At 33.8% G+C, this 72,089-nt stretch overlaps 1 protein-coding gene and 1 long non-coding RNA gene across 2 annotated transcripts; one reads left to right on the top strand and one right to left on the bottom strand.

Annotated features, from left to right (window-relative positions):
• Window positions 1-5,118: 5,118 nt before the first annotated feature.
• LOC145241565 (tetraspanin-3-like) lies at window positions 5,119-7,430 on the top strand. Its single transcript, XM_080104636.1, has one exon. The coding sequence runs from the start codon at window positions 5,173-5,175 to the stop codon at window positions 5,872-5,874; it is 702 nt and encodes a 233-aa protein (XP_079960762.1). The 5' UTR covers window positions 5,119-5,172; the 3' UTR covers window positions 5,875-7,430.
• A 5,447-nt stretch (window positions 7,431-12,877) lies between these two features.
• On the bottom strand, window positions 12,878-69,175 carry LOC145241566 (uncharacterized). The gene is made up of 2 exons (XR_013862584.1): window positions 68,506-69,175; window positions 12,878-13,292 (listed from the first exon to the last, which is right to left on the bottom strand). It is a non-coding gene; the product is annotated as an uncharacterized LOC145241566 (long non-coding RNA).
• Window positions 69,176-72,089: the final 2,914 nt, after the last annotated feature.

Below are 72,089 nucleotides of genomic sequence, written 5' to 3'. Positions count from 1 at the left end.
GGCCGTGACTTCTCAGCAGAAAAAGTATATAAATCTAGGATTATCGAGGAATTTGAGAAATAATAAGCCTATAACACACCTCAGATATTGTTCTGCCGTTTGTGCATATTATATTTGCATGAAATATCTTGATTTTTAATCCTATTAAGGTCAAAATCAGACGAGAAAAAAATGAGTTCATTTTATATATATATATAAATAAATATATATATATGCGTGTGTGTGTGTGTGTGTGTATTAAAGTAGAAGATAGTAACTGTATTCCATTCTGTCAATATGAAACTAGAATACTTATTTCGTTAGCCACATTGAAGCATGACAAATTTGAAATGACTTGAACAGGCATGAACTTACATAAGAGTTTATCAATACAACTGTGATGTTTCAATTAATTAATGTCACTGTTGTGCAATCTTTGATATTCAAATCACACCACGTTGACCCGTAATAAAGTGCTACGTGCGAAGGCGATACGCTTATTACTAACGAGGCTTGACTCAGTGGTGGAGCATCAGGCCTCAGACTCTGATCTCCTCATTTAGAAACTCGCTAAGTTCAGCCAGGCTCATGAGTTGTATAACAACGAAACACGTGTTTATGGATAACTATATTTTAATATATGTTTATATATACACCTACATGGACTATATATATATATATATATGTATATATATATATATATATATATATATATATATATAACTACTTAATCTACTCACATAAAATTAATATACGAAAGTATAGATAGTAAGTTATAAAATGTATATGGCGATTAAGCTACACTGAATATTCCGCATTTCATCCACTCTAGGACTCTTCATGATATTGACCATGATATGGGCCTTTATGATATTTTATTTCATGCAGGCGAATAAGCCTGAAGAGTCCTAGAGTGGATGGAACGCGGAATATTCAGTGTAGCTTAATCGCCATATACATTTTATAACTTACTAACTATATATATTAAACCTTAATTTACTTGATTCCTCCAGCCTTGACAGACGTGTTTTAAATATTCTCTCCAGTGCTTTTTCTTTTAATGATTTGGAATTCATTCTTTTGTGATTTTTTCCAAGGAACTCTGCCTTTTGGATCATTTTGGACCATTTGGAATTTACCCATTGGATTGGAAATTTTAAATTCGACCGTTTTGGATTTTACCATTCTTGGATTTTTTACCCTTCACCGGACTATCCATTCATGTGAAATCTTTTTATCATTTTTCTTTTACCTCCTATTCCCCTTACCTCACCCTTTTTTTTTAACCAAGTAAGATCTGTGACTTACTTGTAATTTCATTAAATACTTTTATATGCAAAATCCGATCCTGCATTTTGCTAATTCCTGCCCTCTGATGAGAAGGAGAGTATTTCTTCGAAACTCCGCGGATTAAGGACTATCCACTTATCTTGTGCTTCCTTTTTTAAAATTAAAATATGTTTTTAACTCTTTTTCAAGAAGTCTTTTAACGTGTTTTATTAATCATTTGTTCATATATATATATATATATATATATATATATTATATATATATATATATATATATATATATATATATATATAATGGGTTAAGAGATTCCAACGAAAGAAAGATGTATATTTAAATAAGGGGGTAGTCACCAACAATGTGTATTTGTTAACATTATTTTATTATTCCGTGTCTTGGTTTTTCATTGAGAATTATGTTTGGATCATTGTAATAATGTTTTTAAGTCATTGAAATCGTTTTTACGCGTTTCAGACGTTCTGTGAAGCGTCCTCGTCGGAAATTATTTTCAAATGTGTTGGAGATGTAAAAATGGCATTTTCGTAGTTCATTTGAAGGATTAACACTGCGAAAAAGAGGATATCCACTACCACTAATACAGAAAGGTATTGAACTGGCTGAAAAATTCCAATAGACCAACTAAGAACCCCAAAAAACACAACAAAGAACAAATTTTAGCATACGTCTCTACACACAACACAAATAACCCAGAACTATTCACACAGATAACAAAAAACCTTATCCTCCTCAATCAGAACGACAAACTAAACAACATACTTAAAACAACAAAAATAATAAAAAACAAACGCCAACCCAAAAACTTAAAACACATCCTAACTTCTTCAAAACTCGTCCCACACACTACAAAAGGGGTTACAAAATGCAACAAACCGCGATGTAGAGTATGTGACATAATAATAGAAGGTAACACATACACATTCAAAAACCCAGCACAAGCATTCCAAAATAAAAAAGGATCTAAATTGCACCTCCAGAAATATAGTATATGCACTAAGATGCACAGCATGCAACAAATTCTACATAGGCGCCACCAAAAATTTCAGCAATAGAGTGGCCTTACATAAGAGCAACATCAAAATTGCAGATAACAGACACCTCTATGTTTCAAAACACGTATACACATGCAGTGGAAACAGCTTCAAAATAATGCCAATCTTCCAAACAGACAATTATTTTATTTACTTACACAATAAAAAAAACTTCATCACCAGATTCACTCCTGAACTGAACAGAGCCTAATATCAACACACAAAAACATGAAATGCAAGGCACACTCGCATGCACATCCATATACATATACATATACACACCCACACATAAATCAGAGCCGACACATTAAAACACACACACGCGTGCGCATACAACCACACACAGACATAACACCCCTATCTCTAATACAACACACTGAACAATACCAACCCTACTTAACCTCGAAACCAACAACACTAGGAAACACCTAGAACCATAGTATAATATCTGTTCCAACACCTCGCTCCCTCCTCAGTCAGTGGAGGAGAACCCCCTCATGACGGAGACAACTATCATCCCTTCTATCATCCCCCTCCCATACATATACCACCTCCAATTGACCCCCCTCTGGGGAACAAAATCTTCCCCACACTAGGAACCGATCCTGGGTCTGGCCATACCTACATGGGGAGACAAATAAATAGAAACATTAAAAAATCCCCTATACATATTTTTAAATACACCCCTCTATCTCAACAAACATAATATAAGGAATACCCGAAAAGACTGAAACGAAAAATCACAATACTAAAATCCAAGAATCCAAAAAATAAATATCCAAATAGAATGAAAGGACATCTACCCTTATTTCAGAAGAGCTGGTTCCCCCCCTCCTCACACATACACATTAGTAACGACCTTGGATCACAGTCACCTTCCTAGGGAAGCAAATAACCTCATAATACTATAAAAAAGTACACACATTCTCAAACCAATAAAAGAAAACACACACACACATACACACACACACACACACACACACACACACACACACACACCCTACCCTAAAGGGAAAAAGACACAAGCAGAAAGAGAGAGTGAGAGAGAGAGAGAAACACAACACAAGAGTGACTACAGCCGAGGTCAGCGGCCTCGACAAGCCCAATAAAAGAGTAATAAAAGTTGAACATGCCAATGAATAATAGACACTTAGACGCCTCCACCCCTTGGAAACATTTCAAATGAACTACGAAAATGCCATTTTTACATCTCCAACACATTTGAAAATAATTTCTGACGAGGACGCTTCACAGAACGTCTGAAACGCGTAAAAACGATTTCAATGACTTAAAAACATTATTACAATGATCCAAACATAATTCTCAATGAAAAACCAAGACACGGAATAATAAAATAATGTTAAAAAATACACATTGTTGGTAACTACCCCCTTATATATATATATATATATATATATATATATATATATATATATATATATATATATATATTGCTAGTTAGAATAATTTCTAGAACGAAATCGAATACTTACAGGAGGGACCACGTGAAGCTTGCCAACATCGAAATTGAAAGTGTTTTATATGGGACTAGCTGGATTATAACTTGATACACCTAGGTTGTCAGTCTGTGTCACAAAACACTTTGTCACTATCACCCTTCCCCCATACAAATAATGTTGCTATTGTCGAAACTTCCCTTATTCTATTCCCTTCTTTTTTATGAGGTTAGGCTCAAGGTCAAGAGTGGAGTTAATCAGGTTTTTTTCTGTGGAACAAACAAGATTCGAACTTTACACAGTCAGATTGTCAGCCCATATCGTTAACCACTTAGCCACAACTATCTAAAACTAGCGGGGACGCCCGGCGTTGCCCGGTTGTAAAATACGCCTAAATATGATATTTTAATTCATGCAGATTTCGTATGCATTATTATAGAGTCAATTTTCTATTGATTCTTATATATTATAAAGTTGTGATTTAAAAAATAAAAAAAATATATTTATATCACTTGGGTGCATCAGCTTGAATCAAAACCCACACTCATGAATTATATATATATATATATATATATATATATATATATATATATATATATATATGTGTGTGTGTGTGTGTGTGTGTGTGTGTGTGTGTGTGTGTGTGTGTGTGTGTTGAGTTCCTTTAGCTATAATCGAAACCGAAACCAAAACTTATGAAGAATTCTTGGTACAATTATTTATTACAAGAAATGGAAGGTCATAACAATTAAACGACAGTAACTCGGAAGAAAAAAGATGTAAACGTGACACACAAAATAACACACACGCTATCGTATTAATATATAGATAAGAATTTTTTATTTACAAACCAAGAAATACAGTCAGCAATGCAGTGGATAAAATCCTTTCTGTGAAACAAACAGTATTCGAACTTTGCACACCCAGATTGTCAGGTCGTATCGTTAGCCACAATCACCTAAAGTCTTTTAGGTGCTAATGCACTTACTGATCCGCGCTATTTTTTTTTAATCGTATTTCCAAGTTTAATTGAAGTTTTATGATATGTTTTCTATTCAATTGTAAGGTTAATGTACAGAATAGGTACAAAACACCCTTCCCTCCCCATGTTAAGAATGGCTTTTTAAATAATAACGTTATTATTTCGGCACAGATCAATAAATGCACTAGTACCATATTTTATTTACTTCTTATTCAGTAGGTTAGGCACAAGGTCAAAAGTGGAGTTGTTGAAAGTGTAATGTGCAATGAACTGGATTCGAACTTGGCGCGCCCAGATTGTCAGTTTGTGTGTTTAAGCACTTAGCAATCGCCACCTCTCAGCAGACTAGTATAAAATGTTCGTGACAAGTTCCAGAAATATTTCGAAGAAGAAGAGAAAAAATAATATATTTGCCAAAATGATGGTCGTTATTAATGCACGCTCTGCCAATTCTAAGCTGATTTTCGCCAATGTTGCCCTTCTGGGCGTTGCCTTAATTCTTATAACGGTCGGTGGATTCGTTCAACGTTCTCTCGGTCTCTACGCCATTGTTCTCCACAGTTACGTCTACATTCCTGCCGCGTTGCTATTCGTTTTTGGATTCCTACTCCTTTTTATTTCCTTTTTTGGATTCGGGTACATCCTTTATGAATTGGATTTAATGCGCCAGATGTACGTGAACATTTTGTTTGTCGTCGTCTTCCTCGAGTTGTGCATTGGGTGCACCGGCCTCAGCCTGACTAACAGCATTCTTCGATGGACTCTAAGCGCCATGCTTGCAGAAGAGGCCCTGTATGCAAATCACACCTCTTCGGCAATCGCCTGGGACACGTTCCAGACTGACCTCAACTGTTGTGGCGTTCATAATTACACGGAATGGTTTGAATTCCTCGATAACTCTGTTCCTGATTCCTGTTGCCGTAATGGTTCTCTTCCAAACTGCGGACTTCGAGCCGCCCAATTGAGCAACGTCCGAAACGACGACTGTACTTATTCCCTTTTCAAGTGGGCTCACTCATATCGAGCGATCATTGCCGTCGCCTTTGTTGTCCTGATTGTTTTAAAACTCGTAGTTTTAAGGATCACTTGTAATTTCGGCAGACGAAACGAACGTTCTTAAAAATTTACCTTCTCGAAATCGACAATTCTTCACGCTAAATTTGTTTGGCAGCTGGTTCAGATTTTCCGAAAATTAAAAAAAAATAAATAAATAAAACAAGTCTGTTAAGAATTCAACCTAATTAAACAAAACTTCAGAAAAATCTTTTATTTACGTACTCTTCACGGAACGGTAATGTCCTATTCCAAAAGTCATGTAAATTGAGGGTGCTTGTGCACTTATTGAACCGAGCGATTTTAAAATATTTTCACGTTTTTACGATTTTGTTTTATTTAAATTAAGTGAAAATCCCGAATATTTACAAAACACTCTCTCCCATGTTAATGACTTTCTAACGTTATTTCAGCACGGTTCAATAAGTGCATAGGTACCAAGTAAAGTTTTATTTTTTCATAAAGAAAATCGCTTAAATACGATTTCTAGCGATTAATGTGAAATCGCTAGAATTACAAGGCTGGTTCTGTAATTTTGAATTATAGTGAACTTTCTGCTGATTTCAAGGTGGCAACGCGAGATAATCCCTTTTTGCTTCGTCATTCTTATTTTTTCTAAAATAAATCTACTTGACTAATTTACGTGATTTTTGGACTATAACATCTTCGTTCCGTGTTAATTACGTACATGATAAAGATTTTACTGTATTTTTATTTAGGTTCAATTCTAAATAAGAACCGAAAAATCTTTGTACATACTTGTGACGGAAAGGAAATATCGTATTCCAAACGGCACGTAAATTGATCTAGTAGGATTCTTTTCTAAAGAATCATGTTTAAGCGAACTTGAGTTTTTTTTGTTTTGTTTTTTCTAAAACCCTCTTCTGATTCCCCATATATAGAATAGATTTCTTAACTTTTGCGAAAGTTTAAATTATATGGGATTATCTCCCTTGTTTTGTGAAATGGTATTGAGGTTGTCGCTCGTCGTTTAGCAAGACAATTTGATTTTTGTCTCTGAAACGAAAGTAGTTTATAGAATGAAGCATATTTGAATTCTTTGATAAATTCGTTGGAATGTTTGTCCAAAATCTCCTCCTGCATTAAACAAGAAAACTGTACGTACCGTGATGGAAAAGGAAATATCACGCACCAAAAATCACGTAAATTGATAAAGTAGTTCTAATTTTATAAAGACTACTTTAAAGTGGATTTTATTTCTATTTCCCCATGTTAAGAATTTTTTTTTCTAAAAAAACTTAAATTTGGAATTTTCTTGTCATGCAAAATTGCATCGAGAGATCGTTGACAATTGTTTAGCCTTTTTTCAGGAAGGGGGATAGTTATGTTTTTCACGGACGTATCCCTTTTATGGCGGAGATAAGTCGGTCACTTCCGCTGTTTCATCCACCTTCAGGATTATCATGTCCGCAAGACCCTTACCTAGGTTAACGATAGCCCCCCCTCCGAAAGATTCGGAAGAATATTTGCCATTTTTTAATTAGCATGTTTGGTTCAGTAATTTGTTCTGGAGAAGCCAAATTGTTCAGACTATTCCAATACGAACAGAAAATCTTATTCCAAAAATTACGTAAATTGAGCAAGTTTTATTTTTAAATAACCGAGAAACTATCTTCTCGCGCTGCCATTTTAAAGTCCAAAAAGCGATATAACTCTACGTAATTCAAACTTGCGAGATTTTTGTAATGCCTACTAATTCCATTAATAATTTAAACTATTTTTTTTTTTTTTCATGAACAGAAAACTACCTGATCAATGTACCTAATTTTTGGAATAAGATATTTTCTTTAATGATTGTATGTGAAAAATTATTTTAATTTTCAAGTTTTGTAATCGATTTCTACGATGTATCCTTGCGCGGTTTACTATTTTGAAATCTGATTAAACGCATCTTTTTTTGTATGATTTGGTTAGTTTTTTTTTTTTTTTCTTCTTTGTTTTCACTCCTTCTGTATGGAAATAGTTGCTCCATATAAGAAAATCTTCTATGGAATCTATTAAATCGTGTCAATCATTTACCGTTTACATTAAGGTCGCCGGAAAAATGGTTGTCATTTTACAGCTCTAGACGGTATTAGGTTTGTGCAAAAAATGTCTTTTTTTTTTTTTTTTTTACGTTTAAGTATATATAAAAGATTTTTGCACTAAACAGACTCGACCCTTTACCCGTGTAAGAGTCAGATACGTTCTAAAATTTAATGTAAACAAATACTTGTCGAACCGTCCTCTTAGATAATCAATTACCTTCCAGTACTAATGTCTACTCCCCTTCATTGCTTCCAATCCTCTCGTAGTAGTATTCATCACGCAACTGATACTTTAACTAGCAATACCCACGAAGCATAAAATGCTTTCAATAACAAATTTCAAAGTAAAATAATTTTACAAAACTAAAGCATTTTAAATCCCATCACTTTTTGTTCGGAAATAAATAGCTTTTCACTTTTTCTTTTTTTTTTCTGAATAAAATGGAAAAACCGACTTTACTTTATCATAGAAACTCGAAATAATGTTGTCATATTTAGGCAGGAGCTGCTCGAAGCCACCTATCCTGCCTTGACAAAGTTCCAAACCAGCTTCGAAGCCTAGTAGATGACTTTTTTAATTACCTGCAACCTCTTTCACAGAAGAGACGTCGCAAGCTGTCTCTGCTTTATCGTTATTTTCATATCAAGTGCTCGTCTGAGCTTCAATCTATGCCCTCCCTCCTTTGCCACGCTTTCATAAAAGCACTCGTCTAGTTACAGCAACAATTAACAATTCCCACACCCCTCACTCTGTGCCTAGATCTAAACGCAAATTCCACAGAAGAATTTTCTTAGAACTTCCCACCTGTGGAATACTGTTCCGCTGGCCTGCTTCCCAGTTGTTTAGGATATGGTCATCTCAAGTCCAATGTAAAAAAAAAAAAAAAAAAAAAAAAAAAAAAAAAAAATCCTCAAGTGTTGATCTAATATTCATAAACATGGCACTGTTTAAAATAGAGCTACCCCCCCCCCCAAAAAAAGATTCGATTGTAGACTACTAAGCGACAACGAACATACATTCTACCATTCAAAACAATTTTTACTAAGGAAGAAGATTCAAGTAGAAAAGTGTTAGCCGTTGAATGGTTCCATGTTTATGGACGGATATGAAAAATTAAGCAGTTTTTGTTGGAAGAGAAAAGATTCCATGTATGTGTTGAAGTTAGGGTCCGCCGGTAGCCATGATGGGTTCTTTGTTTCCTCGTCTTGGTCGACTCCCGGGCCAAAGACCCGATAAGGTTCTGCTGCGTTTCAGGAAAGAAGTTTGAGGATTTTTTCAGAGTCACGTGAAGTGTGTTGTCAGTAAGGAGAGCCAGAAATAAAGACGATTGCTGTGCGTTTAACCCTTTTTACAAACTCTATCACGTGCTCAGCTCGCCTGGGAGATAATCTTGGATTGGACAAACCCGAAGGGAAGTTGTGTACTGTTATAGACGTAGACCCAACACGTTGTAGCAAAGTACGTCGCAAGGAACATAGGACAAGTAATAACTCAACTCCCCCCTTTTTTTTGTTTGTAACAACGATATTCATTTCCGAATACTTCCCCCCCAATAAAAGTGAACATGCTCCTTCTCTATGACCCCTGTCCTCTCTAACGCACTCTCGAACGTCATCGTCTATCGGTACACGTTCTTTTTAATAGTATTTTTCTTACCGTAGCGACATTTCGCATTTCATGTTGATTGTTATGCTTCAGTTGTGTTCTAAAGAGACATTCATTTCAAACGCACCCTTGTCATATCAAAGAACCTACTGTTGAGTTTGATATGCATAGCCTTTCGGCTTGTGCGGTAATAATACTTCTCAAATGTACTTGTGATGTAAGAGTGTGTAAAATCATCTGTTCTTTCTTCTATTAGATTATTTCGATTATCAATACTTATCGAAGATATTCCAATACAAAACCTATGTAAGAACACTGCCAGGCACATAAATTCGCGTCAAATTTCATAAAAATCGGCCCAGCCATTTTCGAGTCCATATGGGATGAATTCACAGAGAGAAAGGGGGGAGAGAAACACGCACACACAAAAGTGAAAAACACCCGTCTAGCTTAAACCACTGTCAAAAATTTTCCCCACTCTTTATCTGTGCCAAAACCAAAACGTAGATTCCATGAACAAAGCTTCTTTCTTGGAAGTACACGCCTGTGGAACTCTCTTCCGTTTGCCTGTTTCCCACCTGATTACAACCTGGATGTCTTCAAGTCCAACATAAACAAATTCTTGATGACCCGCCCCCTTAAGACACTTTATCAAATCTCCAATACTAACGATTACTACGATACTATCCCATTGGTTACTGTACACACAATAACCCCTATCCCCGAGTGGCTTCCGGGCCTTGATAAGTGGCGACCTCCATGAAAAAAAGTGTATTTTTACATTTGCGAAAATATATATACATACTAGCGGATCTGTGGAAATTCCAATGAGGACTCATTCACATGTAATATATTGATGTTGGCATTCTATAGATGTTAAGTGTAAATGGAGACGCTCTGATATTATTGTAGCTTCTTTGTTAAAACTGCAAAAGTATTTATCTAAGCTAGCACGAACACCCGGCAAAGCCCTACCGTAAAGTACGCTTAAATATGATATTTTAATTCTTGCAGATTTCGTATATATTATTATAGAGTTAATGTTCTATCGATTTTTATATATTATACAAGCCTGGGTTTTTGGAGGTGTGTGTGGAGCCGCAAAATGTGGTAGTAGGCAGGCAGGCTCGAACCCGTCCCGCGAAGTGACATCTTTGCCATTGCGTCCATCGCAAAATCGGAAGTGGCGAAGGTTTAAATTAAGGCTAGTCAATCGAAAAGAGGAGAGGACTTTCGAAAATATCGACGAAAAAAGCAACCCCTCCCTGTAGAAAAGTGCCCAGTTGAGGGTGAATGTTTTTAGCCATTTTTTTAAAATATTTGTCACCCGAAGGGTGGAGCTTTAAAACGATAGCAATCTCGTAAAAATTAAAAAAAATATATATCCTTTTACCTGGGTGCATTAGCTTGTTATATTCTTGTTTATCTATTTTATAAAAGTTTTAGTTTTATTTGATTTTACAAAGATTTTATTAGAGATGATGGACTAGATATGAATTAATTTTATGTGAGTAAATGAAGTAGTTATATATATATTATTTCCACAGCTCTTGTAAGCTGCGACGTTGTCTGGCTGTAGAAATAATTTATATTCTCTCACATTCTGAACTTATATATATATATATTAAAATTGAAACCTATCAAGATAGACTAAAACTTGACAGAGTAGTTTAGTAGAGACTGTTCGATAGACAGACAGTCAATGTCATTTTATATATATATATTCCTTGATCACTTACTAGCGATAACTCACTTGTGTGTTTGTTGTAAACGCGCAAGTGTGAAAAGACTTCCTATGTTCTCTCCTTCGTTGAACCTTTATTTTGTGTATTGAAATGTTACACGAGCATGCTACGTTCTAACACACTTGTTCTATCCAGGATATTGAGCACTGTGATAAACTTGATTAAATAATGACAGCGAAAAAATACATTTTATTCGTCACTAATCGCCAGTAATAACTAGATCTCCCAAGGCCGGTAGCGGTCCCCACAAACAATCGTAGTTTAATTTGTTTTCGGGGGGAGGGTGGTCCTGTAACAAACCTGTTCTGGTTTTGTTATGCGCCCATCGGGCAACGCCGGTACACAAGTCTTACTAGTAAATAATGAAAACGCTTTTCATTTATCTAGACTTGATTGATTGATGGTGTTGTCAATTAGACAGCGACAAAATACAGTTTATTCGTCAACGAACATGTTTTATTTATAACCTTGCCAAGGATCACCCTCACAATTTGTTGGATCATTTTTTTTTTCTTGACAACGCCCTAAACATTTCCAACATTTGACAAACACTTCAAATGTTTCTATAACCTTCACTTCTTTTAGATTTCAATTCGACACTAAATGATAGATCGTGCAATAAACCGTATTTATTTATTTATTTATTTTCTTTATCTTTATTTTATTTATCTTTGCACTTTTAAAAAAATTAGAAATTGGCGTTTGAAGTTATTAGTTGGCATGCAAGACTTTTTTTTTTACTGGTAATGCAGGGTGACCCCTCCCCCCCCCCCAAAAAAAAGCTAAATGGAGTCTATGTAGAACATATGCTGTAGAACGGAGAAAAAAAAAAGGCCAAAGACCTTTGTGTTTTGAATATAATAAACTAGCTATGACGAAAGTTTCATTTCATTCGGACAAAACGCTAAGACACGGCGCCTAATTAGAGTTGAGGCCCGTTTTTTTGGGGGGGGGGCACGCTGTATATATATGTATAGTCTTTGAAGTTTTTAACATTTGAAACTATACAAAAAAATATTTTTTATCATTCGTTAAAAAAAAAAAACATCTAGTCAGTAAGTCATTTAATCACCTGCAATCACTGCATCAACTCTCAAATTTACTATAATACCAAATTTTTTTATATACATATATATATATATATATATATATATATATATATATATATATATATATATATATATATATATATATATATATATATATATATATATATATTATATATATATATAATATATATATATATATATATATATATATATATATATATATATATATATATATATATATATATATAATTTCATGATTGTTTGAGGGGTACAGACTTTATATAATGCAATGATGAAAGGAAGACGAAAATTCATGATTAAGACGTTAAAATAAAGTTAACGTTTAAAATAAACTTAACGTTTAAAATAAAGTTAACGTTTTAAATAAAGTTAACGTTTAAAATAAAGTTAACGTTTAAAATAAACTTAACGTTTAAAATAAAGTTAACGTTTTAAATAACGTTAACGTTTAAAATAAAGTCAACGTTTAAAATAAACTTAACGGGGTGAAGAAAATAAAACCTTTTCCTCCTTTTATTCTCTTCATCCCGTTAACTTTATTTTAACGTTTTAATCATGAATTTTCGTCTCCCTTTCATGATTGCATTAGAAAAACGGGAAATTTGTCAAACAACGATTTATTTTTACAAAAAATAATTTTTACGAAATTTTTCAACGACGAATGTCATATTATACTCAAAGATACTCAAAATGTCGTCCGTGCATTTCACTGCAGCGTCTTAACCCAGAAATCCAAGCTTGTGTGGTGTTTTGAAGGGGATATCATTCCAAGCCCTTGCATAGCACGTTTTCAACTCGTCAATAGAGTGTATGTCACGTCGACAGTTCTGCGTTTCAAATTTGCAACAACATTATCAAACTGATGCTTTGTAATCGTTGAAAAAAATTTGATAACACGGCCAGACATTTTGTCCGTCCCCAAGTCGGATTTTCACTTTTGAAAAGAATTATCACCTGCCTTTGAAAATCTGGAAGCTGTTTCCTGTTGATCCCGTCCATTATGTGGTTATCAAAATCTAAATGGAAGAAATAAATAAGCAAGATGTAATGAAATCAATATCAAATTGCACACCCATTCGACAAAAAAAAAAAAAAAAAAAAAAACAATCAAAGACTGACCATTTGAAAACTGGGAAAATTACAAAAAAGAATCATAAAGCAAAAACAATCCGTGCTATTTAACAATATTTGTCTGGATGAAAACATGTTGCCTAAATACATAATATACAAGCATTGCTTGCCTTCTCTGCCCACGCAAATTCCATACTCAGATTGGTCTGAGAACCATCTGCGATCCAAACACTGAGAGAAGAGGAAACTGAAATTCTCGGATACGAGAAATCGACTCACGACATATATATATATATATATATATATATATATATATATATATATATATATATATATATATATATATATATATGGTAATACTGGTAATTAATAAAAACCTGAAGTGAGTGCTCAATACTATTGCAGAGCAAATATGTATTTTATTTTTTTATTACCGTTTTATCTTTTTGGTTACATATGTTTCAGATGTTGAGAAAACTGCATTACCTACAAGGCTTCGAAGTCGATAGCAAGCCCCACTCTCCCCAACGGTTTACTTCTACATGTGCAGCTGCCATTGCGCAAAGGTAGTACGTGTACCACAGATTTAACCGACATAAATCCAGTTCAAGCAGACAGAAGTAACTGTAAGAAAGAAATAGCGACAGTTAAGAGAGAATTTACGGAAACCACCAAAAAACGCATCGAAGCACAGAAATTAGGAACCCGGGACTTCTAGAAAATTTACAACAGTGTAGTATATAATGGGCAATCAACAATTCCCCCACTATCAAACAATCATGAGGTTGTTTGCTCAGCAACTGAGAAGGCTAACATGCTTGCAAGTCGGTTTGCCTCCAACTCCACACTGGACCCTGCCAACCACCCCCTCCTTGACTTTCCTTTGCGGACAGACGCCACACTAGACGATCTGGAAATCACCCCTTCTCAGGTGCATGCTATCATAAGAAATCTTGACACTGCAAAAGCATGTGGACCTGATCTCATCCCGGCTGTGCTATTAGAAAAGTGCTCAGCCGAAGTAGCTCCAGTTCTCTCCAAACTTTACAACAAATGCCTTAATGAATCTTGCTTTCCTGCCTGCTGGAAAACTGCTTCTGTGGTACCAGTTTTCAAGTATTCTGGTGAAAGAACTGACCCAGTAAATTATCGCCACATTAGCCTTCTCTCACTTTTCGCCAAAATATTTGAGTCCATAATTAAGCAAGCTCTAGTCCATCACCTAACAGATACTAAACTTCTGACCGAGCAACATTATGGATTTAGTCAAGCACGTTCCACAGCAGACATCCTAACTGTAATCTTTGAACGTATATACCCTTCACTAGACAAAGCAGAGGAGGGTAGAGCGGTAACTAAGGCTTTTGACAGTGTATGGCATGAAGGTCTTCTCAGCAAAATCAGATCATACGGTATTACTGGAAGAATACTTAACATAATTAAATCTTTCTTAGATTAGAGAAAAATCCAGGTTGTCCTCGACCGTCGTACATCTAAACAATATGATATAAATGCGGGAGTGCCCCCAAGGGTCTATCCTTGAACTTCTATTATTCCTAATATTCATAAATGACCTCCCTGAAAAAATTGTCTGTGAGATGGGTACATATGCTGATGACACCACGCTCTATAGTAGACACGGCAGAAAAACAAATGAACACATATCTAAAGAAATGACAGAAACACTAGAGGGTGACCTCCAATCTGTAGTGAAATGGGAACAAAAATGGATGGTCACATTCAATGTTGCTAAGACTAAACTTGTTTCCTTCAATAATTACAAGAAACCTTCTCTACCACCAATAGCAATGGCCAAAGACTCTTTATCTGAAAGTACATCCTTTAAACTCCTCGGCCTAACGTTCACAGGAAACATGACTTGGAACAATAACATTGAGAGCAATGCCAGGACCGCTGCGAAAAAGGTAGGTTCTCTCTACCGTGCTAGAAAGCTACTTACGCCCGAAAGTATTCTGTACCTCTATAAGGCCACCATTTGCCCATGTATGAAGTATTGTTGCCATATTTGGGCTGGTGCATCTGCTACTAGTCTCTCACTTCTAGACAAGGTTCAAAAGAGAGTCGCCAACCTGATAGGTCCCGAACTGTCAACTAAGCTTCATCCTCTGTCCCATCGCCGAAATGTTGCATCCCTCTGCCTGTTCTACAAGTAATTTAACGGCAAATGCTCCGACGAACTGCAAACAATTGTACCCTCTCGACGTAAATACCCCCGACAAACCCGACAAACAGCAAAATCACACCCCTTCACAGTAGAGATCCCTAGATGTAAGAGAGCCTTCTACTCTAGTAGTTTCTTTCCCAGAACCGCTAGACTTTGGAATTCCCTTCTGGGTCCCTGCTTCCCCAACTGTACTGACATGCAGAAGGTCAAGTGTAACGTGAACCGACATCTTGCCGCCCAATTCCCCACATAGTACCCCATTTTAGGGCGTACCTGGCTCTTATACAAATAGAAGATTGCATGATCAATGAGATACCTAATGTTGCACAGTTCACATGAATAAAGATATTAGTGCTTTTATTTATATCGTCAATATGTTTTCCCATTTAAGATGCAATTAGGATCACATAAAAAAACAAAAACAAAAAAAAACAACAACAAAAAACTTCAATAATAAATAGCCGCGAGAATATTCTACTTATTTCTCACCAATAAAACTTCGGATAACTTAGACGATAACAGTTATCTGGCAACAATTTGTATTTTATTCATTTTATTTATTTATTTAATTCTTTTTTTGAATATTTTATTTATTCTCTTTGTTATTTATTGCGTATATATTTATTTGCATGTATATTTATTAAGATAACCAGTTTTTCTTAGGTAAAATTAACGGGTGACCTCCGAAGGTTTTGACATGACAATATCACGATTGATCAACTCACGTGTTCAACAATGCAATTTGCTTGCAGATTTTAAGGTGTGCATCGGTAATAATTGCAGTTTATTTCGTAGCCTTTATTCTCATTACTAGTAAGTAGAACCAACGTTGCTCGGGATTGAATAAAAATAAACAAATCTTTCAATACTTTGATTGTTCCCGTGACAAAAGGAGGGTGGACCTGTAAATTCACCCTTGTCCGTTCGTCCGTTCGCACTTTTCTCAATAACTACGCCCTGGATTTTTTTTTTTTTTTTTTTTGAAATTTTGCACAAACATTAAACATGATATGAGTAAAAAAGTAACAGAACGGATTTTCCGGGAAAACTTTGCCCCCCCCCCCTCGAGATGCCTTTCGGGTTAAACTGGCTAAACTTGATACTTTTGTGCTTATTAAAAAAAAGTGATGCCTTGGATTTTTATAAAACTTTCTGAAAAGTTGTAACTAACTGATTTCTATATAATTTTGTTTGTCTAAACTTTGTGATAACTCTTGGGTGTGTCCCAGAGGCTCTTTTATGGCTAATAAAAACATTCCATTGTGGGGGGACTATTTTAACCATATTTGTCTAAACTTTTCTGTATAAAAACACTACATTTTTAGACTATTTTACCATATTTGTCCAAAGCACTTTTGCATGGTGATGAACTCAAATTTAAATATGTTAAGCCCTTGGGACTTTGGGGGCTAAATGGGGGGGGGGCAAATGCTGCACTTAGTTATTTTTTTGTGTGCGTGGTACATAACTCAAATTTACATATGTTTAAGCCTAAAAGTGCACCGTTTGTTCATTTTCACCAGGATTTGACATCCCCGGGGAACTTTTGGGGCTAAATAATGGGGGGGGGAGGTCAAATGCTGAACTTTGTCATTTTTTCATGCCTCGTGCACTGTGCACTCACAGGAACCTGGCATGCTTCACTTGTTGTCATGGAAATCGTCGTGAAATCGCCCATTTTTTTTTAATCAAATCGATTGATTGCCTGCTACTAATCAACGACCACCTGCTTCACGTGCCTCTCTGTAGTGATTCGGTCCACAATACCCTGCACTGTAGAGAACATACTGTTGATTTCAAAAAATTATTTTTATATAATTACTTGATTAAAGTTTAAAATGGAAAAGTCAAGTATCATGGTTCAGTTGTCTTTTAAACAGGCGCCTCTGTCATATCAAAGAACCTACTGTTAGTTTTATATGCTCAGTCTTACTGCTTGTGCAATGATAACGGCTTGCGTTTAAGTTTTTAATGAAAAAGTAAAGTACCATGGTGCAATTGTGCTCTAAGCAGAACAATTCATTCCGAACGCACCCCTGTCTTATCAAAGACCACACTTTTGATTTCATATCCCTGGCCTTTTTGCTTGCGCGGTGATAAAACTTCTCAAATGTACTTGTGCAGTTAGGTTGTATAAGGGTGTTAACATTGGTAAAATTGGATTGTTTCTTCTTTAAGTAGACTTTTTCGATTATCGATATTAAATACTTATTGGAGGTATTTCGATATTAAAAAAAACTATCTAAGAACACTACCATATACGTAAAATGCACATGTGTGAAATTTAAAAAAAATAAATAAAAATATCGGCATGGCCGTTTAGGAGTCCATAGAAAAAAAAATCTCACACACATACACACACACACGCTCACACCGTGAGTTTTATATATAAGTAGAGATTATCAATATGATTCCGCATTTTTAGTGTTTTAATTAAGACTAGCAGGGAGGTCCGGCGTTATCCGGGAGCATAGATAAAAAAATTAGTTTAAATAAGTACGCAATATTCGTCTTAAATCTTCTCTCCTACTTTCTTTGCTTATCTCTGTAACGGTCAGTAAATAAAAGTTTTAGTGAGTTATATATTGTGCGACTAGTAAGATTACCCGGCATAGCTCGAAGCAAAAGTGTAACATATATGTTATTAAAACTACAATTACACCCTCCCCTCTTTTTCCCGTTCACTTCCTCTCTCTCCCCTTCCCCTATTTCTCCTCTGCCCAGTCCATTCCTCTCTCTGAATACAAGCACAAACACACACAAACAACACTCCCTTATATAGATTCCTTGTGGAATGAGTCGGCATAAGGGACGTAATGAAAAAAGATCAGAGTTACTTCCTTTTGCTTGGTTCCTGAAATACATATTCTGTATGACGAAATCTTTGTTAGTTTAGTGTCAAATAATGAATTAGTTAACTTTTGGAGATGAACATTAAGGAACACAAGAGTGTAGAGGACGTACTGGTTGGATGAGGGAGGATAACTAGTTAGTGTGAAACACGTGTAAGACAACGGAGATGGATGACAATTCGGATGTGGAGAAAGTATACATAGATGGCAAAGCGTTTGACGTTGTCGAGAAGTTTTGTTATTTTGGTGATACGATTGGAACACAGGGTGGAGCAGGTGCTTGTATGATTTCAAGAGTTAGGAGTGGAGGAGGAAGTTCATGGAACTTCTGTCACTACTAACTAGCATAGTATTACCACTGTCTCTCATGCTGTGGTAATACTCTGTGTGTAATCTGCTGATTTTTAGAAGTAAGAGTTGAGGACATGCGTTGCATGGGGAGAAATATGAAAATGATATGCTGGCCGTGTTATGTGAGTGTTAAAGACCGACTTAAATCTGACGACCTCAGATGAGGATTAAATTTGGACAGTAAAGATAGATGTGTGCATAACAGGAGACTTTGATGGTATGGTCACATTGAAAGAATGGGTGACAGTTCTTGGGTTAGTAGATGTTATGTATGGCATAATTACATTGACACACCGGTTCTCGTCAGATCACTGAAGTTCAGCAACGTTGAGCCTAGTTAGTACCAGATGGGTGACCTCGGGAATTCTAGGCACTGTACGTGCTCTCCACTTATCTCGGCATTGTTTCCAGTCGTCCTTAACCTCCACTTGCCACTGGTATTTAACAACGCCAACTCAGGAGAGATGTAATTGGAGATTGTGCAACTCTTGCCACAAAAAAAAAAAAAATCCCCACACAGGTACTCTTGAAGTGGGTGTCAATAGTCTGTCAACACTAAAGGAAGCTGCAATAGATATTTTATGCGAATATCTCTTTACTTTTATATAAAGACTTCATATAATCTTTAAGACTAAAAGTTGCGATTAAGTCATTTAAAAAAATTTTTGAAACCTTGTTAAAATATTTTATTTAGAAAGCCGTTCTTAACATGATTAGGGAGAACGTTTTAACTATTCTGTACTTTTATCAGGCCAATTTAATAAACAAATAATACTGTAAAAAAAAAGAAGAAAATGCAGACTCATTATTCGAGTAAGCGTTTATATAAAGGAGGAGTTGCCTGTGTGTATGTGTCTAAAGAGGAGTGGGCGGGGTAGAGCAAAACGAGATGGATAGAGACAAGTTCGGGTAACTTCTGCATTATTAACCGGCAGATTGTGATCATTGTGTTGCATTATAGAATGATATATGATTGTCTAGTTTGTACTTTTCAAATGCTTGCGAAATTTATACCCTGACAATTCTTTTATCGTTGTTCTCAAAATCAACACGAATTTTATTAACATATAAGTTTATTTACAATTTACTGTTGGCCATTGATAAAATAGAGAGAGAGAGAGAGAGAGACGGAATATAACAACTGCGTCGAGCAGTAAGGATGTGTGTGCGTGTGTATGTGTGTGTATGTGTGTGCATGTGCGTGCATATGTGTGTGTATGTGTGTAAGTGTGTGTGAGTGTGCGTGCATGTGTGTATGTGTATGTGTGGGTATGTGTGTATGAGTGTGTGTGTATGATAGTGTGTGTATGAGTGTATTTGCGTGCATGTGTGTATGTATGCGTGTATGTGCATGCGTGTGTATGGGTGAGTTTATCTATGTATGTATGTGTGCATGTATGTGTGTATTTATGTATGTGTATATATGTGCGTGGTATGTGTATATGTGTATGTGTGTATGTCTATGAATATGTATATGTGTTTGTGTGTGTATGTGTGTATGTGTGAGTGTATGTGTATGTGTGTGTATGTGTATGGGTGTGTATGTATCTGTATATTTATGTATGTGTGTATGTGTGTATTTAATGTATGTGTTTATTTATGTGTGTGTGTGCGTGTGTGTGTGTGTGTGTGTGTGTGTGTGTGTGTGTGTGTGTGTGTGTGTGTGTGTGTGTGTGGCAGGCGACGGCGGAGAATGTCAATCACGCTGGACGACTGTCGGCTTTCTCTTTTCCCGTATGTTTATGTTATCCGTGCCTTATAAAGACATCGTCTGAAATTTCTGAAATGTAAATATTTAAAACATTTATTTGCTCTTTATTTTTCGTTACGCAATTCTAACTTACCGACCTGGAATGTAAGTCTTTCTTTGTTTTCGGTGATAATTACAATTCAGGTCATTTTTATAAAACACAAGAATGTAGATAAAAATCCATCTGGAATGTGCGTGTGTGCACACCACCGATTTTATCGGCGTCGCCCCAACTCAATATTCAACAACTTTGAGGCAAGAGTTAATACCATGCATTGTTCCATCATCGTGAATTGCCTATTGAGCTGATAGTCGAGGACTTATCCACGATTGGTATGAACGACCCCTACACCAGCTGTTAAGTGCTGTTGATATTCGTCGTATTTATTTTCTAGATTCTTATTTTTGGCCTGCTTTTTCTGTCTTTTTTTTTAAATTTTAATAATGGGAGGGGACGCCCGACTTTGCCCGGTCGTAAAATACGCTTAAATATGATATTTTAATTTGTCCAGATTTCGTATATATTATTATAGAGTCGTGATTTCAAAAGTAAAAACAATCGAAATCGAAACTGTAGCATGCAAAGCTGGTGACGTTACCACTGCACCAACGTGACACGCATACTAACTGATTAAAAATTGAAAATAAACTAAGATGAATGGGCAAAATGTATAACGATTTTTTTTTTTAATTTGGACCCATTTTTAACGCCTTAAAAACTATTTTAACTAGCTAAAGACCCGAAAAGAACGGTCCGTAAAAAAATTCAATTATTTGAGGCTCCCAACGCCGCACTGCGACTTTTAGTTTCGGAGAAGATAGAGTTTGAAATATGGAGACAGACAGACATATAGGCTTTTATATTAGATTTTTATTTTTCAAGTTATCGTTGCTGATATTGTGAGCGTAAAGGATACTGCCACTAACAATGCGATTGTCAGTCAAACTACTGATGTACTTAGCCTTTTGGTCAAGAGTTCACCTTCCAACCCCCCCCTCCTCCACCCGTTGCTTTGTTTTCTCCCACTTTCATTAAGGTATTTTCCCCAATCCCCATTAGGGATCGCCCTGCTTGTTTTCGGTTCCCCGGAAAACAGTGGGGGGTGGGTCTAGTCACCTAGATTAGTACAGGGGGGGGGGGCTCACTAACACCCCAGTAGGATTTATTTTTTGTTTTTGATATGAACACTTTTGATTAGTTTTTCCCCACTCCACGAACAATCTTTCTCTTAATTCAAAAACTTTTTATTTTCTAATGAAATTGAATTCTATTTTTTCACACATGCACACACATACACACACACACAAAATTATATAAAAAATAAATAAATAAAAATGCATACACAAACACACAGACAACTGTTTATAAATTGTAAATATATTTTTGATTCTTAAACGCTGGGGATTTATTAGTTAGATTAAGATCCATAGAGTGAATGAGGTATTTTGGTAAATGTTGCCAGTCAAGAGTAAGACTCCAAAGTCTACATTTATTACTTTTTAATCACTTTAGTCACAAAGACCCTGAACCCTTCCCCTCCCCAATCTCTTGTAGGGCCTTGTGCCTAATTTTGTTGTTTAAAAATCTTTTGTTTTTTTACTTAATTGTATTCTCAAAATTTTTAAAAGCAATAAAATATATAAACAAGATCAAAGTGTAGTATCTGTTCCGGCAGATACTGCAAGCAAAGGCCATATGTGGGAGCAACTCCACATATAAGACCTTGGTTAATGTAGGGGAAACCCTTCATACCAATTGTCACTATCGAGCTCCCCTACTCTCCGGGGAGTTGGTACACATTTCCCCTTCACTCCTCACTTTAAAAATCGGCCTTGTGCCTAATTTGCTCAGTGGGGGAGCAAATAAATACCTCAAAGTGTAGTATCTGTTCTTCATATGCTGCACTTCAATTTCTTGTTCTCTGTCAGTGGAGGATCAGTCCTTTATGACTAAGACAATTTTTTATTTTTGTACCTTTTCTCCACGTTACAAAAACGACCCTGGTGTCTAACTCTGTTCTCGTGGGGAGGCATTGTAAATAGGTACTGATGTTATCAATCACGGCAAAAGAAAAAAAGAAAACGAGAAATCAACTCATGAAATATAATCCTACATTGAATAGTGACATTTCTTTTCATTTCATTATAAACAACGACTTACTGACATCGGACACTTGGCGACCTTTAACCATTTCGCGAATTATTGAGAGTTGAATCTATCTATGCGGTTTGACAAAACATTATTAGTCATAATCCTGGGAAGCTGTCTTAATTTATATATATATATATATATATATATATATATATATATATATATATATATATATATATATATATATGGGGGGGGTACCAAATTGGTTAAAGGGAAAATTATTCCCAACTCGCATTTAGGTAAAAATGCACTTTCGTAAATAATTGACTTCATTCAAAAACGTATCGCAAAAACAAACATATATATATATATATATATATATATATATATATATATATATATATATTGAGAGAGAGAGAGAGAGAGAGAGAGAGAGAGCTTATGATAAGTATTTCTTTGAAACTCCGCGGATTAAGGACTATCCACTTATTTAGTGTTTCCTTTTTAAAATTAAATATGTTTAACTCTTTTTAAAAGTGTTTTTTAACATGTTTTATTAACTACTTGTTCATATATATATATATATATATATATATATATATATATATATATATATATATATATATATACGATATAGATACATATATATATATATTATTATTATTATTATTATTATTATTATTATTATTATTATTATTATTATTCGGAATACTGTCTTTATTTCCAGTGCTATTCGCACAACGTTTTGGTTGATGTAACCTCCGACCTTCTTCAAGTGTATCGTGTCCGTAGATTACTATTTTATCTGTAACAATTCAGTAAATACAAAGTACAGCAATCAATATATATATATATATATATATATATATATATATATATATATATATATATATATATATATATATGAAATTTATTACTGTGAGTCCAGAATGAGTTTACATATTGTTTTAGCTAGGGGAGAATCCTCAAAAAGAAGAGGAAATATCCAACTAGCATCGTCAGAATTCATAGATGGACTTGATAAGTGGTGACCCCATGTAAAAAAAATGGCATTCCCATCAGATTTCGAAGGTAGAAAAGAGTCACACACACTTTTATCTTGCCGACTATTGAAATCATTTTTCGATTTTAATTTTAATACAAGTTCATCATAGCTTGTAGATTCCATAAATAATCGTTGCAGTTTATTTGAAAGCAATAGACATTATTGAAATCAAGTTTAGTGCAAATATTTGGTAAAAATCGATCTTAGAAGAAAATGATAAATTCTACACCATTTACAGAAATTACTAAATAGAGGTTGTAATTAATTCATACTTGTATTTTTCAGTCGGCCACACTGAGAATTGAACCTTCAACGGTCAGGAGAATATCACGTTTACAATTTATTTTTTTAAGTACTCCAACCACTGCACCACGAGTCCTTGCAGATTCCCGAGTTCAACAAGATACACCTGAAGAACGTTTAGAGGTTACATCAATCGAAACGTTGTGAAAATAACACTCAAGATGAGAACATTAGTCCGAAGAATATGAATAATGCAAATAAGTTTTGCATTTATGCGAAAGCACTGTACAGGAACTCAAATCATTTTAGTGCAAATATGTGATAGAAAATCGATTTTTGAAATAAAATTATGAATTCTACACTTTTTCAAAAATGATGTTCTATTAAAAAAAACGATGGTAGAAAAAGGTTAATGAAGAGCTTGTAGTTCTGTTTTCATTCATATCAAATATTATCTTCCTTCTAGTGTCCTTTCAGATTGTCACTTAAGGTTAATGAGGACCATGTTATTTGTACACAAGGATACTTGGCGTAATGGATAAAGTACTTGGTCAATTCAGCTGTTACACGCTTGGGGAGGTCGAAGGTTCAATCCTCATTGCGAGCGACACACAAAATATAATTGCAAACAGAAAAAAAAAAAGGTTAATTGTCAACTGACTTTTGAAAGTACTGTTGCTATGCATAGAACACGGCGGATTTAGAGGAGTTGGGATTAGAATTAGAGTTAGCCTCTCCATAATAAATAACTGTCCGTTCATGACGAAGAATCACACCGCTCCAAGGGGTAACCATGATTATATGCGTTTGGACAGAAGACGGTGGTTCTAAAGAAGTAAACGAATTATGTTCCACTTAAGGAACAATGGTCGAAAAAAGTTTTAGGTAATGAGCAGATAATAGCATGATTGCAAGAATTAAAATAATACGAGCTCTCTTCAATAAGTTTCCAGATGTTTTTGCGTATGGCCACTTTTATTGATAATGCATACATGAAACTCTAATCCCCTTTGAAGTAATCTTCCCCGGCTGTAATACACTTGTAGTGTTCCAAAAAAACTTCTGGAAGGCGCCATGGAATTCCTCTTGTGTGAGTGTGTCAATGACCCTTGTGTCACAGCCTCTTTCACTACTCAATTGTCTCTTTACAACAACCCCTTAGGTTTTCCTTGAGCTTAGGGAATAATCAAAAGTCACAGGGAGCAAGGTCTGGACTATAGGGAGGGTGAGGAACTGTCTTGATGTCCATCTTGGTTGAATAGTCTCTAACAATAATGGAGCATTCTTGAGACAAACTTTGCACAAATTTTCTGCATCTTCAGTTCCTCGTAGTTAATTGTGGCTACAGTTCCCACACTGACATCAAACTGTGCACTTACTGTCTCTATAGACACAAGACGATCCTTATCGATGCAATTCTTTATTTGGCCAATCAACTCTAGTGTTCTGACTTCCTTACTCCTTCCACACCTCTCATCATCCTTCACAAACTCCCTGTCTTCCTTGAATCTCTTATGTCACTCAGAAATTGATGCTCGATTCATGCAAGATGAGGCAAAAGCAGTCTGAAACATTCCATACGTTTCTGCGACATATTTCCAAGCCTGAAAGTCTCTACGTTTTTGCATCTTTTCACTATCCAAATGATAAACTCAGTAATCTCTTATACTCGAGTGGCCTTTTGCCTTGTTAAGCGGTCATTAATTCATACAATCGGCTCATTAATACTAGAGGAAGGCTTCCCGTCTGTAGTGGAATGTTGACAAAAATCAATCGCCACAGTCAATGCTGCCAACACTAGACTTCTTTCCTTTAATAATTACAAAAAAAAGTTCTAAACCACCAATAACCATGGCTAATGATACATTATCTGAAAGTACTTTGTTGAAACTCCTCGGCTTCACAGGGAACGAGTTGGAACACGTTCATTGAGGGCATTGACGCAGCTGCTGTGAGGAAGTTGGGCTCTTGCTACCGTGCTAGAAAGTTATTTACGCCTGAAAGTATGTTCTACCTCTGCAAGGCCACCATTCGCCCATGTATGAAATATTGTTGACACATTTGGACTGGTGCATCTGCTACTAGTCTCTCACTCCTGGATAGGGTTCAAAAGAGAGTCGCCAACCGGTCTTACATTGTCAGTTAGGCTTCACTCTCTGCCCCACTGATGAAATGTTGCATCCCAGTGCCTGTTTTACAAGTATTTTAATGATAGATGCTCCGAAGAACTACAAGCCCTTGTACCCTCTCGACGTAAAAACTCCTGAGAAACCCGAAAAGCAGCAAAGTCCCACCCCTACACAGTAGAGATCCCTAGATGCCAGAAAGTTTTCTTCTCTAATAAGTTTCTTCCCTAGGCTTGCTAGACTTGGAAATTTCCTTCCGGGTTCCTGCTTCCCTTGACTGTACTGACATGCAGAAGTCTAAGTGTATTGTAAACAGACGTCTTGCTGCTCAACTCCCTACACAGTGTCATTGTAATTTATGTCTTAGATAGTAACGCTCTACACAAAAGTGGCGGCACTGTGCCTTGTTTCGGGTGAAAATGCAATTAAAATAACCGTTAAATCGTACAAAGAGAACGTATCTTAGATTGATAAACAATAATGTTTACAGCTAAAATAAACCGTGTGAAATAAAAACAATGTTACAACCTTTGAGATAAATATTTTTGTCAAAGTATACAATTATAATCAAAATATCCGTGACAAACATTGATAAACGAAACCATAAGTTTGGTTGGGGGGGGGGGTCGCAAACACAAGTCATATGTTTCACATGCCATATTCGCATCATTTTTATAAGTTTTCTTTTTTTTCAGATTCAATCACAAACGACCTCTTTTTTCCAGTGAAAGGGGACACACTTCCATAAATTAATTTCAGTAGTTTGGATGGTTAAATGGGTCACAGTAACAAAATAAAAATGATTTAACGTTTCTGAATTTTTGAGATGAGGATTAATTATTTTTTATTATTTAGGTTCATCAGACTACTTGAGTGTGATTATCACAACGTTTCAGTCGATGTAACCTCCGACCTTGTCGAACTCGGGAATGTTTATGTCGAACTCGGGAATTTGAACGGAATTTCGAGCGGAACTCCTTCTTTACTTCACGGAGGTAGCATAAAAGGCTTAGCAGATATATTCGACTTGATCTTCGTTTCAAATCATTGACATGAAAGAAATCCATATTCATTGTTGAATCATATCATGCCGGCACATCTCATCTAACACGTAGAAACCGCTGAGTTGAAAGTGAGCCTTTGGGTTACATTCGATAGCCTCGTTTCTCTTATTTGGTACTTTAGTCTTCATAATCGATCAACGATATTTATTGATGTTTGCGTTAGGGTTGCAATCCATCCACATAGCATATATCGTTCAGTATTTTAATTTTTGCTGATGACGTATTATTTTTAGCTCCTTACATCAAGTGAATGTAAGGCTGATGGTTGGCTTGATAAATAATTTTCTTTGTTATAAATATTTTAGAAATAATATTTTCTAGTAGTTTGAAGAAATATGTAATTAATGAATCGTTTCTGAATTTTTGAGATGAGGATTGGTTATTCGTATTATTTTGATTCATTGGGCTACTGTTCTCATCTTCAGTGTGATTTTTCACAACGTTTCGGTCGACGTAACCTTCGACCTTCTTCAGGTGTATCTTGTACAACTCGGAAATGTTTCTTCGAACTCGGGAGATTTGGAAGGAATGTTCCATAATGCAGTGGTTAGAGAACTTGGAAAAATCAATTGTGGAAAGTGATATTTTCCTGAAGGTTGAAGGTTCAATCCTCAGTGTGGGCGACCGAAAAATACAATTGCGAATTACTTAGAACCTCTATCCAGTCATGGCTGACGGAACAAGAGCGCACTATCCCCGTAAAATAGATAAAAGAGTTCCATTTGAAATTTCATCGAAATTCCCGAGTTTGACAGAAACATTTCCGAGTTCGATAAAATACATTTGAAGAAGGTCAGAGGTTACATCGACCGAAACCCTTCTCTCGCTTCTCGGATAGACATGTATGAGAACTAGATACGTCATAAACTAAATTACTGTTACCATATCTGTGCTGAAGCTGCTCTTGCCTTGAAAATGTTTAAAATCGGCTTCGAAATCTAGTAAGTGATGCTCTTTTTACTTCCTTGTAACCTCTTTCCCACAGGAGAGACGTTGCGAACTTGTCTCTGCTCTATCGTTACTTTCATACCAAGTGCTCGTCTGAGCTCCAATCTATGGCCCCTCTTATCAAACCTTCACAACGACTATCAGCAGTTTCCCCCACTCTCTATCTCTGCCTAAATCTAAACGCAAATTCCTTGAACAAAGTTTCTTTCCTAGAACTGCCCGCTTGTGGAACTTTGTTCTGCTGACCTGCTTTCCAGCTAACTACAACATTCAAGTTTTCAAGTCCAATGTAAACAAGTTCTTGTTGGGTCCTCCCCCTAAATAATCCATTTCTACCCTATTTTAACCAGTATAATGTTCAAGTGGCTTTCGGGCCTTGATAAGTGGTGATTCCCATGTAAAATAAGACATCAATGTGAGACATTTTGACTTTTACAAAGACTTGATTCCTGCGTTTTGCGATGCATAAGGTAATCAAAAGATACCATCGTTTTTTATCTGAATCCAGATGCACAGGGTTCCTCCAACCTCCTCTGCGTCGCAATGAAATCGACTATTTGCTTCCAGATCAATGTTGGTCTTCTCTTCTTTTTCTGTCAGAGTTCTATCGGGACAATTTTTTATGGAAATCGCTCGAGACAAGGTATGAAGCCACTTGATGTAAGAAGCTAATAAAAACTAAAAGTGATTATCGCAAAGACAGGAAATGTCTATTGGCCTTAGTCTTGAAAAGACCAGGGCTGTAGGTAGAAGAAAAACAGGGAGCAGAAATAGAGTTCCATAGCCTTGCAGTCTTTGAAAAGAAGCTACTGGAATAAGAAGTGGTATTACAATGAAAAACAGCAAATTTATGGAGACTACTAGATCAACCAGTCAAACGAGCTGGAAAAAAAGATGCAGGGAATAGATTAGACATTTTTGAAGAACACATGGCATAATAGTATTTGTAGAAAAGACTGAGACCTGCAACATCACGTCTGTTAGAAAGAGGGTGAGAGAGAGAGAAGAGAAAGACGGCGAGAGAGAGAGAGAGAGTGAAAAGGCATTCCAAATGTAAGTGCTTCTTTTTTATTATTCCGCCCGAATGAAACAGTAGGGATTGCTAGATGCATTGTTATGATGACTGAACTCATGCATTCATGAATCGAAATTTTCATCTGTCTGTTGCAGATATTGACGGTAAGAAAGAAATCCCTATCATGGACGTGCGTTAAAAGCAAAAGATGCGTCATTTAATTCCTGACAAAAGGGCATTGAGAATGGTGATAACTATACAGAAAAATTATGAAACGCAAAAGGTCGCTCGTTTTATTGGTACTACTCACGTCTTCGTAGTTAGACAACTTTTTAGTTTAAAAAAATAAGAGGCTTTACTTCATATTTATAAAAAGAAAGACTGAGACTAGCAACATCAGATCTGTGAGAGGAAGATGGCAGTGAAGAAGAAAGGGTGGGGGCCAATCAAATTACAGATGCGTTTCTGCAATTTATCAAGGACCTACGAATGGGACACAGATTCGCCAGCCCAAATATAACAACAATAACCCATACATGGTCTGATGGTAGGTTTGTCGAGATAAAGAATAGCAACAGAGAGAACTGATTTTACAAGAAGCAGAAAAAGCAAGGGATTTAATATATGGACTCAAAAAAAAAAAAAAAAAAAGAAAGACCAAGATAAGTTTTAGAGCAGAAGCATCCATAAGGATCTCAGGAAGAAAACGGACACGTCTACGATTGAAATAAAGTAAATGGGACTTAACATGAAAAACAAAGCAAGCAATTTTTACTACAATCTATAACTTAAGCCAGGTCCACTTGTAAATCAGCTGCATGTTCCCAGATTTCATAATGCTCTACTTTGTCGAACTTTGTCTTCATAATTTAAAGCATAATGGCCATAGCCTCGCCTGAATTCTCCATAAACATGTATGGAGTATTGCTGTCACATTCGGGCTGGTGTATCTGCTACCAGTCCCTCGCTCCTGGACAGGGTTCAAAAGAGAGTCGCCAACCTGATAGGTCCTAGACTGTCATCAAAGCTTCAACCTCTGTCCCATCGACGAAATTTTGCATTCCTTTTAACTGTGATTGCTCCGATGTACCCTTACGACGTAAATATCCCCGACAAACCCGACAAACAGCAAAATCCCACCCTTACACAGTAGATATCCCTAGATGTAAGCCTTCTACTATATGTAAGTTTCTTCCTCAGAATTGCTAGACTTTAGAATTCCCTTCCGGGCTCCTGCTTCCCCAACTGTACTGACATGCAGAAGTGTAATGTGAACGGATATCTCACTGCTCAACTCCCTACATAGTATCCTTGCAGCTTGTGTCCCTGATAGTAGCCATCTACGTCAAAGTGGCACTGTGTCTTGTTTGAGGTGAAAGTGGAATTTTAACAAATGGTTAAATTGAAGAGACGCTTTTCCAATTTTGACCGGGACCCCTCGTGTCAGTATGGATGGCCAGAAGTGTTATGAAGTGCTATTTTTTTTTTTTTTAAAGGGGGGGGGTTAGATAAAACGTCTTTAATTGAAAAATATATTTAATTTATGAAAAAATAATAAAAAAAATCATAAAAATATTTACTTTTTTATCATAAAAATCTTTTGTTTTAATCCAACATTAGAAAAATGTATTTTACGATTACAAACATAAAAATAAATACGATAAAAATACCTCAAGCTTAATCGCTTAGATTTCTATTTCGACAGAATAAAAATAGAATTATTAATTCTATTTTTATTTTATATATATGTGTGGGGGGACGCGCGAAAATAACAACAAATGAAAGTTCAATTGCAGTCAGTTTGCTAAATTCAGGATTAGTTTTTACTCAGTTATGTGAATTGATACAAACGGATTTGATGTCGCATGGTTCAGAGAAAGAGAAGCAGGTCAGGAGGTCGTTGAGTGCACTATACGTGTGAATCTGTTATTTAAAATGTTCCGATGAGAAATAATTAAACAGTGATTATCGGTCTCCCCCCCACGCCTCATTGTTCAGTCATTCGGAACGAAGATCAGGGCGAATAAACACCCCCTGTCTTCAACAATGTTTTGTCTTGTTATTCTTTGTATCTTTTTTTAATTTTCTTTCGTTTTTTTTTTTTTTCGAAGTATGAAAGACGTTTTTTTTTTTCTTTTCACATTCGGCATTCCCTCAGTCTGGAAATATCGTAAAACAATCTTTCCAAACTGAGGGAATGCCGACTGTGAAAAGAAAAAACTTCTTCAAAAAGAGCGCACACAGCCAACAGCTAACAGACATATACTTATAAACTTTCATGTATGGCACAAGGCTGTAAAGCATCACTTGGATAAGTAACAAATAATGGCTGACGTAATAGGTCGAGAATTGTTTCCAAAGCTACAGCCCCCGTCACATCGCTTTCTTATTCTACAATTATTACTCCCAATAAAGTTGTTGAACTTATATCAACCCTCAACAAACTAACATAAACATTTCACTTTAGGGGTTTCTCGATGTCGAGAGATTTTCTACTTCTCTTTTCTTGTTTACTGTTTCTCTGACTGTGCCAACATGCAGACATTTAAATGTAATGTGAACAAACATCAGCTGCAAAACTCTAAACTATATATATATATGTGTGTGTGTGTGTGTGTGTGTTTGTGTGTGTGTTTGTGTGTGTGTATGTATGTGTGTGTGTGTGTGTGTGTGTGTGTGTGTGTGTGTGTGTGTGTGTGTGTGTGTGTGTGTGTGTGCGCGCGCATATATATTTGCAAGCAAAATTCGCTCCCGCATTTTGCTAATCCCTACCTTCTGATGAGAAGGAAAGTATTTCTTCGAAACTCTGCGGATTAATTAATTTATTATTTATTTATTACTCTTATTTTGTGCTTCCTTTTCAAAATTAAATATGTTTTACCTCTTTTCAAAGTGTTTTTTAATATGTTTTATAAACTACCTATTCAAAAATGAAACTTTACTTTAGTAATTCATAAAATGAGACTTTACTTTAGCAATTCCTAAACTTAAAACTTTACTTTAGTAATTCCTGAATATAAAACTTAATTTAGTAATTCATAAATATAAAACTTAATTTAGTAATTCATAAATATAAAACTTAATTTAGTAAATTAATAAATATAAAACTTAATTTAGTAATTCATAAATATAAAACTTAATTTAGTAATTCATAAATATAAAACTTAATTTAGTAATTCAAAAATATAAAACTTAATTCAGTAATTCATAAATATAAAACTTAATTTAGTAATTCATAAATATAAAACTTAATTTAGTAATTCATAAATATAAAACTTAATTTAGTAATTCATAAATATAAAACTTAACTTAGTAATTCAAAAATATAAAACTTAATTCAGTAATTCATAAATATAAAACTTAATTTAGTAATTCATAAATATAAAACTTAATTTAGTAATTCATAAATATAAAACTTAACTTAGTAATTCAAAAATATAAAACTTAATTCAGTAATTCATAAATATAAAACTTAATTTAGTAATTCATAAATATATAACTTAATTTAGTAATTCATAAATATATAACTTAATTTAGTAATTCATAAATATATAACTTAATTTAGTAAGTCATAAATATATAACTTAATTTAGTAATTCATAAATATATAACTTAATTTAGTAATTCATAAATATATAACTTAATTTAGTAAGTCATAAATATATAACTTAATTTAGTAATTCATAAATATATAACTTAATTTAGTAAGTCATGAATATATAACTTAATTTAGTAATTCATAAATATATAACTTAATTTAGTAATTCATAAATATATAACTTAATTTAGTAATTCATAAATATATAACTTAATTTAGTAAGTCATAAATATATAACTTAATTTAGTAATTCATAAATATATAACTTAATTTAGTAAGTCATAAATATATAACTTAATTTAGTAATTCATAAATATAAAAGTTAATTTAGTAATTCATAAATATAAAACTTAAGTTAGTAATTCATAAATATATAACTTAATTTAGTAATTCATAAATATATAACTTAATTTAGTAATTCATAAATATATAACTTAATTTAGTAATTCATAAATATATAACTTAATTTAGTAATTCATGAATATAAAACTTAAGTTAGTACGTCATAAATATAAAACTTACTGTAGTAAGTCATAAATATAAAACTTAATTTAGTAAGTCATAAATATAAAACTTAATTTAGTACTTCATAAATATAAAACTTAATTTAGTAATTCATTCATAAATATAAAACCTAATTTAGTACTTCATAAATATAAAACTGTTAATAAATAAATAAAATCCTAGTCTGCATTTTTTTCTTTTTCACAAAACGCTTTTATTTCGTTCCCTTCGACATAACCTAAATCTTTTTTTCTAGTGCGCGTTTCTATTTCCGGTATTTGCCAGCCAGTTCTCGCTTTCGTATTTACCTCTATTTTCTTCGACATTGACTTTCTTTCTCAGCGCCTGCTGTCCTTTTTTCTTTATGTCCCTTTTTTTCTTGTTCTGCACACTTTTTTATTTTCATATGTGCATTATTTTTGTACTACGGCTGCTGCTGCTGCTGCTGCTGCTGCTGCTAATCTCTTCGCCGCCATTCTTTGCTGCTGCTGATACTTTTTCACATGCTCATAGGTTACTCTATGTTACACTAAAAGGAAGAATTACAAGAAAACTTCTCATTGTGTTACAATTTGAGAGAACGAGTAAATTTTCGTTGTTGGAGAACGAAAAAAAGAGAGAGCCAACATATAAGAGGAGTGAGAAAGGAAGCAAAAGAAAAGAAAGGGGAAGGAAAGGAAGAGTGAGAGAGAGAGAGAAAAGAGGAAGAAAAGGGAATAAATATGAGAAAAAGAGGGGAAAAAAGAGAAAGAGAAAAATAGAGAGCAAGTGTGCGTAAGCACGTGACCTTGATAGAATTATGAGTAACGAAATATTCTTGCAGAGCGTAAATCGCTTAATTTCATTGACATTTTATCGGTCGTTTATAAGTGAAATATTAACTTCCATTATTCGCCCGACAAACAATGAGCGATCGTGAAAATGCCCCCAATTCAACCGGTTTTCAGGAACGAACGGACAACGCAAACTCTTTAAATATAAACTAGAACAGAAATTCGTGAGAGACAGAGAGATGGGAGAGGGGATGCACTCGTTGACCTATAGAGAGAGAAAATCCAAAAATGTATAAATAGATAAAAGTTGGACTTTCTAAATAAATATTCAACTTGAAAATTAACGAAAAGCAATAAATTATGAATAAAAAAATATAATTAAAAAAATTATGAATACAGGTGCCCGACAATATTTTTCGGACACTTTGAAAAATGTACTTCAAGGTGGTTACTAGTGCCAAAAACTTTTAATTGTAAGTACGTAGCTGAGGAGTGAAAATCCACAACTAGTGTAATCATTTTTTAGTTTGATTTTGATAATTTTAGTTTTTGTGATTTTTGCGAAAACTTGCGCGACACTATTTTTCGAGCATGACAAAAAATCCTATTTTATTAAGAGCTATGTTCATGTATATGTTGATGTATGCAATTTTCTGCTTGTACACTAAGCTCGAATCATTAGAATCATTTATCTGTTCTATTCTACTGGCAAAGCAATTAAGTTTAATGAGGTAAAATGCATTCAAAAGAAGTCGTTTGTTTGATACGGAAGAAGCGGGAAGATGGCCTCAGCATCAGAAGGATCGCCATGGATTTAAAGCTGCCAAAATCAACGGTTGAATTCATACTGATGACAAACTCCGAGCGGAAAAAGAAGAGAGGATTGAAAAGATCAATTGGTAAGAGGACTGAAAGGTGAATGAAGAGGACTGTTACGCGGCTTTTGACATCTGGAGAAAAAGTTACATCAAGAAAAGTGAAGGAGAAATGTGAATTGGATGTAAATGTCTGAACAGTACAAAGAACGCTGCATAGGATTGGCTTGAAGTATACAAAGGCTAAGAAAAAAAATCACACTAACAAAGAAACACAAAGGAGCAAGACTGGAGAGTGCTAAAAGGTGGTTAACAAAGCATGTTAACTTTAAGAAGGTTATATTTACTGATGATAAGCGTTGCAAGTTTGATGGGCCCGATGGATGGTGTATTTGGTCGAGAACGGGTGAGCCTATTGTACTGAAGAAACGACAGATGGGAAGATGAGTTATGGTTGGGGTATGATCTTTGCTAATGAAAATATATGGTTGGAGTGGCTGAAAGGACGACAGAACAGCGAAAGCTACAAACAGTTGCTGGACGAAAAAGCCCTGGCAAGGATAAGAAGAGAGATGGGGAAGGATTTCGTTCTACAGCAAGACAATTGCAGCATCCATGTGTCAAAACTCATGATGGATGGCTAAAGTGAATATGGCTACTTTGGAATGGCCTGTAAAAAAGCCCAGATCTAAATTTAATAGAAAATGTTTAGGAAATATTTGTCGCAACTTGTTTATGATGAACCTGAAATAACGAAAGAGGCTCAACTATGGGGATGAATACTAGATGCCAAAAAAACAACTAATAGAAACACATAGAAATGTTATTGCGCATTTGTTTGATCAACATGAAGACTGATTGATAAAAGCTATTAAGAAGAAAGGTGATATTACAGACTGTTGACAGTTTTTCAACAATGTCCGAAAAATAATGTGGCACGTGTTTTGTCAAAATTATCAAAATTAAATAATTTTCCTTGCCTAATCGATTTTCTTCCATTTTTATTGCAGGTATTTTCTTTATATGTTTATGCTATTCTGTTGAAGGAATTTGGCCACTCTATGGTACCCGGAAAGTCGAATACTAAAGTGTCCGAAAAATATTGTTGGACCCTTGTACTACTAAAAACGGGAAGAAATTAAATTATAGCAAGTTTAGGTTTGACCTTTACTCCTGATCTGAAATGGAACACGTACATCAAATCTGTTGCCAGGGACGCTAGAAAAATGGTAGGATTCTTCTTCCGCTCCAGAAGATATCTCACTACTGATGCAATTCTCTATCTGTATAAAAGCCAAGTACGTCCAAGGATGGAGTACTGCTGCCACATCTGGGTAGGAGCTGCTAAAAACAGCCTATCCTGCCTTGACAGAGTACAAAATAGACTTTAAGGTTTAGTGGGGGATGCCCTTTTCTCTTCCCTGCAACCTCTCTCCCACAGAAGAGACGTTGCGAGCCTGTCTTTGTTTTATCATTATTTCCATGGCAGGTGCTCGTCTGAGCTCCAATCCCTCGTCCCCCCCCTCGCTAATCTTTCACGAGAAACACCCGTATGGCTGAAACTAATGTCAATAATTTTCCCCACTCTTTATCTGTGCCTAAATCCAAACGTAGATTCCATGAACAAAGCTTCTTTCTTAGAACTGCACGCAAGTGGAACTCTCTGCCGCTTGCCTGTTTCCCACCTGACTACAACTTGAACGTCTTCAAGTCCAAGATAAACAAACTCCTAACAAACCGCCCCCTTAAGTAAGACACTCTATCTAACCACCCAATACTAATGATTACTACAATACTATCTCATTGATTACTGTACACGCAATAACCCTTATCCCTGAGTGGCCTTCGGGCCTTGATAAGTGGTGACCCCATGTAAAAAAAAAGGTAATTATGTAGAGAACGACTCGTTTTTTCCCCGTGGCTGTTGGGCTGGCATATTCAGTCAGCTTCCGTAAACCGTCTGAATACGCTGATTAATTTTAAACGCTAGAAAAAAAGAAACCACTATGATAGAAAACATTTATCATATTCTTTTTTTTTTTTTTTTTTACATTTTCACCCCAAACATGGCAAATTGCCACTTTGGTGTAGGGGGGCTACTATCAGGGGAAACAACTACTGGGGTACTATGTAGGGATTTGGGCAGCAAGATATCGGTTCACGTTACACTTGAACTTCTGCACGTCAGTACTGTTGGGGAAGCAGGGACCTGGAATGGAATTCCAGAGTCTAGCGGTTCTGGGGAAGAAATTATTGGAGTAGAAAGATCTTTTACATCTAGGGATCTCTACAGTGTGGGGGTGGGATTTAGTAGCCTGTCGGGTTTGTCGAGGGTGCTCACGTCGTGGGAGCACAAGTGATTGCAGTTCGTCAGAGCATTCGCCACTAAAATACTTGTAGAAAAGGCAGAGCGATGCAACATTTCGTCGATGGGACAGAGGCTGAAGCTTAGATTCAAGTTCAGGGCCTATCAATTTTGCGACTCTCTTTTGTAACCTTGTCTAGGAGCGAGAGAAAAGAGGTTTTTATTACAATGTTTTTGTATGGTCAATTTTTTTCTGTAAAGGTTAATGGGTAGATTGTTTTTTGCATGTTTTTGTTGTTATCCTTAGTTATCCTGAACTTTAAAGAAGACCAAAATTTATTAAACTGCAGGAGTGAAATAGTAAACGTATACATACAAAAATAAACTTTATTTTAGGATGACAACACACGACAAAAAGAATATGTATATAAATACTAATAGCAACAGCAATATCAAAAGTTCTAACCATAATTATAATAACGATTAATAAATAAAAAAAATACATAAAAACCACTAATATAAAATAAAATGCAGGTGAAAACATCCAAATTTAAACTAGGTCAGACAAAGAAAAGAGAAACACGATTTTCGTCTAAAAGACAAAAGAACATGTAAATTTGAGATCAAATTACCCTTGCCTAATAAACTCGTTCCCATTGGCTACGATAAATGGGTGTGTGAATAACAAAGAATCTGATTAGCTGACTAGCACACTCAGTACCACTACATATAAAAACAAATAGTAATTCCGATTCTATGCAATAAACTGACGAATTCTCACGATGATGAAACGCAGAAAATTCGGTGTAACTTAATTGCCTTATATGTTTTCAAAACTTAATATTAATGGTGGTACGATTCCAATACTTTTCCCGACTCTGATACAATTACTGATTCCGATTCTTTATAAATCTCTAAATATTTAACTATAAAATTATTATTTTGTCTCGATTTCTGTAAAAACACACTTTAAATGTGGATGTATTTTCTCAAACGTAAAAACACACTTGTGAGAGAATGATCTAGAGATTTTAGTCTTGCTGGAAATTTAAATCAATAAATATTTATTATTTTATTATTACTACAAACAGTGGAAGATGTTTCTTAGACCAAAATCAAATAAAAATGATAATTTAAGGAATCGGTTTCGGCATCGGAAAATAGTCGTAAATTTTTCCGATTCCGATACTCCCAAAAAGCTCCGATTTTTCCGATTCCCAATTCCGATTAATCGTCCCAACACTACTTAATACACACAGTGTGTGTTTATTTTTGTTTCATTTCACTGCAGTCGAAGTTCTTCGAAATCTAGAGGCCGCCTATCTAGAGCTAAAACTTGATCTCTATATGAGATACATATTCGAATATGCCATTAAAGTTTTCCGTTACCTCACAGAAGTTGCCAATTAAAATATTATGGTTGTAGTATATCTGCCTTGTGATCTCTTGGTCTTACCGGATTCCAGGACAAGAATTCATCTAGTCTGGTGGAGCTTCTAGTTTCGTGTTGTTACTTGAGCCAAGGTCACTTGAAGAATATGAAGCGTTCCTTCCTCGTGTGGAGTATCCATTTGAGCTGCGAATATTTCATGTGATTTTAAATATTTATCTACGTGCAGTAAGCAAAGGCGTATCATACTCCTATGAAACTCCAACCTTCAGACGAAGCCAGTTCAACCAGAAATCCAATGTAGTTAATATGACAACGTTACTACTTCCTCAGTCCTTTGCCTGTCCTGAGTCAACCCTATCACGATTTCACATGCGACATCATTGGGCTGATCAATTCATTTCCCCATCTGAACCGGGCCACAACCTCTCTTTAACTAGCGCTAACTGTAACTGTCGTAAACTCCAGACTATCTGTAAACTATGAACTGTTGCAAAACTCACACCCACTCCTTAAACTGCCTATAAATTCTGAATATATTGACCTCTGTATCAGGTTTTTATTTGTCATACTTTGCAGGTTAGCGAATAGATGCGGCACAACACCCAATGAGTACTTTGCACAAAGCGGACAAACCTGATTAAAGATCTTCCTCAATTTATGCAGTAGTAAAACTTCCTTAACAACAACAACAACAACAGCAACAACAACAACAACAAATAACAGAAACTGCGATCAGAAACATTTTGTGAAATATGATAGGGACTACTGCACTCATCATCACAACGTTTCGGTCGATATAACCTCCGGCCTTCTTCAGGTGTATCTTGTCGAACTCGGGAATGTTTCTGTCGAACTCGGGAATTTGGACAGAATTTCGAGCGGAACCCTTTATTTACTTCACGGGGGTAGCATGCTCTTGTTCCGTCAGCCATGACTGGATAGAAGTTCTAAGTAATTCGCAATTGTATTTTTCGGTCGCCCACACTGAGGATTGAAACTTCAACCTTCAGGAGAATATCACTTTTACAATTGATTTTTCTCAGTACTCTAACCACTGCGCCACGGGTCCTTACGAAACGTTGTGAAAATCACAAAGCTGAGAACAGTAGTCCGTTGAATAATAATACAAATAACCAATCCTCATCTCAAAAATTCAGAAACGTCACGATAGGGACATTGTCGGCCAGGATAACCATCATCATAACCGGCATTATTTCCTCTCGAATGTTCGTTTTTCTTCCTCCATACGTTTCATTTATTTCGGTTTTCTGAGCTTAAGCTTTCACGTTATTGGGAGTAAAACATACAATCTTGTGACCAACGAGTACTTAGCAAAAAAATCTGATTAATGATCTTCCTAGTAAAACATTAGTACAATTAATATGTAGTAACAGTAATTTTCCTCCACAACACCCAAACTAAACACCATGAATAAATACTTGAATCATAAGAACGTTTTTCAAAATGATTAGAATCAGCATATCATAACTTGAATCTATGCAGCAGTACAAATCCCTTAGCAACAGCAAAAAGAAACTGCAAAATCAGAAATCAAAAACCTTTAGTGAAAAACGATGAAGATGTTGAATAATTAACATTGTTAAAATTTAATTAGATATTATCGATCTATCTGTCTATCTATTTATCGATCCAATGATATTCTTAAAATTGTTTATATTGGAGGTTATTTATTGTTTATATAATAAAGAGTAGCAATGGGTTTTAGCTGAGGATGTTTATATAAATTAACTAGTGTATTATTATTCATCGGACTACTGTTCTAATCTTGCGTGTAATTTTTACAATGTTTCGGTCGATATAACCTCCGACCTTCTTCAGGTGTATCTCGTCGAACTCGGGAATGTTTCTGTCGAACTCGGGAATTTGGACGAAATTTCGAGCGGAACCCTTGTTCCGTCAGCCATGATTGGATAGAGGTGTTAGTACTTTGCAAATGTATATTTCGGTCGCCCACACTGAGGATTGAACCTTCAACCTTCAGAAGAATATCACTTTTACAATTGATTTTTCCCACTGCGCCACGGGTCCTTACGAATTTTAGGAGCCTTAAATCTACTTTTTATTTCTAATACATATGACCAATCCTCATCTCAAAAATCAGAAACGTAAATTAGCTAGGTTAAATATAAACAAAATAATCTTGGGCAGGTCGACGTGGAAAGGTCACAAGTAAGGGATACGTGTGCTTTTAAATGATGACGTAACGGAACTGAGGTCAGAGGTCGGGAAGTTTAGAGTTGACAGTTGGAGATTGTTCACGAAAGTGAACAGACGGAGAGTCGAGAGTTAGTCACGGGAGTGAACAGACGGCCAGGAAGCGGGCTGTGAAGAATAAAAATGTAGACAAGAAATGCGGATTTTGTGAAAACCATTTCAGACAAATGAAATAAATTTATATTAAACAATTGGATGCGTTGTTCAGTGGTTTCACAAAATGAATTGTGGCCAAGGTCGCTGGAAAGATGGTGAGATCCTTCTACCGCTTCAGAAGATATCTTACTAATGATGCAATTCTCTATCTATATAAAAGCCAAGTACGTCCAAGGATGGAGTACTGCTGCCATATCTGGGTAGGAGCTGCTAAAAACAGCCTATCCTGCCTTGACAGAGTACAAAATAGACTTCGTGGCTTAGTGAGGGATGCCCTTTTCTCTACCCTGCAACCTCTCTCCCACAGAAGAGACGTTGCGAGCCTATTTTTATCGTTATTTCCATGGCAGGTGCTCGTCTGAACTCCAATCTCTGGTCCCCCCTCGCCGATCTTTCACGAAAAACACCCGACTAGCTGAAGCCACTGTGAAAAATTTCCCCCACTCTATATGTGTGCCTTAATCAAAACGTGGATTCCATGAACAAAGCTTCTTTCTTAGAACTGCACGCCTGTGGAACTCTGTTCCGTCTGCCTGCTTCCCACCTGACTACAACTTGGATGTCTTCAAGTCCAACCTTAACAAATTCCTAATGAATCGCCCCCTTAAGTAAACACTTCATCAAATCTCCACTAGCGTACTGTACTTGCAATAACCCTTATCCCTGAGTGGCTTCCGGGCCTTGATAAGTGGTCACCACCGTGTAAAAAAAAAAAAAAAGAAGGAACAGATGTCTCAGTTGGATGGTGTTGGTCATTTCATGTTTAATCACGGAGTGAAAGTGAAGATACCAGAACTCTTACAGAAAGAAGGTATGAAGCATATATTATTCTTCATATATATCAACTGTCAAATATACCCGTGTGATAACTCTCTGATACAACATGACGCAGTCTACACGTCGGTATCATATCCCTGGCTAAACATACATACGATTTATACGTTTAATACATATGTTATAAGAAAATATCATCCTTTGAATATCTACCACCTCACACTACATAATAAAGACATTTTTGACTAGGATTACCATCATCATAACCATCATCATAACCATCATAATAATCTGCATTGTTTCCTCCCGATAAACTAAATCATATTTTCTTCCATATACAAGTTTGTTTTTCTCCTTCCTTTTTTTTTATGGGTGTCACGTTTAACATATGTTTCATTCAGATTGCATTTTTGAAATTCACCAGCTGTGACAATCAGGCTTTAGTAGAGGGTATTCCAATTCTCACTGTTATTGTTTAATTGAACCTGAAAACATCAAAATTGGCCAGTCATCTCATAAGATGGTTATCAATAACATACTGAATTTTCAAAAAGTCTCGATAATTTTAAATGCCTGTATAAAAAAAGTCTGTAAACTTATTGAAGTCACTTGTACATTTGTCGTGCCTAATTTAGTCGTAGATAAAAGGTAAAACAGTACAAAAGAATTTGCTTTTCTCCCTCTTCCTTTTGCCACGTTTAACTTAAGTTTCATTCGTTTCGTTTTTATTTCCTGTTGATATTTTTTATTCAACCATTATCTATACACGCCGTCGCTCTCACTGTATTACTACACGACTAAACTAATTAAAAAAGCAACTATCTCGCAACACAAACGTTACATGCAGGAAGCGTCGATTATTGAAGGACGTGTTTGATTTTTTAATAAACATTTTTTTATGAAAATAAAAAATTGCAAGGTGCGTCGAGTATTTGAGTACACTTTTTTATTTAAGAAAACAGCTATTTCTGGCGGAAAACAAAATATACCAGGAACGTCTGGTATTTGAGGGGAATATTTTAATATTTGATAAAACAACTGTATTTGACCGAAAATAAAATATGTTTCATTGTAGCAAAAACGAGGCAACAAGTAAAAAAATGAATTAAAGCTTAAATAAAAATGCAAATAAAGTTGTTGTTTTTTTTTTTTTTACACAGTGATCACTACTTATCAAGGCCCGGAAGCCACTCAGGGATAAGGGTTATTGCAAGTACATTACGTTAGTGTGGAGATTTGATGAAGTGTTTACTTAAGGGGGCGGTTCATTAGGAATTTGCTAACGTTGGACTTGAAGATATCCATAAAGTTATAAATACATGAAATAAATAAGGATCCGAGAGGTTTAATATATGGCGACACTTTTAAAAATATAACGGTGCACGTTATATAAAGAATTATAATAGATTTTAATAACAAATTTAAATTAAATTCCAGGTCCATTTCAATTGATGCGAAAATCCTTATATATATATATTTATATATATATATACATATATATATATATATATATATATATATATATAGACTAAAATAAAACACACCCCTGAAGAGAGGATATTGTCCCGAAATATCATACAATATCGAACTTCCATCAGACCACAAGTACGAATACATTAAAATGTGAAAAGTATATATATAAATATATACATGCTAGCAGATGTATCCGGCGTTGCCTGATATTAAACGTAACGGAAGAAACTGAGACGTGTGCATGCGAGTATTATGTTTTTTTTAAACAGTTCACTTCTTCTAAATAAAAAAAATACTCGAGCTGAGATCGAAACCAAAACCTAAAGGCAGTGAGTCAAGTATGATAACCAATTTGTCAGCTTGCCACGATCTCTAAAAGGTGTTTACAAACCTACTTATTCTTAACATAAGGAAGATGCCATGTGAACGATTCGCGCATGCGCATTCGTAAAACAGTTTAAAAAAAGAGATAAAATCCGATGACCTCCAAGTACCAATTTTTCAATTTTGACCTCCTATCAGCCATTTTTTAGAGAGAAAACCAATTAAGTTTTCCACATGTCTGAATATATTATGTTCCAAATTCCAGGTCTTTAGATCAAAAATTGTAGAGTATATAGGTTGAGAAGTGTCCTCACATACACACGCACACACACACACACACACACACACACACACACACACACACACACACACACATTCTCGCTTTTATAGTTCAGCCCGGCTTTGCTCGGGCCCTATGTATTGTTCATAACTTTAAGTATATATATATATATATATATATATATATATATATATATATATATATATATATATATATACATATATATATATATATATACATACATATATATATATATATATATATATAAATTACGCAAAAAAATATTTTCTAAGATGTGGCCCAAACTTTTTCTAATAAAATACAATACAATATAAACACTGTAAGTTTTACAATAACATTTTTAAAAAGTGGTTCCAGATTCATTTAAATTACTGCGAAAATCCTCTAGTTTACAGCAGACTCATATACACGCTTGGACTGAAGTCGAACACAACTCTGAAGAAGGCAATTTTTCCCGAAATATCATATGATACTAAACTTTCACCAGATCACACTGACGCAAGTCAGAAAAGAACGCAATGTAAAAATTATATAAAAATATGTATTGTGTTCATAAAAGGTGACTTTTTTCACTGTTACATCTTAATTTATTTCTGCATTGTATTGCATTCTCTAAATTAACTTTATTATGTTTTTATTGTTAAAATTTTTTAAATGAACGAAAAAAAAAACGATGTAATCTATTATTATACTAGCAGGGAGACCCAACGTTGCCCGGGATTTAATGATGATCAACAAATATTTCAAACTGCCATATTTTTATTGTCATCGAGATCGGTGAAATCGCTCGTTCTTCAATCAAATCAATTGATTGCGTGCTCTAGTTGGGTACCCCTTGCGATGCACCAAAAGCAATCTTCACGTGCCTCCCCGGAGTGACTTAGTCCACAATACATTGTAATGTACCTTGCACTGTAGAGAATCTACTGTTGATTTTAAAAAATATTTTATATATAACGGTTTGAATTAAAGTTTTAAATGCAAATGTCAAGTATCAGGCTCTATTTGCACTTTACACAGAAACATTAATTTTGAACGTACCCCTGTCATATCAAAGAACCTACTTTTGATTTTATATGTCTGGCTTTTCTGCTTGTGTGGTAATAAAACTTCTCAAATTAACAAGTTCATGTGAATTACTTCGAAAATGCTCTATATATACGTTTGAACGAAAGAAAGTTGAACACAACTCTGAAAAAGGGAAAATTTCCTGAAATATCATAAACTATGAAACTTCCATCAGACCACACTAGCGCAAACAAAAAATACATTGTATTAATAAAAAGTTAACCTGTATAATGCATTCCGCCGTTATATATTTTCATTTGCTTGAATATCGATCAGTTACATCTGTACATTGTATTGCCTTCTATTAATTATGCGCATTGTTGTTTTTTTTTTATATTTTGACATGCTGAACATATTGAAGTTAAAATCAATTTAGTATAACACACGGTATATAAAAACACGTTTTAAATTAATAAATTTACAAACATATTGGTATACTTCCGATATGCACGATTGTTTTGGCAAGTGACATGATGATTTCAATATTTTTCTCAATTCCGATACAATTACCGATTCTGATTTTTAAATCTATAAATATTAAGCAATTCGCTCAACGGTCATTATAATCTTCCCCTAAGACATATCATTCCATCGTGTTTACTAGTATAATTTTTTTCATTGCCCATTTCGATTGATCCGGGAGAGGGCCGTGTTCTCGATCAGAATATCTGAACCCTGAAATAGACTTTCTGCATATTTAGTCACCTAGCAGAGAATCCCGACGTTATCTGGGATTGAATAAGAACCAACGAATATTTCACACTCCCAAGGTTTTATTTCATCGAAATATCGCCCATTCTTCAATCGAATCGAATTGATTGCCTGTTCTAGTTGGTGACCCACCATTGTACACCGGGAGGAAGCTTCAAATACCTCCCCAAAGTGACTTAGTCCACAATACATTCTACCTTACATTGCACTGTAGAGAATCTAATGTTGAATTTATAAAATTACTTTTATATATAACAGCTTTAATTAAAGTTTAAAATGAAAAAGTCAATTATCACGCTCTTTTTGTGCTCTAAACCGAAACATTCATTTCGAACGCGCCCTGTCATATCAAAGTATCTACTTTTGATTTTATATGCCGTATCTTTCTGCTTGTGTGGTAATAAAACGTCTCAGATATACTTATGGTGTTAGGCAGTGCTTATCTTTTTGAAATTTCACACAAATGTACTTTATGCACCTGGCAGTGTTCTTAGATAGGTTTTATCCGAATGTCTTCGATAAGTATCGATAATCGATAATCGGAAAGAGAGAGAGAGAGAGAGAGAGAGAGAGAGAGAGTAACAAGTGAAACAGAGAGGAAATATTATTTCAAATCAAAGCCTGGAAGAATCATGGATTACATAGAAAAATGTGAGCATGAAAAGTAATATGGTTAAGATTAAACATAGAAAAGTAAAAGGAATAGTTTTTACAACTGGAAATAAAAGAAGATATTCTAGTAAAAATATAATAAATTTATAACTAAAAATATTGCAGTATTAAGATGTTAAACTGAATTTTTTATATTCTTAATGCTGCAATATTTTAAGTTATAAATTTATATTTTTTACTAGAATATATTGTCTTTTTTCCTTTCCAGTTTTAGCAACTAGTCCTTTTACTTTTCTAAGCTTAATCTTAACCATATTACTTTTCATGCTCGCATTTTTCTATGTAATAAATAAATAGTTTACTGGGAAAAAAAAGTCCATAAAAGGAGACTCGCTGGTGCGACTTTCAAAACTGTCGGACGTGTCCAACTAGCTGTTCTTCTGAGAATGACTTTTGAAAACCGTTCCTGATCGTGTCAAATCGACTTTAAGAAATAAACAACTGGGTCACCATCTTTCTGGACGGAAACGCTGTTTGAAACTAACCATGTAAGTAACAATTATATATTCAACGTATTCACGTATCCTCTGTCTAAAACCATGAAAATTTATGTACTCTTTTACTGCATGAAACAATTAATGTAGTCTTTTGTTTTGTTCTCGTGTCTGGTATGCTTTCTTCGGTTCCAAACCTGCTTACGTTCGTCCTTGAGAAACTGTTCCATTGTGAATAAATATATGCACATATACATTGTATGTTTATTTATACGAACATTATTGTCTACACAGGTGCGTACATGTTTCTACAGTGTCTGTTCAAATGCGAGTTGCCTTCAATAAGTTTCCAGACTTTTTTTGTACAGGCATTTACAATTTATTGTAGACTCTCGAAAATTCAATATGTTATTGCTATACATCTTACAAAATGATTAGCCAATTTTTATGATTCCAGGTTCAAATAAACAGTTACAGCAGGAATTGGAATACATCCTATTAAAGCCTGATTGTCGCAGCTGGTGAATTTCAAACATGCAATTTGGATGTGAGGATACTTTAGGAGGATGATATGCAATAATTTTTTGTTTTAAACTTGAGAAAAATTGCAACAGAAACGTATGGAATGCTTTAAACTGCTTTTAGATCATCTTTGCGTGAATCGGTTTTTTGAGTCGTATAACAGATTCAAGGAAAGCAGGGGGTCCGTCAGACATGATGAAAAGTGTGATAGGGCGAAAGAAGTCAGAACACTAGAGTTGATTGGCCAAATAAAGAATTTCATAGGTAAAGGCTGTTGTGCGTCTATAGAAATAATAAGTGAACGGTTCGATGTCAGTGTGAGAACTGTAGACAATTTTCAGCGAGGAATTGAAGATGCGGAAGATTTGCGCGAATGCACCAGCCCACAACTAAATCTTTGTCACAGAATATTTGGCCAATATAGGCATCAAGACAGTTCCTCACCCTCCCTATATTTCAAACCTTGCTTCCTGTGACTTTTGGTTATTCCCTAAGGACAAGGAAAACTTTAGAGGATGTCGTTATGAGAAAATTGAGGTGATGAAAGAAGCTGTAGCGAGGATCGTTGATACGCTCACACAAGAGGACTTCTTCCCTGGAGCCTTCCAGAAGTTGTTTAAACGGCACAGCAAGTGGATTGCAGCCGGAGAAGATTACTTAGAAGGGGACTAGAGTTTCATGTACGTGGCTCTCTTTTATGCGCTCATAAACAATGACATCAAGGTAACATTTCGCACGTTTCGCACAGCATTATCGCCGGTATGTCTTGTCGTTCTTCCACATACAGACTCCGATCAATGGCGATTTTTGTCACGTGACTTACAAATAGAAACTGATTTGAAAATCTGTTTTCTCTCAACTTAAAAAAAAACGTGACGTCATTATCTCGACTCATATCTCTTTGTCTGTAGCTTTTAACTTTGACCTTACATCTCAGCTAACCATCATTTAACCCTGGGAATGGTGTTGTTATACAGATTTGGGTTATTATGACATGCACCCAGCGTGCCCCTTGTCAAAATACACACTAGCTAACTTAATCGCTATTAACGTAAGGTACCTGAATATTATTACAAAGCCTATTTTTTTAAATTGCATTTTCACCCCAAATAAGGCACATTGCCACCTAGATGTAGAGGTCTACTATCAAGGACATATGTTGCAGAGTTACTAGTTAGGGAGTTGGGCAGCAATATGTCGGTTCACATTACACTTGAACTTCTGCATGTCGGTGCAGCTTGGAACACAGGAATCCGAAATGGGAGTTCCAGAGTCTAGCATTTCTGGGGAAGGAACTATTTCTACTGTGTAAGGGTGGGATTTTGCTGATTGTTGGGTTTGGTGGGGGTATTTATGCCGAGGGGGCACGAGAGCTTGTAGTTTGTCAAAGCATCCACCATTAAAATACTTGTAGAACAGGTAGAAGGATGCAACATTTCATCGATGGGACAGAGGTTGATGCTTAGATGACAATTCAGGACCTATCAGGTTGGAGTCTCTTTTGAACCCTGTCCAGGAGCGAGAGACTAGTTGCAGTTGCACCAACCTAACTGTGGCAGCAATACTCCATACATGGGCGAACAGTGGCCTTGTAGAGGTACAGGATACTTTCAGGCGCAAGTAACTTTCTAGCATGGTAGAGAGAGCCCACCTTCCTCGCAGCGGCCCTACAAAGAATTTGGACTCCCTAGGAGTACTAGTAAATTATTCGCACCAGAGAGTATTCTATAGCTTTAAAAGACCACAATTCGTCTATACATGAAATACCGTTGGAACATCTGGACTGATACATTTACTACTAGTTTCTCTCTCTTACTCTTAGGGTTCAAAAAGTGTCTCAAATCTAATAAGTCCTGCACTATCTGCCAAGTCTCAACCTCTGTCCCATCGCCGCAATGTTATATCCCTGTGGCTGTTGTACAAGTTCTTTAATGGAATGTGCTCTGATGGACTCATAGCACTAGTTCCCCTCTCCTCCATGTACATACTCCCGATTTAACCAACAAGCAACAAAATTCTACCCCTTCATTATTGAGGCCTCTAGATTCCAGAAAGCCTCCTACTCTAATAGTTTCTTCCGTCGGACATGATCCCAAATAGCCACCATTTACGTTCCACGAGGCGATATTTCACCCATCTTGTTTGTATTGAAAAGGAGTAATAAAAATTAAAGGAGTAATAAAAATAAAAGGAGTAATAAAAATTAAAGGAGTAATAAAAATTAACGGAGTAATAAAAATTAAAAGAGTAATAAAAATTAACGGAGTAATAAAAATTAAAGGAGTAATAAAAATAAAAGGAGTAATAAAAATTGAAGGAGTAATAAAAATTAACGGAGTAATAAAAATTGAAGGAGTAATAAAAATTAAAGGAGTAATAAAAATTAACGGAGTAATAAAAATTGAAGGAGTAATAAAAATTAAAGGAGTAATAAAAATTAAAGGAGTAATAAAAATTAACGGAGTAATAAAAATTAAAGGAGTAATAAAAATTAAAGGAGTAATAAAAATTGAAGGAGTAATAAAAATTAAAGGAGTAATAAAAATTAAAGGAGTAATAAAAATTAAAGGAGTAATAAAAATTAAAGGAGTAATAAAAATTAACGGAGTAATAAAAATTAAAGGAGTAATAAAAATTAAAGGAGTAATAAAAATAAAAGGAGTAATAAAAATAAAAGGAGTAATCAAAATTAAAGGAGTAATCAAAATTAAAGGAGTAATAAAAATTGAAGGAGTAATAAAAATTAAAGGAGTAATAAAAATTAAAGGAGTAATAAAAATTAAAGGAGTAATAAAAATTAAAGGAGTAATAAAAATTAAAGGAGTAATAAAAATTGAAGGAGTAATAAAAATTAAAGGAGTAATAAAAATTAAAGGAGTAATAAAAATTAAAGGAGTAATAAAAATTGAAGGAGTAATAAAAATTAAAGGAGTAATAAAAATTAAAGGAGTAATAAAAATTAAAGGAGTAATAAAAATTGAAGGAGTAATAAAAATTAAAGGAGTAATAAAAATAAAAGGAGTAATAAAAATAAAAGGAGTAATAAAAATTAAAGGAGTAATAAAAGTACAGTAAAAACAAGTTAAGCAATCATAGTCCCCTGTGAGTACACGGTGAACGAGGCATAAAAAACATGACTAAGTTCAACATTTGCCCCCCCCCCCATTTAGGCCCAAAAGTCCCCAGGGGACGTCAAACCCTGCAGAAAATGAACAAACAGTGCAGTTTTAGGCCTTAACATATGTAAATTTTAATTTTGCACCATGAAAAAAAAAAAAAAAAGAAATGACTAAGTCTATCTTTTTCCCCCTGCCCATTTAGCCCCAAAAAGTCCCCAAGGCCTTAACATATTTAAGATTTAAATTTGAGTTCAGCACCGTGCAAAACTGCTAAATAGACATACACAGAAAATTTTGAACAAATATGGTAAAATAGTTCCAAAAATGGAGTGTTTTTATTAGCCCTAAAAAAGCCCCTGGGGCACACCCAAGAGTTATCACGAAGTAGACAAACAAAATTATATAGAATCAGTTAGTTACAACTATTCAAAAAGTTTTATGAAAATACAAGGCATTAAATTTTTTCAATAAGCACGAAAGTGTCAATTTTAGCCATTTTAACCCGAAAGGCACCCCTGGGGGGGGGGGGGGGCAACCGGAGTTTTCCCGGAAAATCTGTTCTGTTACTTTTTTTTACTCTTATCATGTTTAATGTTTGTGCAAAATTTCCAAAAATTCCAAGGCGTAGTTATTAAGAAAAGTGCGGTCAGACGTACGGACAGATGAACAGACGAACAGACAAGGGTGAATTTACAGGTCCACCCTCCTTTTGTCGGGGGACCCAAAACGAGAAAATAATTGGTCAGATTAAAAGTAGTGGATCATCTTTCTTTTGGAGAACATGTTTCGCTTGTAAATGCTGAAAGAATAGATGAAACTTTCCGGGCGGCTTTTCGAGTGCGTGAAAGTCATGTCTATAATTATTTCTATGATGTGAAAAGGACAGACGTTTTTATTCAAGAGCATAACCTTAAATCAGAACATATTAATCCATTGAATATTTATTTATGATAATAAGGTCATTGTTAATCGGGTCAAATATTCAGTCAGAAAATTACCTGTACTGAGTTAGAAACAAATGAAACCGGATGGAACAAAAAAAATGCTTTCATAACCATGTGAATTTTTTTTTTTGGGGGGGGGGGAGCTACACTACCAGAACGAAATTCCTGAAATCGTAAAACTGAATTTCGCATGAAAACAATAGTATCTACGTATTCGTCGTATTTTCAAGATGATTATGTCAAAAAATTACGAAAATCGATAAGGTAGAAAATTATTTATTAAAGAAAATAAAAAATAGATTTTGATGAAAACAATCGTAAGACACAGGAGAGTTCAAAAGGGAGGCAATTTTCCGTATCGATTTATTTTATAAAAACAAGATGGCCACAATTTTTCACCTGCTAACACGATTAAAGTTTGTTTTTAAAATAATTCACTAATATTCAGATAATTTCGACTGCATAATTTGGAAGCTAACGTTGTAATTTATTAGAATTGACAAAAAATCCAGTAGAAACCATTGGTTTTTATCTGAAAACTCCATTTATTGACTACAAAATGTCATGGTAATATTTATTAACTGGGTTTCTAACAGTTTTTTTAATACTTTTTATTTTTAAGTAATTATCGAGGCTTCAAAGATGCAAGAGAATAATCGCAGCCATTTTTCTTGGTCTCGTGTAACGGTCGATACTACTTGTTAAGCAAAGAATAAACATTTAAAAGTAACTAAAAAGATTTTAAAAACCTCTCCGGCTAGGTAGAAGAGTAACTTATCTTGCCTTTGGTAACATGTATTTGGGTTTTTTTTTTGTTTTGTTTTTTTTTTTGTTTTTTTTTACAACTTTTTCGTACGGCTTATTGTAAAACAAACCTGATGATTCTTTTCATTTTTTTTTATAAACTTAACTTTCCATTTTTAATACTAATGATAAAATAAATTCGTATTCTTGAATATTTTTTGTTTTTATAAACTTAATTTTCCATTTTTAATACTAATAATAAAATAAATTCGTATTCTTGAATATTTTTTGTTTTTATAAACTTAATTTTCCATTTTTAATACTAATAATAAAATAAATTCGTATTCTTGAATATTTTTTGTTTTTATAAACTTAATTTTCCATTTTTAATACTAATAATAAAATAAATTCGTATTCTTGAATATTTTTTGTTTTTATAAACTTAATTTTCCATTGTTAATACTAATAATAAAATAAATTCGTATTCTTGAATATTTTTTGTTTTTATAAACTTAATTTTCCATTTTTAATACTAATAATAAAATAAATTCGTATTCTTGAATATTTTTTGTTTTTATAAACTTAATTTTCCATTTTTAATACTAATAATAAAATAAATTCGTATTCTTGAATATTTTTTGTTTTTATAAACTTAATTTTCCATTTTTAATACTAATAATAAAATAAATTCGTATTCTTGAATATTTTTTGTTTTTATAAACTTAATTTTCCATTTTTAATACTAATAATAAAATAAATTCGTATTCTTGAATATTTTTTGTTTTTATAAACTTAATTTTCCATTTTTAATACTAATAATAAAATAAATTCGTATTCTTGAATATTTTTTGTTTTTATAAACTTAATTTTCCATTTTTAATACTAATAATAAAATAAATTCGTATTCTTGAATATTTTTTGTTTTTATAAACTTAATTTTCCATTTTTAATACTAATAATAAAATAAATTCGTATTCTTGAATATTTTTTGTTTTTATAAACTTAATTTTCCATTTTTAATACTACTAATAAAATAAATTCGTATTCTTGAATATTTTTTGTTTTTATAAACTTAATTTTCCATTGTTAATACTAATAATAAAATAAATTCGTATTCTTGAATATTTTTTGTTTTTATAAACTTAATTTTCCATTTTTAATACTACTAATAAAATAAATTCGTATTCTTGAATATTTTTTGTTTTTATAAACTTAATTTTCCATTTTTAATACTAATAATAAAATAAATTCGTATTCTTGAATATTTTTTGTTTTTATAAACTTAATTTTCCATTTTTAATACTAATAATAAAATAAATTCGTATTCTTGAATATTTTTTGTTTTTATAAACTTAATTTTCCATTGTTAATACTAATAATAAAATAAATTCGTATTCTTGAATATTTTTTGTTTTTATAAACTTAATTTTCCATTGTTAATACTAATAATAAAATAAATTCGTATTCTTGAATATTTTTTGTTTTTATAAACTTAATTTTCCATTGTTAATACTAATAATAAAATAAATTCGTATTCTTGAATATTTTTTGTTTTTATAAACTTAATTTTCCATTTTTAATACTAATAATAAAATAAATTCGTATTCTTGAATATTTTTTGTTTTTATAAACTTAATTTTCCATTTTTAATACTAATAATAAAATAAATTCGTATTCTTGAATATTTTTTGTTTTTATAAACTTAATTTCCATTTTTAATACTAATAATAAAATAAATTCGTATTCTTGAATATTTTTTGTTTTTATAAACTTAATTTTCCATTGTTAATACTAATAATAAAATAAATTCGTATTCTTGAATATTTTTTGTTTTTATAAACTTAATTTTCCATTTTTAATACTAATAATAAAATAAATTCGTATTCTTGAATATTTTTTGTTTTTATAAACTTAATTTTCCATTTTTAATACTAATAATAAAATAAATTCGTATTCTTGAATATTTTTTGTTTTTATACACTTAATTTTCCATTGTTAATACTAATAATAAAATAAATTCGTATTCTTGAATATTTTTTGTTTTTATAAACTTAATTTTCCATTGTTAATACTAATAATAAAATAAATTCGTATTCTTGAATATTTTTTGTTTTTATAAACTTAATTTTCCATTTTTAATACTAATAATAAAATAAATTCGTATTCTTGAATATTTTTTGTTTTTATAAACTTAATTTTCCATTTTTAATACTAATAATAAAATAAATTCGTATTCTTGAATATTTTTTGTTTTTATAAACTTAATTTTCATTTTTAATACTAATAATAAAATAAATTCGTATTCTTGAATATTTTTTGTTTTTATAAACTTAATTTTCCATTTTTAATACTAATAATAAAATAAATTCGTATTCTTGAATATTTTTTGTTTTTATAAACTTAATTTTCCATTTTTAATACTAATAATAAAATAAATTCGTATTCTTGAATATTTTTTGTTTTTATAAACTTAATTTTCCATTTTTAATACTAATAATAAAATAAATTCGTATTCTTGAATATTTTTTGTTTTTATAAACTTAATTTTCCATTGTTAATACTAATAATAAAATAAATTCGTATTCTTGAATATTTTTTGTTTTTATAAACTTAATTTTCCATTTTTAATACTAATAATAAAATAAATTCGTATTCTTGAATATTTTTTGTTTTTATAAACTTAATTTTCCATTTTTAATACTAATAATAAAATAAATTCGTATTCTTGAATATTTTTTGTTTTTATAAACTTAATTTTCCATTTTTAATACTAATAATAAAATAAATTCGTATTCTTGAATATTTTTTGTTTTTATAAACTTAATTTTCCATTGTTAATACTAATAATAAAATAAATTCGTATTCTTGAATATTTTTTGTTTTTATAAACTTAATTTTCCATTGTTAATACTAATAATAAAATAAATTCGTATTCTTGAATATTTTTTGTTTTTATAAACTTAATTTTCCATTTTTAATACTAATAATAAAATAAATTCGTATTCTTGAATATTTTTTGTTTTTATAAACTTAATTTTCCATTGTTAATACTAATAATAAAATAAATTCGTATTCTTGAATATTTTTTGTTTTTATAAACTTAATTTTCCATTGTTAATACTAATGATAAAATAAATTCGTATTCTTGAATATTTTTTGTTTTTATAAACTTAATTTTCCATTGTTAATACTAATAATAAAATAAATTCGTATTCTTGAATATTTTTTGTTTTTATAAACTTAATTTTCCATTTTTAATACTAATAATAAAATAAATTCGTATTCTTGAATATTTTTTGTTTTTATAAACTTAATTTTCCATTGTTAATACTAATAATAAAATAAATTCGTATTCTTGAATATTTTTTGTTTTTATAAACTTAATTTTCCATTTTTAATACTAATGATAAAATAAATTCGTATTCTTGAATATTTTTTGTTTTTATAAACCTAATTTTCATTTTTAATACTAATAATAAAATAAATTCGTATTCTTGAATATTTTTTGTTTTTATAAACTTAATTTTCCATTTTTAATACTAATAATAAAATAAATTCGTATTATTGAATACTTTTTGTTTTTATAAACTTAATTTTCCATTTTTAATACTAATAATAAAATAAATTCGTATTCTTGAATATTTTTTGTTTTTATAAACTTAATTTTCCATTTTTAATACTAATGATAAAATAAATTCGTATTCTTGAATATTTTTTGTTTTTATAAACTTAATTTTCCATTTTTAATACTAATGATAAAATAAATTCGTATTCTTGAATATTTTATTGTTTTTATAAACTTAATTTTCCATTTTTAATACTAATAATAAAATAAATTCGTATTCTTGAATATTTTTTGTTTTTATAAACTTAATTTTCCATTTTTAATACTAATAATAAAATAAATTCGTATTCTTGAATATTTTTTGTTTTTATAAACTTAATTTTCCATTTTTAATACTAATGATAAAATAAATTCGTATTCTTGAATATTTTTTGTTTTTATAAACTTAATTTTCCATTTTTAATACTAATAATAAAATAAATTCGTATTCTTGAATATTTTTTGTTTTTATAAACTTAATTTTCATTTTTAATACTAATAATAAAATAAATTCGTATTCTTGAATATTTTTTGTTTTTATAAACTTAATTTTCCATTTTTAATACTAATAATAAAATAAATTCGTATTCTTGAATATTTTTTGTTTTTATAAACTTAATTTTCATTTTTAATACTAATAATAAAATAAATTCGTATTCTTGAATATTTTTTGTTTTTATAAACTTAATTTTCCATTTTTAATACTAATAATAAAATAAATTCGTATTTTTGAATACTTTTTTGTTTTTATAAACTTAATTTTCCATTTTTAATACTAATAATAAAATAAATTCGTATTCTTGAATACTCTTCAGAAAAAATTAGAAATCCTTTGCTTACACAGAAAAAAAATGCATTGCAATATATTGCTGCAAGAAGAAAAAACGCCCGTGAAAAACTTAACATCGTGTGTTTGTTTCGACAGGAAGTGTCTGTCAATCTATGTGTAAATATTTCACCGATAAACTCTTAAACTAATGATCACATGTCACTGAAGTTAACAGGAAATAGTAATCATACCACAAGGATGGTATATAATGAGTAAAATCTTTGTTTGGATGAACGACACGTACAAACAAATATCGTAATATAGTTTAAATGAAAATTGTTCATTTTAACTTGCCAACATATTTTTACTTCTTTCTGCGCATGCCCAAATTCAATTCATTTCTTCAAGTCGTTTAATATTAATTCTTCTTTACTTACCTCTCGACAGCTACATTGGTAGGAGACGTGGCTGGAGCGCTAAATGTATTGGTTTCGATTCTAGCTGATGGCAGCCAAGTCATTGTTTAGGGTTCAAAATAGACTTCGTGGCCTGGTGAGAGATGTCCTTTTCTCTTCGCTGCAACCTCTATCTCACAGAAGAGATGTTGCGAGTTTGTCGTTATTTTCATGGAAAGTGTTCGACTGAGCTTCAATCTATGGTCCCCCCTCGCCAAACTTTCACAAGAAACACTAGACTAGCTGAAAACATTATCAATAATTTTCCACACTCTTTATCTGTGCCTAAACCTAAACATAGATTCCATGATCAAAGCTTCTTTCTTAGAACTGCACGCCTGTGGAATTGTCTTCCATTTTCCTGCTTTCCAGCTTTCTATAATATGGTTGTCTTTAAGTCCAACGTGAACAAGTTTCTGATGAGCCGTTCCACTTAAGTTAACAAATTTACCGAACTTCCATTACTATCGATTACTATATTGTCCTTTTGACTACTCTACACTCTTTAACCCTTATCCTTAGACTATATAAATATTTAAAACTAGCATGGGTGCCCGGCCTTGCCCGGCGTTTCCCGGGTGTTTGGAGGTGTATGTTGAGCAAAAAAAAAAGTGGTAGTAGGAAGGCAGGCTCGAACCCGTACCGCTCAGGAGGAAAAGAATGGGGAAAAAACGTGGCGTCTTTGCTGTTACGACCATCGCCAAACCGGAAGTGACGAAGGTTTTTATTAAGGGTAGACAATCGAAAGGAGAGGATGACTTTCGAAAATATCGGCGAAAAAAACTACCCCGCCCCTGTAGAAAAGTGCCCAGTTGAAGGTGAAGATATTAATGTTTTTAACCAATTTTTCGATATTTGTCTCGTCTGAAAGATTGAACTTCTAAAGGATATTGATTTTGTGAAAATCCGTCGCCTCTATCGAAAGTAATAGACATACATACATACATACATACATACATACATACATTTATATATTGGTAACTAAAAATTGTCGAAGCAAACCAATTAAAAAGCTTGACCTATCTCTAAATACCCTTTATGTAAAATTTCAAATGTTTAGACCAGATATTGTCTGAGTAATTTGATAGAGACCGAAGCGGTCAATTTTTTTAAATTTTGACCCCTATTATGACCCCTTAACATTTATTGTTTTGTGCTCAAATCAAGTTATTTAGATCCATGTCCAAGGAATCTATATCTAAAATTTAAAGTGCTTGGACCCAAAATTGTCGGAGGAGTTTGGTACAGTTCTCAAAGGTCAAATCGTTGAACTTTGACCCCTTAACAGACAAATTTTTAACCGAAAAAGGATTACAAAGATTTCCCCAAATCTCAGTACCGTGTATATCAAATTTCGAGTCTGTAGACTAAAAATTGAGAGAGGTATTACGTAGGGAAATGTGTACACACACACACAAACACGTTCACTTTTAGAGATATACTAGCATTTCAGCCCGGCGTTGCCCGGATATTTGGAGGTGTATGTGTTGAGCAATAAAAAAAAGCGGTCATTTTTTTTAAACCATGACCCCTATTATGACCCCTTAACAGTTATTATTTTGGGCTAAAATCCAGTTATTAAGTTAGATCCATGTCCAAGGAACCTATAGCTAAAATTTCAAGTGTTTGGACCCAAAATTGTCGGAGGGGTTTGGTACAGTTCTCAAAGGTCAAATCGTTGAACTTTGACCCCTTAACAGACAAATTTCTGGCCAAAAACGGATTACAACGATTTTCCCAAATCTCAGTACCGTGTATATCAAATTTCAAATCTGTAGACTAAAAATTGACAGAGTTATTGCGTAGGGAAATGTACACACACACACACAGAGACACACACACAGACAGGTTCACTTTTATAGACATATAGATAGATTTATGCGAAGGCAATGTACTTTGGAAAAAAAAGTTTGTTTAGTGCAAATATGTGAGGAAAAGAAATAAAGACATTCTTTTTTATTATCACGTAATGCAATTTTAACAATAAAATAGACGAGCTTTTTTATTTAATTTAAATATCGGAAAATATGTCGAGTTAATTCAAATAGGAAAATATCCGCCATTTTGGTTTTGTGTCCAAAATGATTGACTGCATTTTTACAATTCAAAAAAAAAAAAAATTATAAAATGGTGGATTGCAAAAAACTAAAATTGTTTTTGAAAAGGTCTGATACCTCCTCATCGACTTAAAACAGTTGCTATCTTTCAAAATTATTCTTGCGTGCATCTAATGGCCAACTAATAACTTAAAACGCCATGTCGACAAAATAAGGTCACAATTAGACATGCTTGGATAACGACTTACTAAATACGTACTCATACATACATACATACATATATATATATATATATATATATATATATATATATATATATATATATATATATATATGTATGTATGTATGTATGTATATATCGTTCAAACACTACCATATTTGAATGTATGGTTAAGTGACAGTTTTAGTCATTTAGAACTGCTTTAAAGCTTCACTGCTCATTCATTTTCGACCAAATTTTAAGCAGTTATTACAGTTTATAGATCACCTTCTCAGCTATATTGTGAAAAAAAATTCAATTTTCCTTCAGTAAAATACAAGTTATGATGAATTTACTGATGTTCAAAATCGTTTAAAAAAATCGTAAGGAGGTGAGCGACATTTTTTATGACAGGTTTCCATAGCAACCACGTCGCTTAAGCGACTAGTGTTGCTACTAATTCACTGCTGTCACGAAAAGAGAAGTAACAAGTGAAAGGGAGATAATTGGGAGGATTTTATTGAAAGCAGACGAGTGCCGTACATTGTTATAACATATGTGTGTATTACGTTTATAGGGGGAAAAATAAGATTGAAATTAAACAAAGAACAAGTGAATTTATTGGGAGCTTGGAAAAATTATGGATTACAATAGAAAAATGCGAGCATGGAAAGTAATGTGGTTAAGCTTAAACATGGAAAAGTAAAAGACTAGTTGTTAAAACTGGAAAAGAAAAGGACAAGTATTCTAGTAAAAAATATAATAAATTCATAACTTAAAATATTGTAGTATTAATTCTTTTTAATTCACGTTAACATTATATAATCAATTCTTAATGCTGCAATATTTTAAATTATAAATTTATTATATTGTTTACTAGAATATCTTGTCCTTTTCTATTCCAGTTTTAACAACTAGTCCTTTACTTTTCCATGTTTAAGCTTAACCATATTACTTTTCATGCTCGCATTTTATATATGCACACATACATGGAAGAGAGAAAGGAATAATATTCAATCTGGAATGGGTAAATCTAATCCAAGCGAGTCGTTATGGAAATAGATATAATTTTTATTTAACAGATATTAACGTCATGTCGAGAAAACCACGGGGAAAAAAAAAAGAAAAAAAAGAGAACCCTCAGTTGTATTTAATTAGACATGCTTGGATAACGACTTACTGCCTAAACACACACACACACATACACATGGAATAAGTCAGAGAGAGACATAGTTATATGGAATAAGTCAGAGAGAGTTGCAACCTTGATTGAAGTGAGTGTTCCTAATGATGGCGGTCTTAACAGAGCTGAAAGAGAGAAACAGACCAAATACCAAGGTCTCATGTATGATATGAAAAGAAACTGGAACCTAAAGGGGATATCGATCATACCAGTTATCATAGGTGCCACAGGACTTATGAAGAAGAACCTGAAGTCCTACCTAACTAATATTCCTGGTGAACCAAGTGCAAAAGAGATTCAGACAATTGCACTTAAGGGAACAGCGAGGATACTAAAAAGAGCTCTCGGTTGGTTTCAATAAAAAAGCGGGGCAATGTTGGCAGCTGGTTTGGCTGCGCCATACCCAGCATTACAATCTTCAAAGGAAGAAAAATAAAAAAAAATAAAAAAATACACATATGAAATAATAATACTCATTCTGGGAGGGTAAATCTTATTTTTATTTAATAGGCATTTTTTATTTTATTTTTTGTTTGTGTGGGAAATAAGTGAAATAGACATGTTAATTAGTATACGACACACTGGTTCTCAACATATCACAGAAGTTAATCAACGCAGTACCACATGGGTGACCATTTGAGAATGCTAGGCACTGTGTGTACCGCCTTGGGACATAGAAATTTCCAGCTTGGTATCTGAGGGCGCGTTTAATCCACTGGAAGATATGAAACCTCTCTTTGTTTGGACCTGCATATAGGAGAAGGAAAACTGAAAACTGAGGTCTACTGTCTGTTCTGTCGTGTAGCAGCCATTGCGACGACTGAGATTAGCAGTTATACCAAAAAGTGTGGTTGTTTCTGCACAAAGCCTTTCACCACTATAAAATAAATTATGTAGATTCCAGAACAACATTTGTTGTAGCGGAGTATTTAGGATGTTTATTAGTGGAACTGAAGTGAATAGTTATTTTGAAATTTAAAAGTTGAAAATTTTCTTATATAATAAAATGATTGCAAAAATTCCCCTCTAGACCAAAGTATCCTAGGTTTGCAACAACAGATGCCACATACAAATTAAATACGTCTAGCCTAATACCTACTGTTTTATGTAGCTTACGAACACTATTTTATACACATTCAATCGTGATAATAAAATGCTACATTGCATCCTACGAGCAACATCATCACAATCGTAACAACTTCAGAGGAATGAGTTTCTATTTTTCCCGTAAGTATTTAGTCCTCCCATCATCACCAGTCAACACTGGAGGGAAATCTACACTTTCCGCAGATATTGTGATTTTACCGATCGTAACTGACCCAGAGAAAACCACGGGAAAAATAATATTTAATTAGACATGCTTGGATAACGTCTTACTGCCTAAACACACGCACACATACACATATGAATAAAGAATAATAATACTCATTCTGGGATGGGTAAATCTTATTTTTATTAAATAGGCATTTCCGATTAAGAAATAACAACAGCTCCCTTGACATATTTCGCCCATTCTGATTGACTGAGATCTGACATTCTCATATTTCTGGAATGAAAATATTTCTTACATAACGAATACTTAAAAAGCTTACAAAATGGCGTCGCTTTCTACAGTAGACAATAATGCTTAAAAAACAAATACAAACATACTAACCGCTTATAAACCGAAAATTAAATACTGGTAAGCTTTATTACTGAAACAATCGTGCGCAAGTAAAATATATAAATATATATACATAGCGTCTTTTTCGTCTTTTCTTGCACCCCGGAACACTCTCACAAAATGTAAACACAGCAACAGTTTGGGAATGTAAACATGCACACAATACCTAGATCCCTCTGCCCCCCCCCTAAAAAACCCTGAAAAAAATTATTTATTTTTCGGTTTTGGAGCGACTAGCGACCCTTATAGGATGCTATATTTGTTTTATTTTTCTTTCCTTTTTGGGGGGGGGCATTTACTATTCCTGCTGACGATTTAATTTACTTATATATTTTTCATCGATTACCTTAGCTTCAGTTTTAATGTAAATTTCACTGACTACGGAAATACTTATTTTATATACTTGTGTTTTTACCAATTCTGCTTTTTGTGGCGTATTTTAATTAATTTTCATTTCCGGACTGATTTTAGAGACTGGGAGGGGGTAAATTTTTACATTAGGTCCATCCTCACAATTTTCGACTCTCCTAGTTAAGAAAATCTCATTCAAATTTTGCAGAGACAATTACTTTTCGAGATATAAAGACTTGTATTATGTACTGTAATTCACTGGCTGCCAGGTTTGTATGCACGCGTGATAAACAAATTTACTTCTCTCGTAATGACACTCTCACCTCCCCATTTTTATAGCATTGCCAGTGGGTTTGCTGACAACGAATATCACGGTGAAATTTTTGGGAAATATTTTTTCACCCCTTTCCTAAAAAATGGGGTGTCTACTCCAAAAGCCGTTCTTAACTTGGGATGGTTAAGGGTGTCTATTCCGAAAGCCTTTCTTAACATGAGGAGATTGGTGCGTCTATTCCGAAAGCCGTTCTTAACATAGGGAGATTGGGAGTGTCTATATCGGAAGCCGTGTTTAACCTGGGGATTTGGGGATTTTTATTCCGAAATCCGTTCTTAACATGGGGAAATTGGGAGTGTTTATTCCGAAAGCCGTTCTTAACATGAAATTACTCAAAGAAATGAAAAAAGTCTTAATTGTTTTGTTTTACACGTTTAAAAAAAGAGGACGTAAAACTGGAATTTAATTTAATACTATTGGCGGATAATTTCAAAAGAAGAGGAAGACTTGAACATCAAACGGAAACAACTAGGAACGCTGTCACTGATTTCGATCACTCTAAACAGTTCATATACAGTGAGAATCCATTACTTCGAAAACTTCTCTTTTTACTTTCTATTATTATTCTAATAGACCTTTTTTTTTCGTAATTTTATTAATTAATACTGATTTACTTAATTTAATATCAAACAGTACCTGCATGTTATCGCCCTAAACCAGCACTAATCACCAGTGAAAGCCAGATTATTTTATTACATCCATGGCCGCCAGCGTCCGCAATTGTCCAGGAACAGCAGTGGCCACTTACAACAACCGTAGTTTATTTTTTTACGAGGGAAGGGTGTCAGGCTTCCACCGGGTAACGGCGGTTACCGGGTCCTGCTAGTAAAAATGATTAAATTATATTAATCCGCTATTTTTGTGTATGTAAAAAATAATTCCGGTTCAAAGTTTAGGAATGAAAAATTCAAAAGTGAAAACGTTGATTTGAAAAGACCTCAGTTACCTTTCAAAATTATTCATGGTATCTTTATAAAGACGTTAACAAATCAGTTACACATTATGTTTATTGGTGGAGCCGGATGTAAATGTTATTTTCCGATTTAAATATCGGTAAGTATTTCGATCTAATAAGTCTATACTCCTATAATTTTTTTTTTATTGATATTCATATTAAAAACTTTTTTCTACTTATTTAAAAAGAAAATATAACTTTATTATATATAAGTCGTGGAATTGTATTCATCTGCAAAATATCTAGCTAATTTGCATATTCTTTTAAACATTCATTTGAATTAATTCCCTATTAGTTTTTTCAGTTTTCATATAGGACTAGCCTTGGTGCCCGGCGTTGCCCGGGTGTTTGCAGGTGTATCTTGAGGCAAAAAAGAAAAAAATAAGGTCGTAGTAGGCAGGCAGGCTCGAACTCGTACCGCAAAGGAGGAAAATAACGTGATAATAAAAAAGGTGACGTCTTTGCCAAACCGGAAGTGACAAATTTTTTAAAATCAAAGCAAGTTAATCGAAAAGAGGAGATAACTTTGGGATATATGGGCGAAAAAAGCGACCACTCCGTGTAGAAAAGTGCTCAATTGAGGGTGAAGGAATTAATGTTTTTTAGCCAATTTTTCGATATTTGTCGTCCGAAGAGTGGAGCTTCAAAACGATACCGATCTCGTGAAAATTCGTCGCCTCTGTCAAAAGTTTTAGACATACATACATACATACATACATACATACATTTAAACAGACAGCTGAGATTTATATTATAGATTAAGATGAACATCTTTAGTTAACTATTACGTGTAATTATATTCATGCAGATATTCTACATGATTTATATTTGAGTAATATTTGCATAAAAAGGTTATAGTATACACAAACCTCTTTCCATATATGCGTATATATATTCCTTTAAAGATTTTGTCTATTAAACTTCTCTGTCAGTTTTTAGTCAACATACGTGAAACTTAATATACAGGGTATTCGAACCCATTCGAAACTTTGTTTTTAGCCGGAGAAAGTGGGTGCAAAAGTGCGAAAATTAAAAAAAAAATGGAATTTTTTCAGGTGAAGGTCGAACAACGGCATTACGAATATGCATGCGTAACATAATATCTGTTGGTTCATGTCTTAATTTTTCGCCTTGCAGTAAACATGTCTTCATAGCTCGGGCATTAACGTCAAAGGAAAAAGTAAGTCGTAAACTAAACGTTTTGGTTTCGATTCTCAGTGATGGAGTACGAGTATTTTTTTTTTACTTTTTAAATCATTACTACATATTGGTTCACATATAATCTATAATATAAACCTACCTGTTTAAATGCATTATAGATGTATGTCTGTCTGTCTGTATGTATGTATTTATGTATGTCTGTCTAAAACTTTCGACAGGGGCGATGGATTTTCATGAGATCGATATCGTTTTGAAGCTCGTCCCTTCTGACGACAAATATCGAAAAATTGGCTAAAAATAGTAATTCCTTCACCCTCATCTGGGATCTTTTCTACAAGGAGGGGCCGCTTTTTTCGCCGATATTTTCGAAAGTCATCCCCTCTTTTCGATCGACTAACCTTAATTTAAACCTTCGCTACTTCCGGTTTGGCAATGGATGCAACAGTAACGACGTCACTTTTTTTTCACGTTCTTTTCCTCCTTCGCGGTATGAGATCGAGCCTAACTGCCTACTACTTTTTTTTTTTTTTTTTTTTTTTTTTTTGCTCAAGACACACCTCAAAATACTGGGGCATCGCCGGGCACCCAGACTAGTATAATGATAAATACGGAATCTGTATTAATCAAAATATCGTACTTAAGCGTATTTTACGACGGGGCAATGCCGGGCGGCTTGCTAGTTAAAATATATAAATGTTCGTCATTTAATTTTACATCGAAATAATTGACTCGAAATTTGGAATGCAAAAATCCACAAGTTATAACGAAAAATAAGTATTGGTTTTCAAAAAGGTTGTCTTTAGACGTCTACTATGTTTTAGAATTAATTATGGAATTTGTATAATGATACGAGCAAATCAGCTGTACAAAATTGAAAAATATATGTGTATTTATATATATATATATATATATATATATATATATATATATATATATATATATATATATATATATATAAGTGAAAGTGTCTGTGTGTGTGTGTGTCTGTGGGTCTGTGTACATTTCACTACGCAATGACTGTCAATTTTAAGCCTACGGCTTCGAAATTTGATATATAGGGTATTGAGATTTGGGAAAATCGATGTGATTGGTTTTCGGACATAAATTTGGCGATTAACGGGTCAAAGTTCAACGATTTGACCTTTGAGAACTCTATCAAACTCCTCCTAAATAAATTTTAAGGGGTCATATTAGGGGTCAAAGTTAAAAAAAAAATTGACCGTGTTTTTTCTTTTTGTTTTGTTTCACACCTCAAAACACCCGGGCAACGACGGGCACCCATGGTAGTTGAGTAATAGTTGTGATTATCAAGAGAACGTGAACTTGGAACAAATACATTGAAGACATTGCAAAGAAGGTGGGTTCCCTCTATCAAGCTAGAAAACTACTCACACCTGAGAGTATCCTGTACCTCTACAAGGTCACCATTCGCCCATGCATGGAGTATTGTTGCCACATCTGGGTTGGTGCATCTACCACGAGCATCTCCCTCTTGGACAGGGTTCAAAAAAGAGTCTTCAGTCTAATAGGTCCCACTTTGTCAACCAAGCTCCAGCTCCTGTCTCATCGCAGCAGTGTTGCATATCTGTGCCTGTTTTATAGATATTTTAGTGGAATATGCTCTGGTCACCACTTATCAAGGCCCGGAAGCCACTCAGGGATAAGGGTTATTGCAAGCACAGTACATTAGTGTGGAGATTTGATGAAGTGTTTACTTAAGGGGGCGGTCCATTAGGAATTTGTTAACGTTGGACTTGAAGACATCCAAGTTGTAGTCAGGTGGGAAGCAGGCAAGCGGAACAGAGTTTAGTGCAAATATGTGATATAAAAAATATAGACTTTTTTTTGTTTTGATTTTTTTTTTTTTTTTTTTTACTATCATGAAATCAAGCAATGCATTTTTAACAAAAATAGACGCGTTAATTTATTGGAATATGATTAAAATGTAATTTTTTTGTAATTTAAATATCGGAAAATTTTTAGAGCTAATTAAAATAGAAAACTATCCGACATTTTGTTTTTTGTATCCAAAATGATTGGACTCCATTTAAACAATTCAAAAAAAAAAAAAGAAAGAAAATTATAAAATGGTGGCTTGCAAAAAGTGAAATTATTTTTTGAAAAGGTTTGACACCCTCGACTTAAAAGAAGAAGTGCTTTCCGACCCCCTGGAAGACCTCATCAGTTTGCCCTGTATTTAAGAATTCAGGTGATAAGTCATCTCCCTCTCAGTACAGACCAATAAGTCTCCTCTGTGTTATGAGTAAGTTGCTGGAATCAATATTAAATAGAGAAATAGTCAACCACCTCAGCAGGAATAACCTTCTTAGTGACACACAATATGGTTTCCGCTCTGCAAGATCTACCGAAGTTGTGCTGACGGTTATATCCCACAGGATTAGTGAATCTCTTGACAAAGGTTTCCTTTCTAGGGCAATTGCTCTTGACATATCAAAGGCCTTCGACAAGGTATGGCATAAGGGTCTACTTCACAAGGTTTCCAGCTACGGTATAACTGGAAATGTTTTCTCAATCATTAAATCATTTCTCTCCGATAGGCTCATAAGAGTAGTGGTAGATGGACAAAAATCGGAGGCCTGCAATATAAATGCTGGGGTCCCTCAAGGGTCAATCCTGGGCCCAACTCTCTTCCTGATCTACATCAATGACCTCCCTAAACACATACTTAAATCATTCGTTGACATCTATGCTGATGACACGACCATCTACAGCAACACATCAAAGGCTGTAAATGACAAAGTTCTCTCTGATTCTCTCTCCTCTGATCTCGAGCGCGTGGTTCAGTGGGGGAAGATGTGGCTAGTTACCTTTAATGCATCCAAAACCAAACTCCTATCCTTACATCATCAACGCTCTGATCCCCATCTGGCATCAATTGTGATAGATGGCTCTCGTCTGGGTGAGGCCCCGTGTTTTGACAAGCTTCTGGGTTTGACCTTTACTCCTGATCTGAAATGGAACACGTACATCAAGTCTGTTGCCAAGGTCGCTGGAAAGATGGTGGGATCCTTCTATCGCTCCAGAAGATATCTCACTACTGATGCAATTCTCTATCTATATAAAAGCCAAGTACGTCCAAGGATGGAATACTGTTGCCATATCTGGGCAGGAGCTGCCAAAAACAGCCTATCATGCCTTGACAGAGTACAAAATAGACTTCGTGGCTTAGTGGGGGATGCCCTTTTCTCTACCCTGCAACCCCTCTCTCACAGAAGAGACGTTGCGAGCCTATCCTTGTTTTATCGTTATTTTCATGGCAGGTGCTCGTCTGAACTCCAATCCCTGGTCCCCCCCTCGCCAATCTTTCACGAAAAACACCCGTCTAGCTGAATCCACTGTGAAAAATTTCCCCCACTCTATATCTGTGCCTAAATCAAAACGCGGATTCCATGAACAAAGCTTCTTTCTTAGAACTGCACACCTATGGAACTCTGTTCCGTCTGCCTGCTTCCCTCCGGACTACAACTTGGATGTCTTCAAGTCTAATGTTAACAAATTCCTAATGAACCGCCCCCTTAAGTAAACACTCCATCAAATCTCCACACTTACGTAATGTACTTGCAATAACCCTTATCCCTGAGTGGCTTCCGGGCCTTGATAAGTGGTGATCACTGTGTAAAAAAAAAAAAAAAAAAAAAAACAATCGTTATCTTTCAAAATTATTTTTTGAAAAGGTTTGACACCCTCGACTTAAAAACAATCGTTATCTTTCAAAATTATTCTTGCGTGCATCTAATGGCCAACTAATAACTTGAAACGCCATATCGAAAAAATTACGTCATATTTATTCAGACAGGCTTGGATAACGACTAATACACACACATGCGCACGCGCGTACGTATAAAAAAAAGAGATAGGAATAATACTCACCTTGGGATGGGTAAATCTAATGCCCGTCCTCCACCCGAGTCGTTAGGAAATAGATATGATTTTTATTTATTTATTTTGTGTGTGTGTGTGTGTGTGTGTGTGTGTGTGTGTGTGTGTGTGTGTGTGTGTGTGTGTAAAATGAATGAATGAGACTTGTTAATGTTTATTGGTGGAACTGGATTGAAAAGCTATTTTTTCGGTTTCAATGTCGGAAATTATAAAAAATTTTGTTTTACTAGCGGGACCTGTGAAAATTCCACAGGGGACTGATTCATATGTAATACATTGATGTTGGCATTCTGTAGATGTTAAGCGTAAATGGAGACTGTAGCAGAAACAAATGGGAATTTTTTCTTCCTCGAACCAATGTGTCTCCCCTGTGCCATTCGGCCACATCTTGACCAGCCAGGGGTACGGCGCATTGATACTTCCTATCCCCAAAGGAAATCGGCCAGCATCCAGTTTGAAGAAGAACAACTCATTCTTACGCAGAGAGACACCAAACAGAACGGACCTCCTTTTCTTCTTTCTCTCTCTCTCTCTCTCTCTCTCTCTCTCTCTCTCTCTCTCTCTCTCTCTCTCTCTCTCCACCTCGGTGTTATCTTTACGGTATCGACGATTCCACTGGAATAACTACCGCGATAATACCAGGTGCCGGAGTCCAGCTTCCTACAAGGAAAATACCACATTCTCCTCAATAAACCTTTTCTGTGTTACATTTTATGAAGTTGTTGCGTTTGTCATTTCAGAAGCTTGTATCGAATTATTTATTTTATAGGGTGTTATTTTATTTTTATAGGGTATGCCCCTAAAAGCATTACAAGCCCTACAAGACTCTAGCCATTTTGTTTAAACTGCAAAAGTATTTATCCAACCTAGAAGGGACGCCCGATGTAGCCAGGTCGTAAAATACGCTTAAATATGATATTTTAATTCTTGCAGAGTTCATATATATTATTATAGAGTTAAATATCCTATCGATTTTTATATATTATAAAGTTGCGATTTCAAAAATAAAATGGATTCATCAGCTTGAATCGAAACCGAACCCCAAACTATATATATATATATATATATATATATATATATATATATATATATATATATATATATATATATATAAGTCACAGATTAGAGATCAAATGAATTATCCTGTCAGATATTATGTTATATTGGCGTAATACTTTCAGGATGATCCTAGCCAAAAATGTAAAGCTCAGTATTTAAGAAATAGAGCAATATATAAGTTTAATATATATATATATATATATATATATATATATATATTACTTCATTTACTCACATAAAATTAATATACGAAAGTATAGATTTATGCGTAAACTTTAAGTATTTACTTCAAAAGTGCTCAATACGTAGGTAGAGCTAGTTAGTAATTTATAAAATATATATGGCGATTAAGCTACACTGAATATTCGGCGTTTCATCCACTCTAGGATTCGTCAGGCTTATGCGCCTTTATATATATATATTTATTTTTTTACTATAATAATTAAATACCTACAGACACTAGTGTTTCATCCTTTCGGGATTCTTCAGTGCAGGGTGTTACGATTACTACCAGTCGAACGATTCGAACCCCGCGACACGAGACATCTCTGGCTCGATAAGCGGAGGCCGTATCCATTCGGCTACTATTAACCGTGTGAAATATCGTTGAATTTTATACATTTTAATTTAAATGTTCATTACGTCAGGCAGACAGTGATCAAATCGTTATACGATGATCTAAGCATAAGAGCTAAATTGACCGACTTTTCATCCAGGGGAAGTCTCGAAATAAAGACGAAACGTTGATGAACACATAATACGGTTTGTTCCTTTTTATTTCTCTATTTTGTCGGAATACGATTTCCATTATTTTCATGATATATATATATATATATATATATATATATATATATAAAGCTTAACGTGTATGTGTGTGTGTGTGTGTGTGTGTGTGTGTGTGGTCACGAATAGGCTCCTATATGGTTGACTACTTAAAAAAACTGATTCCATATAATGATAGAAGATGTATCGAAACACAGGAATGGGTATGTTTGATCTTGCAGAACGGTGGTTCATAAAAATTGTGGGGTCTGCGTTCGCGCCTAGCTCCAAAGTATGGAAATAAAAGAAACGTTTACAAGGGTTTCTGATATAGATGTATATAAGAATACTTTGATAAGTATGTTTCAACTTAAATAGGGATAGTATAATAAAATTTTGGGGTCCGCGTTCGCGCCTGTACTCCATGGAAATATGGCACAAATTTTAACAAAGACTCTTCATATCTATTTGCGTAAGTATACTTTGATAATTATGTTTCAGTTTGAAGAAATATAGTATAATAAAATAAAGTAATATATTTTTATTTACTCTGAAAAGTTTACAGCAAAACAGTAATAAGCAAAACATAAGGCACAAGGCCACTCAAAAATTGGGAAGGGATGTCTTTAGTCATCCTCGTCCCTATACCTTAGCTAGTCAATGCTTGATCCTAGCTAAAGTTCTCATCCAAAACAATACCCCAAGCACACCGGGGGCCGTCCTAGCTAAGATTCACAAATCAGATCGTGTGTGTGTGTGTTTGCTTGTTTTTTTTTTTTTTGTTTTTTTTTTAATTAACAATAAAATAAATTGGAAAACACAATGTTCAAGAATTTCTGTTCTTATGTTTATTCGACTGCATCTATGTGGATGATTTAAGGACAACGGATAGGTACACACAGGAGAGTCAGATGCCACTGCGCTGGGGGAGGTAATGGCAACCCACCCCATGTATTCTGCCAAGTTCAAAATCATGTGATGTCTCCAGAGGAATCGAACCAACAATGGATCGAAGCCTATGGAGAACACTAACCATGATTTCATCTATGGCATGGACATGCCACGATACAAGAAGAAGAATATATAAATATCAGTCATTCTTGTGTAAAAAATGATAATTGTGTTTCAAAGTTCAGGAATTTAAAAATTCAAAGTTCATTTGAAAACGTAAATTTGAAAAGGTTTATCTTACTAAATCCATCAGCTATCTTTCAAAATTATTCAAAGCATAATTTTAAAGGATGCTAACAAATCTCGGGTTTGTATTGCTATAAACATAGATTCGAAAAAGTTGTCAAAAATAAATATATAACAAATAAATCTCATCAAAGGCAAGATAAGTTATTTTTCTACATAACTGAATAATTTTTTTGTGTTTTATTTAATGTGACGTGTTTATTCATCTCGAAAAAACAGTGTTTACCGATGTATTTGAAAAATGCAAATGGCGTCGGACTCTGTGTTGAATACGTGAGTTTGGGAAAATGAATTGAAACTAAAAAACTGTACAAATACTATTAGAGATATACCGAATATCTATCGGCCTATGTTACAGTAACATATATTGAGTGGGTTTCTACATTATTTTGTATAGATTTTTAGTTTTAACTAATTTTCCCAAACTTACGTATTCAACACAGAGTCGGTCACCATTTGCATTTTTCAAATACATCGGTAAACGCTGTATGTTTTTCGATGCGAATTAACACTTTACATTAAATAAAACACTAAAAGATTATCCAGTTTAGTATAAA

The sequence above is a fragment of the Euprymna scolopes genome, chromosome 20, assembly GCF_053919585.1.
Source record: "Euprymna scolopes isolate OS-2025 chromosome 20, ASM5391958v1, whole genome shotgun sequence".
NCBI classification, from domain to species: domain Eukaryota; kingdom Metazoa; phylum Mollusca; class Cephalopoda; order Sepiida; family Sepiolidae; genus Euprymna; species Euprymna scolopes.
This window is presented reverse-complemented; position numbering and strand designations above follow the sequence as displayed.

Coding starts and splice junctions, on each gene's coding strand:
- LOC145241565 (XM_080104636.1), top strand. CDS start 5,173: ATGATGGTCGTTATTAATGCACGCTCTGCCAATTCTAAGCTGATTTTC.